Genomic DNA, 72,089 nt, shown 5'->3' with positions numbered 1-72,089 from the left:
ATAAAATATTTTATATTTAATGATTTTAATAAATTGCAGATATTTGTGTCGATATCGCAAGGGTGTGTGTGACGGGACGAATTATTTATTTTCAGCATGGTTTAGGTCTTATGATTTATTCCCGGGTACGTCAAGGCCAGATTAACTATTCATTTAAACAGCGGTATAATCACCAACTTAATCAAGCATTTAAAAAATGGTAGGAAAATGTGAATTATGAATAAGATTCACACATTGTGTTGTGTAATCATTAGTAGTTGTATTTGTGATTTAAGAAATGAAACTTATAATTCTTTATTTGATGCATGTATCAAACGAAAAATTGGACGAAAAACTTCATCAATGCGCGTAGCGTTTCATGATTCCATTAAGTTCACTGTCGATATTTCCGCATCCATTAACGTCTTTCTAGACACTACGTCTAAGGTTGTTGAGGGAAATGTCGAGTTCAGTCTCCACACCAAACCCACGGACTACCATCTATATATCATGCCGTCAAACTGTCATCCACGCAATACGTTCAAAGGAGTACCTAAAGGTTTAGCCATCAGAGTCCGTCGTATCTGCTCCACTCCTGCACTTTATCATGAACAGAGCACCCATCTGAAAACCATCTGTGTAAGAGAGGATATGGAGCCCCAAAAGTTGTTGAGATGTCAAAACACGACAGACAATCCATACTACAACATAAAGGCAAAGCGGTAGGTGACAGAGTCCCAATGGTTACTACGTACCGCCCTGTCTTGAAAGATCTAAACAAAATTCAAAAGTATCAAGTATTATTCTTCACAGCAACCCAAGAATGGCCACGGTCTTCAAAGAACCTCCCATGGCTGTCTTCAGACGTCCGAGAAATCTGAAAGACATGGTGTTGCGAACTGAATTGGAGAACCCTTTGCGCAATGGGGGATTTAAAACATGTTCTGATGGCAGATGCCTCATGTGCAAACACAGCACGAGCACAGTTTTAAGAGCCCTGTCACCGACTGATGCTACCGAATTCTTGGGGACACATCCTGTCGCACGGACAACTGCATTTATCTTATAAGCTGTAAGGTCTGTGACCAACAATACGTAGGTGAAACTGGGGACCTACGTAGAAGGATCAATAACCACCGGTCTACCATTAAAACCAAAAGGGTCAAAGAACCTGTTGCCGAGCATTTCAATCTCGCAGGTCACAAATGGGAAGACATGACAGTAGTAGTTATCGACCATAATCTCACTGGACTGATGGGGAGAGAAAAAACAAGAAGAAATTCTGGATGCATAGACTGAAGTCATTCCGCCCCAGTGGCATGATTTCACTAGAATGTATGTGGCCTAGCTTCCCCTAGTTATTACTCGGGGTTGTTCTATTTGTTTTACACTTTTTTTTTCGCCGACTACTTGTCACGACATCATCATCAGCAGTCATTTTTTATAATTTATTCTTTAAAAAAAATTATTTACTCTTTTAAAATATTTATTCATTATTATTTAATACTTGACGCTCGATGGGAACAGACTTTTCTATCGCCACACATTACACTCAATAATTTTATTATGTAGACGTTTTGTTTGTTGTCAGCTTTTGTAGTTTAGTCCCAGTTTTAGTTTCCTTTTCTATGTAAATATTTTATCGTCCTGAGGAAGGGACAGGTTGTCCTGAAAATTTGACAATTCACTGTTGTTCGTGCCGTTGGTCATTTTTAGTGCTTTTATATCCTTTTTTATTTGACCTCGTATCTACAATTAGAGCTGACACTTTGGATGTTGAGTGTTGTTGGATTATATATATATATATATATATATATATATATATATATATATATATATATAAAGCACTAAGTTCCAACAACACCCGATACCTAAAAGTGTCGCATCCACAACATGGATACTAGGTCAAATACAAAAAATTATACAAAGCACTAAAATAACCAACGACACGAACAACCAGATGTCAAATTTTCGGGACGACCTGTCCCTTCTTCAGGACGAACGAAAAAAATCACATAACGTGGCCAATATTAACAGAGAATAATAACACAAACTACATATAAATACATCTATCACTACAACTACACTAATCTACAAACGTATTTACAACGCAGACAATATGTTTTTTGGTTTTTAGGCTTGCCAATCAATGTTAAAAGCGGAGCGAATTTGGACATGCTCTATTCGCCCAATGAGCTGATCCAACATGCACGAAGTAGTAAAAATATACTTGATTAATCTCAGGTGGATCCGGGTTAGAATAAATCCTCAGTACCCCTTGCTTGTTGTAAGAGGCAACTAAATGGGGAGGTCCTTCGGATGATACTGAAAAAACCGAGGTCCCGTGTCACAGCAGGGGTGGTACGATAAAGATCCCTCCCTGCTCTATGGCCTTAAGCGCCGAGCATATGCCTAAATTTTGTAGCCCTTCACCGGCAGTGGTGACGTCTCCATATGAGTGAAATTTTCTCGACAGGAACGTTAAACAATATACAATCAATCAATCAGGTGGAACGAGTTAACCATATTACGTTGATAAATAGTAAAGCTAACTCGTACCCAGAGAGATTATATTTTAACTATGCATTAAGATATACATGTATATATATATATATATATATATATATATATATATATATATATATATATGGCTTTTCAGTGTAACAATTTTGGAACTACAGGGTGAAAGCACTAAGTGTAATTAATTAAATGTGGATCGTGTGTACTTAGTCATCTTTGGATATATTTTTTTTCCTACTTATTACCATGGACTTTTTCTGCAATATTACCTCTATCTATCTATCTATCATCTATCTAACCATCCATCCATCCATCTCTCTCTCTCTCTCTCTCTCTCTCTCTCTCTCTCTCTCTCTCTCTCTCTCTCTCTCTCTATTTATCTATCTATCCACGGTCATTATAACACACATATTGATAATTGCCCCATCTAATTTCTAAAGACCCCCACCCTCCTTACCGTCAATTACTAATTGATAAGATTGATCATGTACAGCTTTGATTTTACAGGGGCGAACTGTCCGAAAAGTCTTCTTTTAATTCATCCACGCTAAATCTGAAATTTTACCTGCACACATGCTGATCATCCCCAGTGATATTACATTAGTACATTCATTGAATGTAGTTTTATGATGTCATCAAATTCATGCTAATGAAATTATTATCATTTTGAATGTATGAATGTTCTTATCAGATACTAGAATTTGAAAAAATAAATAAAAATTTGTAAAATACTACTGAGAGAGAGAGAGAGAGAGAGAGAGAGAGAGAGAGAGAGAGAGAGAACTCTGAAAGTCTATAATCAGGCACGTAGATCAGGAAGTCTATAATCAGGCACGTAGATCAGGGGAGGAGGGGCCTTGGTCCTATGGTTAGCCATATACAGACGCGCAGCCAGAGCAAATCTACACCTGGTCATTATCAATGAAATTACAGATCAAATGTATCTTATAAAAATTTACCCCTAATTGTCAAATCAGATGCAAGTACCATTTTGTTATTAACTACCCAGGCAAACAGAACCAACACTGGTTTAGCTAAAAAGTATGTTACGATTATGAAATCGTGAAACGGTAAGATAACGAACAGTGATCAATATCATAAATCCTATAAGGAATACAAAATTAAGAGTTGGGTAAACACGGACCCCTGGGTATAAAACAGGTGGGATCAGGTGCCTAGGAGGAATAAGCATTCCCTGTCGACCGATCAAACCCGCCATGAGCCCTATATCTTCATCAGGTAAGCGAAGTAACCCGTAGTCAAAATCAATGTATAAAGAACGACCTAACAATTGGCACGAAACACGTTAGACAGCATTTGACCCAATGACAGTTGTATTGGCAAATTCGATCATTATAACGACCATGGATTTTGCGAAATGCTGTCTTTAAACGAGAATCGTCTCATGAAAACCGGCAATAAACAATCAGCCTTAAGTCATCCAATCAAAACTTACTATATTGTATAAAGAAATACTGATTATTTGCATGTTTTTGTTATTATTGAATTAAAGAATTATATATAGTAGGTTAGGTAATAAAACAGCTATTCCGTGATTTCCAATGTTGTCTGTAGGAGAGACGACCTGGGCCTTGAGCAACAGTTTCCATGTATTCTCCCTTGCCTCGGTACAACAGTTTCCACGTATTCTCCATTGCATCGGTACAACAGTTTCCATGTATTCTCCCTTGCCTCGGTACAACAGTTTCCACGTATTCTCCCTTGCCTCGGTACAACAGTTTCCACGTATTCTCCCTTGCCTCGGTACAACAATTTCCATGTATTTCCCTTGCCTCGGTACAACAGTTTCCATGTATTCTCCCTTGCCTCGGTACAACAGTTTGACTGGTACTCAAGAAGACATGCAATAAGTGTACAGTTACAATAATGAAAGGGACTGCTTATTTTTCACCAATGGTCTTGTGGATTACTACATTAGTACGCGACAGTCCGACTGCATGTTCATGCACTTCTCTTTTCCCTGTTGGGATATGAACTTAGGGTTGTTGGGTTCGTCTCCTTGTTGGGATATGAACTTAGGGTTGTTGGGTTCGTCTCCTTGTTGGGATATGAACTTAGGGTTGTTGGGTTCGTCTCCTTGTTGGGATATGAACTTAGGGTTGTTGGGTTCGTCTCCTTGTTGGGATATGAACTTAGGGTTGTTGGGTTCGTCTCCTTGTTGGGATATGAACTTAAGGTTGTTGGATTGACCTACAATACTTCAGAGTGAGAGTTCCTTTTACAGGATGTCGTGGGTCAGAACATTGACCATTTCCTTTTTAAGTACTCTTTGTGACAATGATCGATTAAGTGGCTTTGAAAAACAAATTGAATGCATCAGGTGCTTAACGCTAGGTGAAATCGGCTTATAACAGAAAGTGAGAAAAGCTCTTAAACTAATGATGAAATCACTAGCCCTACTCTATGTCTTTTCTTCTTGCAATGTATTCCATAAAGTATTGATCTGATATTCCTTTACCTTTTACTTTATAAAGGGAATCTTAACTTGTTAGAACTTTTAAAAGATACTAACTGCAAACAAGCTTTCAAGGCCTATTTTAAAATGCAGCACTTCAAATCTAGTTGAGAAATAGAAAACCCAATATGCATGCTTATGGAGCTTTCCTAATATGCGTCCAAAGATGATATGTATCTTAGGAAGTATCTTAGGGCATGTCTAAGGACTATCTAAGATATTCCTTGGCATGTAAAACGAAGGTATCTTAGAAACATCTCAAATTAGGATATCCTAGCTGTCGCTTTAGGAATTTGAAATGGAATTTCCGTTTGCTCTTTATATACTTCAAGCGTAATGAATCTAAGAAGACACATTCTGAGTAAGAATTTTCCTTTTTGAAAATCAAAAGGGGAGCATACCACAATTATCGGTGCATCAACTAAAATAACCCAACTTCAGACTTTTAATGAATCCGCTAGATGTATGATATCAACTATGTACTTACAAGATAATATATCGGAATATACAGTAGAATATCTTTTCCCCCCCATTTTTGTGTGATTTTAAGTTATTGTTTAGTCAAATGCGCGTTTGAATAGAAATTCGTGTCCCTATTGTTAATGAGTATAATTCAACGGTCCGGCTGGACAAGTACAGAAGTCATTTTTTGCTAGGGGGTGGTCCATGTAAGACATGAGTAGAAAGAGAAACCCAGGTCCTTCTTGACAAAGTGGGATGGAACAAGTTTATATTTTTTTCAAGCTCTATACCCCTTGCATATTACCGGGTAATTGATACTGATTTGGTTCTGTATTTAGTATCTTTTCATATACAACCAGTTTTGTGTGGACGACTACCTTGCATGGTAATGATCACTATTTTCTGTGCCTGCGATTTTATTTTTTATACAAATGATTAATTATAGGGAGGGTATCGATCAGCCATGGAAGCTATGTAATACTTTTATAATATATCTTTTTACTTTCACGAGCTATCTTACTATGTATCGTAATACTCATTTTCATATCACTGTAGTCAGACATCTTTTAATAATTGGATGCATTGGGGGAAAAAACCAGGACCTGCATCCAACACTAGAATGAGTTCCTTGAAATTAGTTCACAACAATGTGTAGTCTACTACCAAAAAATGATACTGTTACTGCGGAACTGTCAGAATTTGATATTAAATCAATTAGTGAGACTCATCTTGACAATAGCGTAGCTAATAATTCACTATTAATTAAAGGTTTTCATCCACCTATTCCTTTTGATAGAAATAGGCATGGTGGTGGAGTTGCTTTATACATATCTGATCAGCTGGAGTTTTATGAATGTAAAGATTTCTGTTCTGTTGGTCTTGAAATTCTATGGTCAGAAGTACATGCTATAAACAACAAAGTTTCCTGTAGGTGTTCTATATAGGCCACCCAATTCCTTAGTGGACTACTGGGATAGTTTTTGCTTAAATGTTGAAAAGGCTTTATATACAAATCTACCCATTATTTTGTTAGGTGATTTTAATGTCAATTTTTCGTTTCTCAATAAAGTTACTTTTACAAAGATATGGTCTCTCAAATTTGATACATAAGCCTACCAATTTCACAACAAACATAGGTACATGCATAGACTTAATCATTACCAACAATACAGGACTAATAAACCAAAGTTTTATCTACCCTCCATTTTGTAGTACTCATTCTATCACTGAAGTAGAGGTCAAGTTAAAGGTATCACACCGGTAATTGTCCAATCAAAATGAACTTAGTATTGTAGTTCCATATATTTAAAGAAATATTTTTTTTCCTTGCGCGCTTTTTCTCATTTCCTCTTCTTCTTTTCTCTTAATTTTTGCACCCCTGATTAGGAAATTTTGTGTAATTTGTAGAAATAACCAAGTGTATACAAAGGAACTATTTGCTGTTGGTAGCTGAGGCTGCTTCCTGAGGTGTACTCTGGCTGTTTACACACATGTGAAAAACACGTGGATTTGAGGGTAGTCTTGTTTGTGGGTAATTTATTTTCGAAAATGCCGCGTAGGGTGGTGTTTTTCTGGTGTCGGCAGACGAGATAGGTAACATAGAACGTTTCTGACTGCGTTATTCGGCATCAATTCTGTAAACTGATTTTTAATGAATTTTTTTCCTCTATAGTAATATATAGTGAAAATAATTACCGGTGTGACACCTAAATATCATGAAACAATTTGCTTATAAAAGGGAAATAAGAGATTACAAAAGTGCTGAATATAAAAAGTCTCAATGAAGAATCAGACACTGTTCATTGGGAGAAAGAGGTATTTAACTCTCAAAACATTAATGAAATATATGGAAACTTTTTCGATAAAATGGAAAAATGTATAAAAAAGTATATTCCAACCAAAACAATAACCGTTCGCCCCAGAGATAAAGTTTTCATGAACAACTTCATTAGAAAGTTAATGAGGAAAAGAAATCGTATGCACAGAAAAGCGGTTAGAACTCAAAACCCTGTTCACTGGGAACAGTATCGTTTCTTAAGAAATAAAGTTATTGATGAAATTCGAATTTCTCGTGCTAAACATAATAAGAAATTATCAGATCAACTAGATATATCTATTCCTCATAGGAAATGGTGGATAATTGTTAAATCTTTGACTAAACAAAACAATAATTGCATGTCACTGCCATCTTTAAAGTCTGTAGATCACAATTTATTTTCATCCTATTGACAAAGCTGATATACTTAATGAGCATTTTGCTGGAGTATCAACTTCATATCATGAGTCAGATGTACCATTACATGGACCAGGTCCACCACTAAATCATGCATTCAGTGATTTTGTTATCACAGAACAAGAAGTCTTGGATCAGCTTCAAACATTAAATGTTACAAAACCATCAGGTCCTGATAATATATCGCCATTGGTTCTTTGAAATGTATCTTGTTCAATAGTGAAACCGCTTACAAAACTATTCAATTTCTCTCTTTTACTTGGTCAACTTTCAGATATCTGGAAAAATGCTCGAATCACTCCTATCTATAAAAATAAGGGTGACCCTCAGGATGTAAATAGCTATCGGCCAATATCAATAACATCAGTTGTATGTAAAATTTTAGAAAAAATTATATTTAAACATATGTACAATTATTGTCAAGAAAATGATATAATTAACAAATATCAATCTGGGTTTAAACCAGGTGATTCTACAACTAACCAGTTACTTGAAATATATCATACAATTATATCTTGTCTTTATAAAGACAACGGTGTTAGATTTGTTTTCTGTGATATCTCCAAAGCATTTGATAGAGTGTGGCACATACGTATTTTACATAAATTAAAGCATTATGGTATTTCAGAACAATTGATTAGATGGATTGAAAATTTTTTGTCTGATAGAACTCAAAAGGTAGTACTGGATGATTTTTCATCAACCTCTAGACACACCGATTCAGGAGTCCCCCAAGGGTCAGATTTAGGACCCTTTCTTTTCCTTTTGTTTATTAATGATATCTCTATAGACATAAAAAAAAAACAACTTTTAAGACACTTTGCAGACGATACTTCTCTTTATGGAATAGTCAATGATGACATTGTCAATTCTGCAAATTCATTGACTATTGATCTTGAAAAAATTCATAATCCAACCAAAACAGTCAATATGGATTTTAGTAGGAAAAATATTTCTCATCCTAAGGTAAAATTTGATCAGCATGACCCATTTATTCAAAATGTTGAAACTCATACTCACTTGGGAATAATATTCCAGAAAGATGGAAGTTGGAAAAAACATATACTTCATATCCATGCCAAAGCATGTCAACGATTAAATGTCTTAAGAATGTTAAAGTATCAAGCTAAAAGGGATTCATTGATAAAAAATTATTTTTCTTATGTTCGGCCCATCTTTGAACACTCAAATATTGTTTGAGATAATTGTACAGAAAGAGATGCTAATTTGCTTGAAGATGTTCAAGTTGCAGCAGCACGAATAATTACAGGTTTAAGGGTAAATTCATCAAGATCAATACTTTATAATGAAGTTGGATATGGTGCCTTAGCAATAAGAAGGAAAATACATAAACTTGTGCTATTTTACAAGATAGTTCATGGATTACCCCCCCCCCCCCCCCCCCCCATATTTGCAGGACTTACTTTGGCCATGTATTTTACCTCCTAACTCTTATTCATTAAGAAACCAGGATACTCTAAAATTTAGAATTCCAATAGCGAGAACAACTCCGTATATGAATAGCTTTATCCCTTCGACTATAAAATTGTGGAATGACCTACCCTTGAGTATTCGAAGTCTTCCAACACTAATATCTTTCAAGCGTACCATCAAAAGTATATATTCCATCAAACCTAAAAACTATTTTAACTATGTCAATCGAAAATCAAATATACTGCATTGTCAATTGCGAAATAAAGCTAGTAATCTTAATGCTGATTTTATTTAAGCACTTTCTTATAGCCCCATCACACTAGGCCACGTTCGCACTACGACCATGTAAACATTGATGATCGTAGTGCGATCGGGTACGTCGTAGTAAGGTCGTAGTAAGAACGTAGTAAGGTCTTTATGGTCGTGGAGCAACTTTGAACATGCTCAAAACAAACGTAGTGCGGTCGTGGTCAAATTTAATCGTAGTGGAAGCGTAGTAAGGACGTACTAAGGTCGTATTTAGATCGCCTTGGTCGTAGTAGCATCGTAATGGATCATGATGTAGAAGAAAACGACTGCACTGCGATTCCACTCTACGCTCTCTATACGACCGTCCCGTTTTCACAACGTTCTCATTACGACCATCCCGTTTGCACTACGTTTTCTTCACGCTTCCGCTACGATCACGGCACATCCATACTATGTTGTTGAAGACTGTAGTACGTTTCTACCAAGCTCATCCCGTCCTTAATACGTCCTCACTACGATTTCACTGCGCGCAAGCCACGACCGAATTACGTTCTGCTCTCCCCCACACACTGGTATAAAAGCTGAACAAAGGTTGCATATGACCATTGCTTCTTTGGAATCATGGAAAGGCCAGACCAAGAAATATTGATGGAGATGTTGATGCATATTCAGTATATGGCACTTAACGACCAAGCTGCTATATTGTTACTTAGGCGAAGGAGGAGGAGAATCGTAAGGCAGCGTAGATCTTGCTGGACGACAAGAAGGTTCTGAGCTGTATTTATACTGAATCTGGATCTGATTCAGCTGCTGCAAAGCGTGGCGACAGCGGCGCGGAAACGTGATAGAACCGTAGTAAGATCGTGGTGGAATCGTTGAAAGATCGTGGCAGAAGCGTAGGAAACTCGTGTTGCAGTCGTGGGAGTCGTGGTGAGAGCGTAGTTAGAACGTGATGGACGTAGTGGGAGCGTAGTAAGAACTTGATGAACATAGTGAGAACGTGGTGAAATCGTAACAAGGCCGTAGTTTAATCGTAGTGGAGTCGTGATAAGAGCGTAGTGAGGACGCAGTAACATCGTGAAGACAGACAAAATTACAAATTCATGCCGTTCGCACTACGATCTCACCACGATCTAAAAAAAAAATGATAGAACGTAGTGAGGTCGTGATGTAGTGTGACAGTGCCATAAGAGAAAATCTTAATTGTGACTTGTGTCAAAATAGTCCTGAAACCACATTTCACTTTTTTCTGAAGTGTTTAAAACATTGTACAAAAAAGACAAATACTGATACAAAGTTTTAATGATCTACAATTACCTTTATCTTTAGAACTTATTTTGTATGGTGACAATAATCTCAATTATAACCAAAATGTTGCAATTTTCAGAATTGTACCAAAATGTTGCAATTTTCAGAATTGTACATGAATTTATTTTATCTACAAATAGATTGGTTTAATTTCTCAAAATCTTTCATTCTCTTCTCAAACTTGTTTATATCTTTTTTTTGTGTAGTAAATTTCTATATCCATACCTAAATTATATTTGTCAGTCATACATCAAGTTGTAAATTATCACACAAATGGAAACTGTTAAACATATCAATGTATATGATATATTGTTTCATTATCATTATATAATAACTATATCTGTATGACCTTGACCATGTATTTGTATGGAGAGGGCTTATATAGGCAACGCCTGTTGTCCAATCCTTTTATGTATTATACATAATAAAATATTGTTTAAATTATATTAATTGAATGAAATTTTCCCAGTCTGAAGGCATTCTAATGTGGGTGGCATGTATTGCAGCCACGGTGTTGGGGAAATCTTGAGATTTTTTTTTTTATTTCAGTGAGATTATCTTCATATGGGCATACAAATATATCTTCAACCACTTCGTTCAAAACGTGAGATACAATTATGTTGTGAATATCTCCTATGACGGCCTGAAAGATGTCTGTAGCGAAAACTTCAGTGCTACCATGATCTGCAGTGACATAGGGAACGCCAATTACCTTGGTGGGAGTCGTTTGAGTTGGGTCTTCAAACTCTTCACAACCAATCAATAGTCTTGAAAGTTATACCTTTGCACCATTTGGTCATCAGTTTCATAATCAAAAGGGTTGTCCCTATCCCTGAATATTCTATCTCTTTGTCGAAACCCTCTTTGTTGACCAACAGGACGTATACAACTTAAGGCACTCTAATTCACTAAGATATGTCTTAGGATAAGTCAGTCAACGTCTTAGAATCAGGACAACACTTAAGTTACCTCCTAAGTTATAGTTTCGTTGACCTCACTTGAGGTAGCTCTACCCTCATGGGAATTATTAAAATGAATCGTTCAAAGTAGAAAACTATTGATTTCCACTTGATATAGGTTAATTTCATCAATAACCAAAGAAAATATATTTGTTGCCAGGTTTTTAAAGATGTCACACATACAAAAACAAAAGTTTACGTCAACATCAGAAAATCGCGCATTTTCATTCAACATGATATTTTAAAACTGGTTAAAATGACATTTTTTTAAATTTCAACACAACAGTTAAAAAACCCAAATATATATCAACTAATTATGGATATCAAGGAAATCATTGTATTGATAGACATTCAATAGAGAAATACCAGGATAGGAGTTATTGCCCTTAACAACATTTTTGTAGTAAAGGTAATTGATATCTTATAGAGAATATAAACCTTTTTAATTATAAATATCAAATAGTTTACTAGATTTTTTTTAATGATACCCAGTGAATAAAATTCCTTCAAAAGACATATTCCTATCATGCACAAAATTTAATGAAATAAAGATTTTGCCTACATTATCAAAAAAAAATCTAAGTCATAAATCGCTTTGTTCTACATTCTAAACTGTTGAAAACAAAAAAGCAAACTTGAAGTTCTTAAAGGTCCATGAATCTGTGTTCTTAATTGACCCTTGCAGAATGGCTTAAATCTTTCGGGTAGCTCTCTCTATATAGAACTGACTAACCAATGAAATATTACAAATAAATGCCTATTGAATCTTATAAGCCAACATTCAGCCAATGGAATTGCAGAAAACAAATTACGCTCAGAGACTGACGAATTGGCAGATATGATGAATTACATCATAGAACAGTAAAAGGTAAACAGAAATATTGGCTTGATAACGTTTCTCGAAGTAAACAAAATGTATTCTTGACATGATATACATGTAGATATAATGGCGTAATATATGACCCCAAAAAGATCAAATGAAATACAATGAAATCGTAGTCGAAGTATATAGGAATATTTTTGGGGCAGTCGGTTGATGAGTAAGCATCCCCTGTCGACCGGTAACACCCGCCTTGAGCCTTATACCTCTATATTGATATTTATTGGAATATTGTATATTGGAATATTTTTGGGGCAGGCGGTTGGTTCCCTGGGATTGACGGCTAAGGTTCTATTTTAAGCTGAAAAATCCTAATCCAAAGGTTAATGCACTTTTGAAGTTTAATTCCTATACGAAACTGTAAGTCCAACAGCCAGCCAAGTTTGACGAGTCCCCCTTTCAAAATCAGCACGTGGATGTAACTTTAATTTAAAAGTAAGAGTCTAGTCTTAAACTAGCCTTCTTTTGTGGTATCCTAGATACACCACCGTGGAGGCGTATTCAGAGAAATTGTCGTGGAAGTGTTGCACTTTCTGTTATAGTTCTCCATTATGACACTTTGTTTTGTTAAGATTGTTCAATCAAAATGTATGTTTGTGTGTGGGAGTGGGCGGGTGTCGTAACCCCTCTAAATCGTCCACAGCACTGTTCCTTCTATAGTCATTAAGAAATTGGAAAGAAGTATTACGTTTTATTGAGAGGAAGACTATTCCTCGAGCTTATGCTGCTACTGCATGATACTGGGCTTTAGACGCGCAGGTGTCTTATATTAAAAAATCGATTCAAGAACAGAAATGGCCAGGTTGCTTTAAAATCTGTTATCTATTATAGAAACAGCAGTATAAAACATACTGGAAAAACGACATACATGTATTAAATGTAGAATTATTAAAAAACAAAAACAGAAACACTTTTAGAATATACATGTATATCTTCAATGTTTTTTATAACATCTACAATGTACAAGGTCTGAAGAATGTCAAGTAAAAGCTGTGAGAGAAGTTGGTTACACACAGTAGATACCATGCTTAAAAAATGACAAAGTTCATATAAATATTTATTTAAGAATGTCCGATCACTTCCAAAAAGATAAATGTACATCTTCAATGCTTCCATAACAGCTGTACAAGGTCTGAAGGATGTCAAATAAATGCTGTACGAGGAGTTGATTACAAAATAGGTACCGTCTATTCAAGATATGCTTAAAAAATGACAAAGTTCAACTATACGAATTTTTTTTCGAAAAATGCCTGATTACTTTAAAAATGACACATGTACATATTCAATGTATCCATAACAACTGTACAAAGTTTGAGGAATGTCAAGTTAGAGGTGTGAGAGGACTTTATTACACAATGTGGTACCCTATTACATGGATGACTGCCCGTCCGCCATTTTATAAGCCGTTTGTAAGCTGTGCAACCCGGCCAAAAATTAATTGTCGTTAATGATAGAATAGAGAGCAATGGAAATATGTTTAACTTGTTACACTTGGAATACTTGTATATCTCCGTCATGATTAACCAAAACATCAAGTTTATTCGTTTAGCATTGTAGAGTACCTTTTAAAGAGTTAACAAAATATATTCGGGTAAGGTCGACTATTAATATATTATTCTGAAGCAACTGCTTATTCAGAAAGATATTCATCAACATTTTATTTTGCTTTTCTTTATCATAGAAACATTCATGTAATGAAACAGCTGATGTTGATAGCAAAACAACCTTGTCAATGTTCATTCTATTTTAGAAGCAGCAACATTAATATCTGCCATTTTGCAGAAATATAACTCATAGATCTCCTGCAGGTTTTATAAAATATTCAGTGGACATTTGTCATGTAATTAGATCTCGATGACACAATACGTTCATTTAAGGTATCGAATGGCAATAAGCCGCCCATCCCCTTATTCCAGAACTACTGATGTGTCCCTCGTGTCTGATAGTGCCAGTGGTTTACGCCAACATCCACCTTTATCAAGCCTATAAACGTTTGGCTAGGTCGTCTAATAAAATTTTATTTTCCCTGAACATGAGCATGCTTATAAAAATTGATTTTAATTCATAATATTTATATCTTTCTGCCATTTCATCACCGATATGTTGAAACGTTAAGTTAAAATTCTAGGTGTACTTCTATACTCAAAATGAGTTTTTTTCATGATAGTTTTATTTTATTTTGATAGTTGATTACTAATTGAGGGTCTTTCGTTCAAATAAATGGATTTAAGTAAGGAATATTAAGCGTTGGCGCTTCATGAAAAGTTTACTGGCGCAGATCGTACCCTCTTTTTTCAAAACCTTTTCATATGAATTTTCACTTCTGTCGAATTCTAAGCCGTTAAAATAGATGTACTATATTCCATACCATATGTGCATTGTTCACAACCGTAGCGCCATGAGGAGAAAATGGATATCATTACAATTTGTAAAGATAAAGGCAAAACATTTGAAATCTAAATATTCCTTAACGAAGACTACTGGTTCCAGAAATTTATCTATTCATGACAAGAAATGTTTGTAAAACATATATGCCCCATGGTGCATAATTGAAAAAGATTATACACATCCATCATTTAATTGATAGTAGTGCCAAAACAATTCAAGATATTGAGCAGATAATATTTTTCTATGTCCAGAGTATGTCCATGGCCTTTGACCATGTGATCTATAAATGAATAGGGGTCATCTACTCCTTTGAATATATCAGTGTACCAAGTTTGGTCAGGCAAGAATCAAGCAAATGATTCTTAAAATATAGGAGACAATGTATCATCATGTCCAGTTTGACCCTTGGTCTTCGACCATGTGAACTCAAACTTAATAGGGGTCATCTACTCCTTATGATGTACCAGTGTACCAAGTTTGATGTGTTTGAAGCAATGGGTTCTCAAGATATTGATCAGGTCTTCCAACAGTCTGTTGGAATTCCCATGGGCACGAATTGTGCTCCTTTGTTAGCTGACCTGTTTCTATATTCATATGAAGTAGAATTTATTCAAAAACTTATACGCGAAAAGAAGAAATCTCTTGCTGTGGCCTTCAATTCGACATTTAGATATATCGACGACGTTTTGTCTATTAACAATGATAACTTTCATTTACATGTCGATTCGATATATCCGTGTGAGCTCGAAATAAAAGACACCACATAGTCGTCCACTTCTGCTTAATACTTAGATATTTTATTGAAAGTAGACATTAACGGCAAACTGACAACTCAACTGTATGACAAACGGGATGATTTCAGCTTCTCCATCTTCAACTTCCCATATCTATGTAGCAATATTCCATTATCACATGCATATGGTGTTTATATCTCTCAACTGATTCGATACGCTAGAGCTTGTTCTGCGCATAATCAGTTTTTAAATTGAGGCAAGCTACTGATAAACAAGTTGATGGTACAGGGGTTTCAACAGTCTCGATTGAAGTCAGCATTTCGCAAATTCTATGGTCGTTATAACGATCTAGTTCGTCAATACAACCTATCATTGGGTCAAATGCTGTCTGACATGATTCGTAACGATTGTTAGGCCGTTCTTGGCACACTGGTTTTGACTACGGAAAACTCAGTTTACCTGATTAGGATATAGGGCTCACGGTGGGTGTGACCGGTCGACAGGGGATGCTTACTCCTCCTAGGCACCTGATCCCACCTCTGGTGTGTTCAGGGGTCCGTGTTTGCCCAACTATCTATTTTGTATTGCTTATAGGAGTTATGAGATTGATCACTGTTCGTTATCTTCACCTTTCATTGAGCGGACAGTATTTTCCTATGTCCAATTTGACCTTTGACCATGTGACCTCAAAATCAATAAGGATCATCTTCATCTTAAGATGTACCAATGCATCAAATTTGATGTATGTCAAGCAAAGATATTGAGATTTGATGTCTGTCAAGCAAAGATATTGAGAGAAAAGTATATTCCTATGTCCAGTTTGACCTTTGACCATGTGACCTGAAAATCATAGGGTTCATCTACTCATCAGGAAGTATCAGTGTACCAAGTTTGATGTCTGTCAAGCAAAGGGTTCACAAGATATTGAGCAGACAGTATAATCCTATGTCCAGAGTGTATAGACCTTTGAAATTTTGACCTGAAAATCGATATGGATCCCGCTTTACTCATAATCAACCCTCATACGAAATATCATTGTGATCGAGTTGGAGCGACTCCCCTAACGACATAAGTGGTCGCACATGCGACAACAGCAACGAAGCATCTTCGTCCTAATAATGGCGGTCTTAGTAGATGGTCACGACCATGTAAACATTGGAATACGGGAAAGATGAAACTAAATGAACATGACTATTATGAATGCCGTTCTTTGCACACTGATTTTGACTACGGATTACTCCATTACCTGATTAAGATATAGGGCTCACAGTGTGACGGGTTGAAAGGCGATGCTTGCTCCTCTTAGGCACCTGGTCCCACCTCTGGTATATCCAGGGGCAAGTGTTTGCTCAACTCTCTATTTTGTATTCTTTATAGGAGTTATGAGATTGATCACTGTTATCTTCACCTTTCATGTATATAATCACGATTGCAAATTTTCAGATTCAGTTTACTTTTCATAAAAGCAGTGCTTTTGGTCAATCAAATATTCTGGTATAACCTGATTGATATAACAGAGATAAATGGGAATGATTCAATTATTGCTCTATTAACTGTATAGGGAAAGAAAAGACAATATGCAATTAGTAGATGGGACAAGACTGATGGTGCCTTTTCTCATCATTTATTATTATTAGAGGTCATGCCAATTTTGCAAATCTGTCTTGAATTGATATGAACCACAACGTCGTCGTGAGACTGTCAGTATACATGTATCGTGATTTTGAATAATCCTTTGATAATATTCCTACAAGATTCTTATGAACAACACAAAGGAACACGACTACGATCACGCCGTAGTTAACAAACACTTTGCAATGTATCTGAATGTGATGTACCTCTGAGTATCATCGTGAACAGACTAAATTCCCCGCCCATATCAATCATACAGATTCACGCCGATAGATGGGGGCTACTCGGGACCTCGTATTGGAACTGTGATAAAAGAGGACTTTTCTGTCACTGAAGGTAGTTTAACACAAAACGTTGATATTAAAATAGCATGAGTATGAGATGTCATGGGGCGTCAAACATTTCATTCTAATTCATGTTCTCTTACTTTTCAAGACGTTGAGTTTCAAGGAAGGGTAATTTTCAAGATTTTTAGTTTCAGACGTTTGTGAAAGTAATGTGATGAAATACTGTAAATATGTTCCGCTTCCGTTCAACATATTCTCGTTCGATAGTTTCTAAAGAATAAGGAAGGGACTAATAAAAAGAAAACGTCTTGGTGGTAACGGAGTGGTAGATCGGTTGTTTCTCGATGGGATAATCATGAGTTCTAGCGTAAAAAAGGTAGTGGTTGTTCCCTTGCCAAGCTCTCAGCACGAGGAACCTTCAATGCATTGGCCTTAATTAACCCGAAAAGTTGACATTTCCAGGGGTTTTAAAAGGAGTTTAATTTTTTCTGTGCTGGGAAAATGTTCTTTTGAAGATGCTGGGAAACGAAAGATTAATTGTTTGGAAAACGCTGGTCCGAGTTCATGGCATTACTATAAATTTGTAGCACTTCACCCGATACTGACGTCTCGATATAAGTAAAATATCCTCGTTGATTCGTTAAAAAACAATGATACATCAAATTAAAGAAAGATTTATCAAACAAAGCGCTAATGCATTTGCATTTCACCTATAAAACCTAGCGCCATTTGCGTCTCGCCTATCATCGATTGTTTGTGAAGGGCTATGTAGGTCAAGGCCAAATGGCGAAAATCTATCCATAATTGTCGGAAAGTTATCAGAAATTGTTGGCTTTGATCTCATGCATATCTCGAACATTATAGCCGATTATATTCACATTTCCTGAAAAATATTCAAATTAAATAATACGGTCATTGATGTTTGAGTTCTTCCTACAATATTCTAGACCATTAAGTGATTATAGATGTAAAAGAATTGCAAGATAATGCTTAAAGGATCTGTTAATCGTCATTCATTGACTATCCAAGCCTTCCTATATTTAGAAAAGATTCGCATAATTTTACCACTAGTCTATTGATATTATTTCTCATGTATGTGGTCCAAAACACATTTTGATTGATAGATCTTATCTTATATAAATAACAAAAACAAAAACCAACAAAAAAAAAAAAAAAAACAAAAAAAAAAAAAAGATTTGGTACTGAAATGAATAATTTGAAATCCAATCGCAAGAATGCAACAAGATATTGTTGTAACGTGTAGCGGTCACCCAGACAAATGCTGATTACTCTCGCCGTTGCTTAACTTGTGTGATCAAGAGAGAGACTCTACCACATCACCAGAAAAATTAGCTCACTAGCGTGGCAGTGTAAGTTCCCTCTTATACTGACAGCTATACCCCCATCCCCCCATGGGAAACTTCGTCCCGAAGCTTAGCGCGAGTTCTCTCTGCGTGTTTGGCACATGATCAGTAACGGCATCCGCCGTTCCCGACGACAACCACCGTCGTCCCCGGACGAATCCACGTCCGTACATGGACAAGAACTCCCAGAGCTCCGAAGAGACTCTACCTGAAGAAGGCCCACCAAACACCAGAGTCACTACGCTGCCAACAATTTGTAATGTGTAGTCACGCTCACCGTTGCTTAACTTGCGTGATCAAGAGAGAGAGACTCTACCACATCACTAGAAAAGCTAGCTCACTAGCGAGGCAGTATAAGTTTCCTCGCATACTGTCCGCTACACTGTAAACGCTTTCGCCATGCTGGTTCTTCAGTTTGTTTGATTTGTTTAAGATGCCATAATCTTCCCGAACTTCCGCCAGAGTTCGTTTGCTCACAAACCAAACTCTTCCAGTTATGAGATATGGATTTCCTAGGAACTGCAAAACCACGCGGCTGCGTGCACTGTGTGACGTCAATGTAGAATGACGTAAAACATAACGTTAAACGTAAGCAGTTCAAAACAAGAACGTAAACATCAAGTTTGTTACTTTACACTATGATTTGAACAGTCTCTCTACTTTTTAATGATCTTTCGATCATTTTATGTTTAAAATAAAATCCATACTTTTAAATTAATGTTCTTAATGTCAATATTTTAAGCATTAACTACGAACTAGTTCTTTAGTGTAATTTGCCGTTATTCGGCCTCCGTGGCCGAGTGGTTAGAGCATCGCACTCAAAATCACACGGCCTCTAACCTCTGGTAGGCGCGGGTTCGAATCCCGCTCGCACCGGTTAGTGAGAAAGTTTCCCAGTTTACTTTCGGAAGGTCGGTGATCTCTTCACAGGTACATTGCATCTGGTTCTCTTTTCCACCAACAAAAAACTGGGAGCCACCAGATAACTGAAAAATTTTTGAGTGTGGCGGAAAACATCAAAAACCAATCATCCATATGTCGATTCGATATATTGCTGTGAACTCGAGATGAAAGACACCACGAAGTCGTCCACTTCTGCTTCATACTTAGATATCTTTTTGAAAATAGATATTAACAGCAAACTAACATCCCGATTTCAACGTCTCCATCGTCAACTTCCCATATTTATGTAGCAATATTCCATTATTACATGCATATTGGTGTTTATATCTCCCAACTGATTCAATACGCAATAGCTTGTTCTGCTTATGATCAGTTTTTAAATCGAGGCAAGCTACTGACCAACAAGTCTCGTTTAAAGTCAACATTTCGCAAATCCTTTAATCTAGTTTGCCAATACAACCTATCATTGGGTCAAATGCTGTCAGACTTGTTTCATGCCGATTGTTAGGCCGTTCTTGACACACACAGGAGATGTTGATTGCGGATGGCTCCGTTTTTCTGATCAAGATATAGGGCTGACGGCGAGTGTGACCGGTCGACAGGGGATGCTTACTCCTCCTAGGCACCTGATCCTACCTCTGGTACGTCCAGGGTCCGTGTTTACCCAACTCTCTATTTTGTATTGCTTATAGGAGTTATGAATATGATCACTGTTCGTTATCTTCACCTTTCATCACTCATAGTTAAGTTTAGAATTAAACAGTTTTATGAAAAAGTCCCCCTTTGATAAACGCATTGTGTCATATCTTCGTTCCACATTTTGTAAAAGGGGAACATTATATAAATATTGCATGTATTTGAGGGCAACATTGAAAATTTTCACCCCGAGAAAACCATTTTGTCAACCGAGGCGTAGCCGAGGTTGACAATGGTTTCTCGAGGGGTGAAAATTTCAATGTTACCCTCAACTACATGCAATAATTGTTTTATTATACTGAATGTTATGTAAACTGGAAAGCAGAAAAACTTACGTCTGTTTACATTTGATCAATCACTGTCGTGCGATATTTCGTATTTCGATGCGGGTACTCGCGTCTATTACAAACGCTCAAACGACGTCGTCTAGCAATCTACGGCGAACCGTACGCGCATAAATTTGACGCATGTGATAATTTTTTATAATATCACCCGTTGTCAAGTACTGTTACCCGTTGCTAGATACTATCACCCTGGGCCGCGTGTTTTCTGTTCTCAGAGGGTAACAATATGTTTTTTCAAATGCTTCTCGACCAATCAGATTCGAGTATTTTACATGAAAGTATAATAATATAAATTGTCCTTTGCCACATTCAGCAAAATGTTGACAGCACGGGGTACTGTGGACACTGGAATCTCGAATCTGCTGTTTATGTACTCGAATTCGTGCGACGAGTCTTTCCAACCCCTTTCATGTGGGGCACACTGTATTAGGTTTTCACCTTTGCAATTCATGCTGGCGTTCGGTGTTATTTTCCTTCCAGATTTTGATATGATGTTTTCCCCTTCATCAATATACTCACATGTCGCAGATCTCCACATTTAGAAATATTGTTTTGTCTCTCTCTGTGAAATAAATTTGGCCGTTGTAAGGATTCTTTTAAGATTTGGTGCTTGCCTTCTGCTATTTATGCTATCAAAGGTGTTGAACAAGTTTTTCAGATTTTGGGAAATAAAAAAACCGTTTTGATGTCTTTAAGATGTTGTGATTTCTTGGGTTGTGGGTGATGACTAATGGAATGTTTCTGCTTTTAAAAGTTGTCAGGTTTTTGTTATGTTGTCCTCAATTCTGACGTGGGGATGTTAATTGTTTTTTTAAACCCGCAATTATAAGTAATGATAGTTATAAGAAGTAATTTTAATTCTGACATAGATATCAGAAATAATTTTAATTCTGACGTAGGTATCAGTAGTAATTTAGCATTTTCTCCACTCAGATATAATCAGAATGTGGTCCGTAAGATCACTGCAGTTTATCTTTACATGGCATATGAAAGGTGAAGATAACGAACAGTGATCAATCTCATAACTCCTATAAGCAATACAAAATAGAGAGTTGGGCGAACACGGACCCCTGGATATAGAATTTCTGTTAGTGCTGGAGTGAAATCAACATCGTAGATAATGTTTTGACAGTTAATATGAGAGAAAAGTAAACCAATAAAGGAGAGATTTTCAAAGACTCTCAATTGATAAAATTGTTGAATTTTGACATATAGAAGAAAACAGTACCATATACAGTTTAGATTGACTATAGATTTGTTTAATAATCCAAAATCTATGCTCCAAATTAATATAACACATTTTAATAGTCTGTCAATGTTTTCTTTTTTGTTTTCTATCAAAATTATGATATACAATTATCAATAGATATTATGTTTACAAATGATGACATATAGTCATACAAAACTTGAATGAAATTGAATTTAATATGCTACTCAATGAAATTGGTAATTTTTGTGCTGTCATTAGATAAATTGGACCTAACATGAACCGAATCGAGAGAGAAAAAACCCACGAATCGTGTTATTCTGAATCGAAACTGAACCGAATCGAGATAACCCTGAATCGTCCCAGCCCTACCTGATACCTACGTCAGAATTAAAATTACTTGATACCTACGTCAGAATTAAGATTACTTCTGATAACTACGTCAGAATCAAAATTACTTCTGATACCTACGTCATAATTAAAATTACTTCTGATACGTACGTCAGAATCAAAATTAACTTCTGATACATACATCAGAATATCAAATTCCTTCTGATACCAACGTCAGAATTAAAATTACTTTGTATCTACGTCAGAATAAAAATGACTACTGATACCTACGTCAGAATTGAAATGACTTCTGATACCCATGTCAGAATATTAAATTACTTCTGATATATAAGTCAGAATATTAAATTACTTCTGATATCTACGTCAGAATTGAAATTATTACTTATACCTACGTCAGAATCAAAATTACTTCTTATACCAACGTCAGAATCAAAATTACTTCTGATACCTACGTCAGAATTAAAATTACTTCTGATACCTACATGTACGTCAGAATTAAAATTACTACTGATACCTACATGTACGTCAGAATTAAAATTACTACTGATACCTACATGTACGTCAGAATTAAAATTACTACTGATACCTACGTCAGAATTAAAATTATTACTGATACCCACATGTACGTCAGAAGTAGCTAGGTTGCTTTAGATTATCATAACGAACGCCTACAAATTTGTGTCCTGAAATGTTACGATGGAAGCAAATGTCATTCACATTAGAAACGGTATCTAATAGGCATAGATATGCAAATCAGTGTTCAAGATTTATCACGCCATTCATATCTTCTGCGTGGGTGAAATCAAATTCTCCCGGCGTCAGAGGTAATTACTAAATCCAAATTTAGACGTCCATAATGGTAAATGCAATATATTATATATATATATAAAGCACTAAATAATCACAACTAGGTACTGAAAATTTTCGCCCCAGCCCGGGGTCGAACCAGCGACGTACGGCACCCACCGCCTAGCAAGATTGTCAAACCAGTGCTTAAGTCCACTCGGTCACAACGACTTCCCTAATAAAGGAAGCTTTGTTATGCTCCTAAAGCGTTACTTATACACACTGATGCAATTCCACACAGTCGCTGTGTCATTCAGTGTTTAAGATATTTTATAAGGAGAGTGGATCTCTCGATGCAATTGTATAGAATATTTAATATAAAGCACAAACAAACAATTATAACACCCAACCTTACGTTTACCCCTAGGATCTAAACGATACATGTGAAAATCAATTAATTAATATATAAAGCACTAAATAATCACAACTAGGTACTGAAAATTATATATATATCTCTCAGACTTTTATTCAAGACCAATTTGGGCAATAAAACGGGAGTGGCAACATAACGAATTCACCATTACTGACAATTTCCTGAGCAGTCAAAAGAAATTCAGTTACATAATTAATTTTGGCTACATTCTGTATAAACATTTATCACATATTTACCCCTTTATCCAGCGGATATCACTCATACGATATTTTGTCCGTATTCCACATTATATATTCCTACGCCATGTGACGTAACATGCATAGGAACTGGATCAAGGTGACATAATTCCCAATAAATCAATTGTAAAAATTGATGGAAGTGGCACAGATGTTTTTGACTTCTACAAAATTCGAAAACAATGAACATGTATGTGAAATAATTATTTAAGATCGAGGGAACAGGTCTTTCATTTTCATTATCTAGCCTAGTTATCGTCTTCCAAATATGAAACAGCCTGCAATGCAGCGTTGCATCATGTTTTGTGTCGATCGTAAAATTGTCTCAGTGATCAAGAAAACCAACAAACCAACAACAAAACCAACCCCCCCCCCCCAAATAAAAAACTAAAGAAAGAAAAAACATGAGTGACATGAAATAATTGAATTCGTTTTTCTTGAAACTCAAAATGAAAAGCGTCCTATTGAATGTCCACCACCCCACCATACCCTGTCAAACAGAATGACATACTGTGTAAATCTTTCTGAGTGTTAAAAAGCCGATAGTTTACGTTAGGAAGCAAAACACTAAGGTTTATCGCTTTATCTGGTGGATATCAGCTTTCCAAATCCATACACCAGAGGAACCTTCAACTGCACACAAAACGAATCCATCACAAATACAGATGCAAGAAACACAAACACATTTAACAATGAAAGCACCACAATGCCCCATGTTACAGTGAACCTAAAAAATGTCTGAATAACGATGTAAATGGTGAAAAATTTATTTTCAACATTCACGTATGCGACCACAACAAATCCAAAAAAGACCGCTCGTCATCTAGGACACAGATTCGGATTCATGACCGACATTTACTGAAATAATCTCACAATTCCTAAAATGCAATTTTTTCTCATTCAAAATTGATATTTTATGAATCAAACATCGTGGAAGTTAGTGTTTATTTTTATTTCCCACCCATTTGTAGCAACGTAATGTAAGGACACATCGCATGTTTCCATAGAATATATAAAAAAGTTATATGAATTTTGTCTTTCTTATGCTTATAATAATAAATTCTAATAGTTCGTTCGCCGAAATATTGCGATAATTAGCCACAATACGAATATAAATCTAAGCCCCGATTTTAAAAAAAGTCTCCTTTCAGTCTTCAGACGCATGCGCATAGACGATAAACAATGCAGCATGTCGTCCAGTGAGAGAAAGTGTAGGGGATACATCCAGAATTTTGACAAATTCTGCGACAAGTGAGGTAAAAATAGAATGAAATAAAACTCATACGTGAACTGAAATTAGTATGACCGTTGGAAAACAAAAAGCTAGGAGAAACGCACATAGGACTCAGTGGCGGACCTAGGGTTTTCGAAAGGGGATGTGAAAGTCAAATATTAACCAGAGTACTCAGCTATTTTAGGTGCCAAATCTGGAGTTTTACTCATAATTTGAAGCGAAAAAAAAGGGAGGGGGTCCTGGCTCCCTCTAAATTTGCCATTGGGAAAAGTAAGTGCTATTTTTATCTGAACACGACATGTGTTAGTTGTAAAAACATTGGTCAATGGCAACATGGAAGGGTTTCTGTCAAAATTAGGATCTATGATTACTTTTAAAATTATAATAAAATAAATAATAATTTCATACTTGAAAGGCGAGTGTGAACCCCGAAAGTGGTATTTAAATTTTTTTTTTGCACACCTTTGCTGTCATTCAAAATCACGTGGTGTAAATAAGCAATTCAAAAGTCCGAGTCAGCATGAAGAAACCTTTGAATCCCGGATGGTCTTCAAAGCGCAGTTGAGATCAAATTGATGCATCCAGATTGTTCAAAAATGTCAGTATCGATATGACTTTTATCATTTTATCAATACGTGTTTTAAAAAACACTTCATTAAAATGTGGAAAATGAGTTATATAAATTAAAAAGTGCATTATTTATTTTCGGATTAGGTAAATTATGATACGTTACATCGTTGAGAACTAGGCCTAGACCTACCTGTCACGGGTGCATTTCGATTTTTGTTTAAAGTCATAATTTCAATAAAACAATTTTATTATTATTATTAGTTTTGAATTGTGATCGATGCGTGGGAGCATGGCGTTATAACTTATACTGTACTTGATGTTAAGGATTAATTAAAAATGAAAGCATTATGATTCAATTCAAAGTTAGGAAATACAATATTTTATTATTTGTAATCGAAAGTTCAATTATTTTTTATCTTTAAATTTTTTGTAAATCTACCATTTGGTAGAAATTGGGAGTAAAAGTTATACAGGTGTAAGTTGTTACAAGGTGAGGATCAGTTGATGCGAGTGTGTATTGATTAAATATTGTTTTACATCCCTCTCGAGAATATTTCACTCATATGCTTTTTGAAGAAGTACACGGACAAAGGCGACTGATTTTTTTTAAATGGCAAAGTCCTTGCACCGACAAAAACTTATGCATGTTTTATCCCTCAGACTTTCCTTCGAAAAATTGAAAAAGAGATTCAGTCTAAATCCTTTCTGATGACAGCTAGTACACCCTTAAACGGTACAAAACACCATAATGCAATGCTATTTACAAGCCGTTCACGGGACAATTGGTTTTTCTGTCAATCAATCTGTTTATGATTGATTGTATATAGTTTAACGTCCCGCTCGAGAATTTTTCACTCATATGGAGACGTCACCTTTGCCGGTGAAGGGCTGCAAAATTTAGGTCTATGCTTGGCGCTTACGGCCTTTAAGCAGGGAGAGATCTTTATCGTGCCACACCTGTTGTGGCACGGGACCTCAATTTTTGCGATCGCATCCGAAGGACCGCCCCATTTAGTCAACTCTTATGTAACAAATAAGGGGTACTGAGGAACTTGTTCCAAACCTCCATCGAGGTCGTATATGACGTCACACACAATGGCGCGTTAAATATTGAAGTTAAATTCCACCAATTTCAAACTCGAAAACTACGCAAAATATTTCATTTAAAACATATTCAAAGTAGTTTTAGGCATGAAAAGAATTAATTTTGCTGGAAGAATTAAGTTTAATAACATGCGTAACATGCGATGTGTCCTTTAACGTTACGAATGTAGTTCTGGTTGAGGTAGATAAAAGACATTTTCATTAGTCTGTTAGGATGAAATTTGTGATAAAAAGAATCTCCCATGGTTTGTGGTTGGATATGATTATTTTCCAACTGTGTGTTCATTTGTGATATGTGTTCACAAAGGCTATAGGTGTTTATCAAACGGGGGAATGAAAACGTTGAACAAGACATAAATTTAATTTCAAAGACTACATTCTGTGTATCCATCTGATATTGTAATCCATTGGATTGACTGATTAATGGTAGGTTTTCATTTAGTTGATTTTTGTGAGTTTCTCTGTTGTAAGATTGTACTGTTTCTGGACTGCCCGCGGCCTATAATATACATGATCAACTGAAATCTAAATCAGACAAGTGTGTCAAAGGAATGGCTGGGGTTAAGAAAAGTTGCAAGGAAGTTGAATCTCTACGAGACGAGATCCGTCAACTAAATGTGGAGTTCTCCAAGACCCAGGGGAAATACAGCAATGTCCAGTGTCGCTCTGATAGTGTCGCTATCATTAGTATATATCATTACTGCGATTTTCTTTAAGCGATCAACGCGCGCTAGATCATATCTATATTTACAATGACTCTAAGAACTTGTGCTCAATCCCTTTGTAAATTCAGTTACAATAAAATATCGGCCGCGGTAGCTCAGTGGTAGAGCGTTCGCGTTGAATACAAGAACGAACTTGGCTCGTGCTGAGTTGGAACTAAGGCTACCCGAGTTGCAATCGAACAGAAAGGGTTTTAACTGTTACATATGTTTTGTGACTTTTGAACTTTACCCAATTAACTCTGCCTTCTACGAGGGTTAATGTGGTAGCAATATGTCGGTCTTGAAATGATACTGCGCATGTGTCAGTTTTCAAACGATGGATGTTCTTAAAGAGCATTGAAATATTCACCCTACGAACCGAAGTCGTCCAGAGATGTCGTAATCCTCCCTCGTACCCTGACCTCGTCAAACCTAAGACGCACACATAGGTATTAACTGCTCATTCTGAGTATGGAATACCTATAACGCGCCCAAGACTTTCACTTCATAATTGAAAGATAGAGAATGGAAGGTATATTAATACACAATCTTGTATTACATGTTGATACCTGTGTGTATCTTGTAAACCTATGAGATGTGTTGTTTCTGGTTCCGATAAAACCAACAATAATTGGCAATTTAAAGATGAAATTAATTTTGGTATACTATCATCACGCGATTGTTAAGAATTGTCTCATGTCGGAAACTGTGTTTCTTTTGGGAGGCGCGCCCCGAAAAAATAAAACTAATTAAAATTAGACTATGGTAGCGCTTTGATTATTTTGAATTGATGTTTCTCTCAAACCACGTAGTTTATCTGGTTGAAATTCGTATCAATTAGCGATCATCGACAATTATTTACAGTATAGGGCCTACATGATTTGCATTATAGTTTCTTTTTCAATTTGGTGATTCAATCTTAACAAAATAATTTCAATGATCAATAAAACACACAAACTTGTACATATTTTGTCCGTTGTCATTTCAGATTATCTTAAATTGGATAAATATTGCCCGACAGTTGATATCCACAAACACATTTTGTTGGCGAAAAACATTCCCTTGGCAGCAGGCCGTAGTTTGCAAGTCGAACGTGGAGTTTTTGAACAAATAAAAATGATTATTATACCTGTACATTTTTTATTTGGCAGATAATAAAAATAGAATGTAGTTACTATTGTAGTTACCATGCAAGTCAGAAAAGCCAAACCCATTTACGGTTTATGCAGTTGCTGTGTGCATGATGACACAAATCTTATATACACACTTTATAGAAGAGAATGTGTGTACTAACTCATTGTCGTGAGAAACACAATCACTACATGAAACCGAGATATTCTGTGATATAAGCTTTAGTTCCGTAACCTTTGATAATGCATACTATTCTCATGATGTGCTTAATGCTTTGATCGGAACAGACTTTTCCCTCTCTCTGATCTATACACTATTAAACATTTACGTAATTTATTCTTTGCTTTAATTGTATGCGATGCGGATTTTGCTAGACAACATGCCTCCTCTAACATATTGAATACCGCGTGTATATTTGTTTTCTACCCATCAGTAATTGACTATCCAAATTAAACTTGCAATCAACGTTTTTCTTCTCTCTCGTGACGGGACTTTGGAAGTCCTTGAAGAATGACACCTCTATCTCCCCACATCTGCAATTCTCCCGTCGGCTGTAGCGACTACAATCGAACTACAAGGAGGATTTTGTTGAACAAACATCAAACGTAAAAAGCACTCTCATTATCTTCTGATTGGAAGCTAATTGCCTGCGTAGATTGTGATCATTTCATATCAAACATGCACAGAATTCTATATTCATATTCGTGTTACTTGATGGCAAAGCATATGTGCGTTTCAGGTGTTTTTATTTATATTATATATATCAATGTCAAATGGTGCACTTTTTATATTGTATTTCTAATCCATTTGATTGAACACGTCCTCAATAATGGGCATGTATATGGACGAACACCCAATTCGATACTATATTAATCAATTCATATATACTTTGAATCAAGAGAATTAAATGAAATGAAAGGTTTTTGTCACCTGTATTGATGATATATTCGATTTGTTGTTACTGTTTTTCAAGCCTCGAAATGGTTTCATGGTACAAAGTGACATTTCATTTGACAGGGTAATATTGTTTTCCCTTATAACTATCTTTCAGTTTTAGTTTAGCCCTTAGCTATTGATAGAATTCCTCTGATGCGAAATCCTAATTACCCTTTTAACGTGTCAAGCGACAGAAAATTGCTACAATTTTCATGATCAAATTACAGAATTTCGAGAGTTCTGATAACAAGCGACGCTTCATTTACATGCAACCGGCACTTAATAGTAAAAAAAAACCTACCATTTCCTAGATGCGTAAGTGGTTTACAAAATCTGGTTATAATAGACACTATCTAATTTTATCAATAAACATAACTAGATAGTTAAAAGTTTATGTGAGCTGACCTTAATTGCTCATTAAAAATAATAGGTTGAAAATAGATAGAATCCCTGCATGGGATTGATCGACAGACTTTTTAAACAGAAGCTGACTTAATGTTTTTGTCATATCAGATGTTAAAACAAGCATTGTGAAAGCTGAAGAGTATTAAAAGAGATATTTAATTCGCATAAATGCGTTACATGCGTATATTCAAAATGATGGCATGACAAGGAGAATGTGACCTGGAGAGTAAGTAGGCAAGATAATACCGCTGTGCAGAACGACCCAGTTTACTGCATGTTTTCAAACGATGTCATTCTATCTACAAGTGTAGATAATCATAAAGGATATTGGCAATATCAATGGATCAACATGTTTTACTGCTTAAAATGGAACAATTTACCTCTTTTAGTTAAGAGAACTTGATTTATGATTGAATTCAACAAATTTAGACTCTATAAAGTAAAGAAAGAAAAAAGAAGAAAGAAAGATACTGCAGTAAAGGATATATATATATATATATATATATATATATATATATATATATATATATATATACTACCTGTTTGGATTCACTATATATACTATCTGTTTGGATTCACGGGAGAAGTAAACTCATTTTTGTATTCTTCTTAATCAGATCTTTAAAATCAAAAGCATTACAAGTGCACAAAATATTTATACTTTATCAGAAGAAAACTAACGCAAAAGAATGGGTATAGTTCCAATGTATAACAAAACTGCGTACTCTGCATCCACAATCACCGTTCTGAGAAGATGATTCCACTGGGATATCGCTTGTATAATACGTCTGTCGTCTGCTTCCCTCGGCATATCTTGATCGTGATTGGTGATCGTTATAAAGGTGCAGTTACCGTATTAACCATATCACAAAGCGTTGGCATTCCATTATCTGTTATGAATTCTTTTGATCATAAAAGAAATAGCAGCTCTTGGTTCTTTCGTTTAACAAATGCTTAAACTTCATGGTGAACGAAAATATATTCATGTAACAACTTATTCATTGTTGACTGATATTTCTTATCAACAAAACCTATAGTGCTTTTTTGTCTGCGAAATTCTCATAATATCATATCATTCCATTCCTCATCTCATTACTATTCATGCCCCAAGCATCAGTTAGTAGTTTTAGTCAATGTAGTACTGTAATGAGAACAAACAAAAGCGATAATAAGGATTCTGAAACTGCGAGACAGATATATTCCAATGCATTCTTGGTTTTCCAAGGGGCACCGATTTTGAAGAAAACAAATCCAGGAAAAGATTGTAATTCATTCAAAATTCAGAGTATAACCACAACATGAAAGGTGAAGATGACGAACAGTGATCAATCTTATAACTCCTAAAATCAATAAAAAGTAGATGGCTGAGCAAACACGGACCCCTGGATACACCAGAGGTCGGATCAGGTGCCTAGGAGGAGTAAGCATCCCCTGTCGACCAGTCACACCCGCCATGAGTCCTATATCCTATCAGGTAAACGGAGCTATCCGCTGTCAAAATCAGTGTGCCAAGGACGGCCTAACAATCGGTATGAAACACGTCAGACAGCATTTGACCCAATGATAGGTTGTATTGGCAAACTAGATCGTTATAACGACCATAGAATTTGCGAAATGCTGGCTTTAATCGAGACTGTTGAAATCCCCTGTACCTTCAACTTGTTTGTCAGTAGCTTGCCTCGATTTAAAAACTGACCATATGCAGAACAAGCTCTTGCGTATCGAATCAGTTGAAAAATATAAACACCATATGCAGGTAATAATTGAGTATTGCTACATAAATATGGGAAGTTGAAGATGGAGAAGCTGCAACCATCCCGTTTGGCATAAAGTTGAGTTGTCAGTTTGCCGTTAATGTCTACAGAGATTGAATTGACATTCTTCTACCAAAATACAAGTGTCTATCACTGGTGCCGGGTTTGTTACGCTCCTCTTTCACAAATAGCAGAAGTATACAACTGTAAAGTATACAACTGTAAAGTACAGGACTGTAAAGTATACAATACTTTACAGTTGTAAAATTTACAGTTGTTACAGTTCTATACTTTACAGTTTTATACTTTACTGTAAAGTATACAACTGTAAAGTATAGAACTGTAACAACTGTAAATTTTACAACTGTAAAATATACAACTGTAAAGTACAGAACTGTAAAGTATACAACTGTAATGTACAGAACTGTAAAGTATACAACTGTAAAATACACAATTTTAAAGTATACAACTGTAAAGTATACAACTGTAAAGTATACAATTGTAAAGTATATAACTGTAAAGTATACAACTGTAAAGTATACAACTCTAAAGTTTACAATTGTAAAGTATACAACTGTAAAGTATACAACTGTAAAGCCCGAGACAGGGCAATGACAATGCTTTTAATCGTGAACGTGTCTCTAAATGTCGAATCCAGACACAAATGTTTAACTACATGTATAGTTAAACCTGCAATAGAAATGCAAGAATCATAATCTAGTTTAATCTTGAAAATTAATATGTATTCAACAATGAAATATAGAGCGAATAGTTGATGATGTGATTGTCTACACGACATCAATCTTATATTCCATATGTAAACACATGTTTCTATTTATCATGACATAATTAAATATTGGTTTGCTCAATCACGATTGATCACAAACAAACTTACACTTTGATGGGCTCTAAATCCAAAACACAAGATATACATTGACTACACTTCTTTTTTGAAAAGTGAATTCGAACGATAAATGCTTCTTATGAAGTTTATATGACACTCACAGCATGAAATACTAATCTCATAACTTTCAGTAAATTTACCACTACTAACTTACTACTAGTGGCTAAAATACACAAATATACATCCTAATACATACATCTGCATGTAAATGAGTTCACACGTCACATTTCAAACTGACAAGAGTTTAACAGTCTTGCACACCGGGTGAATAAATACAGATGTTGCATCACCTCAAAAAACCTTCAGCTCAGCCTCCCTGATTAAGCCATCATCACTAGGGAACACACGCAGTATCACCCCAAACGGCCACTGAGAAGGAGGTACATCTCTGTCATGCAAGAACACAATGCCACCAACTCTCAAGTTGTCCTTCATTGACTTCCACCTCTATGTAAACTGTAGTGATGACAAGAAGTCCGACTGTCAACGTTTGCAAAATATGTTTGCCAGAATCTGGATGTACCTCCATTGTGAACGATACATAATCAACAACATCAAAACGTATGACTTTCAACACTTTACACGACCATTCCTCACGATAAATCAAAGACTAGACTTTTTTGACATCATAGACAGTTGCTTCATCAACAAGAATGGAAAACAGAAATATTCATATCTAGTGATCAGTCATCCAAAAAATGTACTTTGTTAAACACCACTCTGATTCTGCGCACAAGTACTCTGAAGTTGAAGTAAAAAATATGCTGGAGTTTCTCATTGACAATATCTTCGTAGTCTTTGGTGATCAGGTCTTCCAACAGTCTTTCAGAATTCCAATGGGCAAGAATTGTAATCTTTTGCTAGCTGACCTGTTTTTATTTATGAAGCAGAATGTATTCAAAAACTTCTACGTGAGAAGAAAAGATATCTTATTGTGGCCTTCAATTCGACATTTAGATATATCGACGACGTTTTAGATATTAACAATTATTCCCATGGGGATTCGGGTTAGAATAGATCCTCAATACCCCCTTGCTTGTCGTAAGAGGCGACTAAATGGGGGCGGTCCTTCGGATGAGACCGCAAAAACCGAGGTCCCGTGTCACAGCAGGTGTGGCACGATAAAGATACCTCCCTGATCAATGGCCATAAGCGCCGAGCATAGGCCTACATTTTGCAGCCTTTTACCGGTAGTAGTGACGTCTCCATATGAGTGAAATATTCCCAAGAGGGACGTTAAACAATATTCAATCAATCAATCTACAGTATTAACAATTATCATTTTCATTTATATGTCGCTTCGATATATCCCTGTGAATTCGAAATAAAAGACACTACAGAGTCGTCTACTACTGCTGATTTCAGCTTCTCTATCGTCAACTTCCCATATTTATGTAGCAGTATTCCATTATCACCTGCATATGGTGTGTATATATCTCAACTGATTCGATACACAAGAGCTTGTTCTGGGTATGATCACTTTTTAAATCGAAGCAGGCTACTGACAAACAAGTTGATGGTACAGAGGTTTCAACAGTCTCGTTTAAAAATCAGCATTTTGCAAATTTTATGGTCGTTATAACCATCTAGTTTGCCATTAAAACCTATCATTGGGTCAACTGATGTCTGACATGTTTCATACCGATTGTTAGGCCGTCCTTGGCACACCGATCCGTTTACATGATAAAGATGTAGGGCTCACGGTGGTTGTGACCGATCGACGGGGGATGGTTACTCCTCCTAGGCACCTGACCCCACCTCTAGTATATCCAGGGGTCCGTGTTTGCCCAACTCTCTATTTTGTATTGCTTATAGGAGCTATAAGATTGATAAATGTTTGTTATCTTCACCTTTCATACATGACCTTGGTGTTGAACTCGACTGAGGGCTCTACCATCGTTTCTGTATTGTGTCAAAAGGATAGGTGTAAGTTCGAACGGAGAGTCCGGATTGTTAGGAACGGTTGCAATAGGCCTCGAGTAGTAAGGACTGAAAAAATGTCATGGATTCTGGTTAGATGGGTACCTCAGAATGCGATATGAATTAGTCTCTCCCACACCCCACCCATATGTAAGGCGGGTTGAATTTCCATATTGTTCCGTGGTCCTACAAGACAGATCCATTGGTAACATCATCGACGCTGGTGTTTTCCATCTTCAGTGTTTCAGCTGCGCCAACAAAAGTGGTGGTATGGTCTGATCTGAACTCCTTGACTTCCCCATGTATAACGGAATCTTCGGACAGCATTGGTGAATGATACGATACTCATATCCTCGATAAACAACATGGCGCAACACTTAGAGTAGGCACACCCTCCACGTGTACACCTAGTTGACACTTACCACGGACCAAACACATTACTCCAACATATGTGAAGGGAGAAGGTGTTGTCCGATCCTTGGACAGGTAGGCCATTTTCTACTTCAAAAACGTCTCTTGTATCCTCGACACACAGTGGAATAGTACATATTATAGCAGTCGTTTTACTCCGATTATCCAGGATCCAGCCTTTCTAATGGCACTTTCGGTAAGGTGTCTTTCCTGATGTTCCGTTTGCTCATGGAAGTGACACACAAGCAATGACTTAACATGGTCTCAGTATTAGAACTGGATGTTTCTTACTATCAGGACTGTTGGAAATTTTGAGACAACCTCCAGCTCGTAGAACACCGTAGAACATTTCGAAAAAGATGATAACTTATTCCTCTTATTGATCTCTGATCCTTAGCGCTTCAATCTCTCTGGGATAGTCGTCAATCTGCACTACCTGTAATACTTCTCTGCTCTAATACAGAGGTCTTTATTACTGGGTTCACTCCTCCCCTTCTTTCTGGTTAACCTTGTCAAGAATCTAAGTAACGCTCTGACAGCAGGTAAAACAGTCTTCCAGCTCGATAATCGTTTGTAATGAGACGTTCGCAGATAAGGTAGTTCCATTCCTCTGAACTTGAAGACTTGTGAATCCTAGCGAACCGGTTGCTGACGCAAATGTAGAATTGTCTACTAGTGTTCAGAATGTATTTTAACACCACTCTGCTGTCAGAATAGTGCTGAATGTCACCAAGCTCCAGATCTTAATATACCATCTCACCAACTTCAACTGCTAACATTGCTGCACAAAATTTAAGTCTCGGTATGGAGTGGTCATGCTTGGGTGCTATATTAGATTTCCCGTATGCGATGCCTATGTGTGTAATACTGTTTCTTTCAATTGCTAGCGAAAATGCAACGGAAACAATCACTAGCTCAGAAGCACATGCAAACGATTCACAACACAGGTCTTGTGAGAATGCTGAAGTAAGCATCGAGGCACATAGAAATGTTTCTACAATCCCCCTAGTCCCTTTTACATGACAATTTGGTAAAGGGTTGTCCAAATCTGTAGTCTTTGCTATCAAGTCACATATTAATATTCTTCCCTTAGGAGGTCAAATTGATTATTCACCACAGAAAGCACGCATAACCTATTCCTAGTAAATTGATTTTCGTCATCCCCATGTGTGAATGTATCTGAATTTAGGTCCAACACCAGTCCAAGACTGTGTTGCAAAGGTAATTATCTTTTGCAATATTTAAAGTTTTTTAGGTCTCTTACCAAGTCTTTCAATACGAAGCTGTTCATTAAGTTGAATGTCATTTTCCATTTGTGCAGCTTTGAGTTGTACATCTCTGTACAACGTCTCTTATGTTTTCGGTAAGACATGTACTGCTTCCTTTTCTGAGTTTTCCATACAACGACAGTAACCCTAAGTCGCAATCGTCGGTGATGGATAATTCCTAAATACACTGACCCATGTCATATATCCCACCAGCTCCTTTTGGGGATCATGGTCCTTGTGCCAAAGGAAACGCAAGAAATTGCTATAGCTCACGGTGACAAATAATCCATTAAACATTTGCTGGATGTCCGCCATAACCGTAATTGTCTCCTTGGAGAAGCGATGCAGCACACCCACTAAGCTGACCTTAAGCATAGATCTTGACATCAAAATATCAAAGAGATTACATAAGAGTTTGCAGAGGAATCGAAAACTACTCTAATCTGGTCCTTCTGTGGATGGTAAATCCCTAACAACGGAAGGTAGCAGCATTCCTCATCGTCAAAGGATTTAACCGCTTCTGTGTGCCTTGTCAGCAGCTTTGTCATGAAGGTGTGGCAGTGATCCTGTTTAACAGGTTCTCAAAAGAGGATCTTCTGCAAGATATGTGCACGATTGAGAGCTTCCCCTGTTATTTGGTTGGGGGGGGGGGGGGCGACTCCTTGAATGTCTTCTTGATCTCCTTCCTTATGATATTTGAGAAACCTTTGATTATCCACAGAACGCCCCTTTCGTTGTCCGAACAAAAAGATTTTAGCCAATTCCAACACTGTTCACAATCTTTACAGATATTGTCAAATGATGATCACAAGGTTCAAAGTCATGATCGTCCACTACCTAGGATCGTGTTCCTGTTGACACTAGCTATAGTAGATTGAGTATACACATCTCAAAGACATACGTTTCCAATAACAACCCAACCAAGGGTTAGTCTCTGGGCAAATGGATCAATCCTTGACCCCGCTCTCTGATCTAACACACGATGTACTTCTGGTAGGTCGCTTCCAATAAGTATCTGAAACAAATATATTTGCCTCTACCAAATCACTTAGTACAACCCAAGTCCAAGCTTCATGGTTGGGTAACCATGGACAGGGTGCCATGCTTTCTGAACACGGTGTTTCAGTCAACAGAATTAGTATAGAACATTCAATATTAAAAGACACAAAAGTTTGGGTGGCTTGGGCGACCAAATGAAACAGATCAGGCATGCTGATGGAGCGTTATAACTGTATTTGGGATATTCATGAAAATAGTGGAAAATATGTACTCACCATCTTGTTTTCGGGCTTCAGTTAATCGAGGTAAGCTGCTGACAAACAAGTTGATGGTACAGGGGTTTCAACAATCTCGATTGAAGTCAGCATTTCACAAATTCTATGGTCGTTATAACGATCTAGTTCGTCAACACAACCTATCGTTGGGTCAAATGCTGTCTGACGTGTTTCATACCGATTGTTAAGCCGTTCTTGGCACACTGATTTTGACTACAGATAACTCCGTTTACCTGAACAGGATATAGGGCTCACGGCGGGTGTGACCGGTCGACAGGGGATGCTTACTCCTCCTCGGCACCTGATCCCACCTCTGGTGTGTCCAGGGGTCCGTGTTTGTCCAACTATCTATTTTGTATTGGTTGTAGGAGTTATGAGATTGATCACTGTTCGTTATCTTCACCTTAAAAAACAAACCCCACATCCAACAATCTAACTCGTCATTTGAAACAGATTCAAAATACACAGGGACAGTTTTATATCACTCTATCAGCGTGTCTGATCTGTTCCTGTTGGTTGCCCAGGACATCCATATATTCTATGTTTTCAAGATCATTTTCAAAAATGATATCTAGAAAACACATGGAAGTCTTTTCTATCATGCTTAAAATGTCCCGAAGAAAAGCAAGTTCCTAACTTAAAACTAATTGAAAAGACATGGCAGACACTTTTGAAACATGGTTGAATATATTTTGAATGTGTAGAAAAAGCCTTAACATTCTTGAAAACTGCTCAATATTGACCCTCACCTGACCGTGGAATACAGGTAAACTTCCCTTGTGGGTACTAATCATAAAACCCAACCAATACGAAATTGCACCAATCAAGATGAATACTGATGATCTTCATTAAAGGATAAAAATTTACATTAAACAGAAACTACAAAGAGTTTAATTACTCGTGTGAAACATGTATTAGTATGCTGTTAAACGTTACTGTCGCTACTCGATTTGGTACCTCGCTTCGCTCGGCATCACATTATCTTGGTACTCGAGAAAAGTTTATCAACATAGAATGTTTGCATTTGAATATAGAAGGAATATCTAAATATCCTTCAAGTGTTCAAAATGTGTTATCACATCTTGTGTTGGATTTTTTTTTACTTTGTTAGGAATGTTGTTGCATTTTGAAGGTCCCATCGAGTGATTTGATATTAAGTCCAGGTATTTGTCATCCAATAACAGATGAGAGCACAGCAAATGTAGATGAGTATATTGCATCGAATTCATCCTTGTGTTACATAAAACATCAAATAATTTCGATCAAGCTAACGTCCTATTACTCTGATCATTGATAAGAGCTTAAATGTGGTCAAAGTTCTGAGGTGCGTCAGTAGAGTACACAGGTACAAGAACTGCCTCTCCGCAGGATTGTTCATAAAATCCCAATCCACATACTTCCTTACACAGAGAAGATTGCGACTCCCTGCCATCGAACTTGGCTAATGCACCCACACATAGTTCCACGTTATTCAGCGTTTTGTGCGCGACATCCACACGGAGTGTTGCAGAATGTTTATCGCTCAAACACACACTACACTTGCCGGCACAGTACAATCCTTTGCACGGATACTGTTAGATTCACAGTATTTTAAATACAGATTACCGTCCTTTAAGAATATCTTCCTATCTTCCTTTCTGTCATAGAGAGCTTTAAGAAGCCTTTACAGTACTGTAAGCTATGATGTGCATGGATCACGTAGAACCTATCGAATAAAACGAGTCTCTCACAGGAGGCTGTCTGCTGCATACACTCAGACCTCTGTTTCCTGTTTGAATTTGAACGGACTGACTACGAATCCAGGGTCGTTCAAAATAGTACTCTCTTGTCGGAAATGTCATACTGTACTTCTCTTTGTCTTCCACAGCTCTGTCTCTCCACTTGGACTAATTGGCGGAAGTAATTTTGTGAATATAGGTGTCACACCAGAAAAGGTGTTAAAATATGACAGTAAATCACTAAGTTGCAAGTCCTTTATTGCTGACTCAATCTCTGACAAAATGTCAGATAGATGGTAACACTTCTGCTTTACATTGATCTAAGGAAAGTTCTCGAGTTTTATGCTGCCTCTAACACTTCTGGGTTATCATACCTCTCATAGAGTTGAACCCATATCCTTAGCAATTTTCTTTGTTGATCCAGCGGATTTGATAAAACACATGAAGAATCAAACTAGAACCCAAGAATTGTACAAGCAATCCTTTTTCTTCCGAGCAACTCCTTCATCAATGACTTGAAACTATTTCCAGGCAGGTCGACCGCCGAACTTGTGAGAACAAGATCCTTTCTAAGAAAGAACTTCGCGAAGTCAGAACATTGATCCACAGGACGAGTCCCTGTAAGCCGAGCCGAATCGGTCCACTTTGGGATGAAGTAGATTCCTATCGGATGCTGAAGTACGTTCTGGAGAAAAAATCTTCTTAATGAGTCGTTCCATCCCTACTGAAGGGAATAAGGTTGGTTGGTTGTATATTGCTTAACGTCTCTCTCGAGCATTTTCACTCATATGGAGAAGTCACCATTGCAGATGAAAGGCTGCAAAATTCACAGCCTTTGAGCTCGGGGGGGGGGGGGGGGGTGTCTTTATCGTGCCACACCCGTTATGACACGTGGCCTCGGTTTTTGTGATCTCATCCAAAGGACCACCCTATTTAGAAGCCTCTTACGACAAGCAAGGAATACTGAAGACCTATTCTAACCCGGATCCTCACGGGAAAGGAAATAACGTGTTGTACGAGTGTCGAGTTTGTGATGAGGTGTGTAAGTTTGTGGAGGTGAACACGTAGAAGAAGTGACTTTCAGTCGAACTGGGAAAAGTTCTAGTACAGATCAGTAATCACACTGAGCCGAATGAAAGTTGAGTGGATCTCGAACATATTCTGGTGCATATGGCTTAATATATCCAACATCTAGGTAGAAATGCCGGTGTTTCTGCACATAATTCAACTCACCGAATTACTTCCTCAGGGGCTTCCACAGAAGATGGCTCGTACTCACGAAAAAAAAAAATCATAAACTAACCTCTGGTAAGTCATGTTTGATGGTGTCGCCTCTTCATTCGTCATCTTTGATAGTGTCGCCTCTTCATTTGCATGTTTCTCTCCTAAAAGTTAAAGGTCCATTTTGATCAACTTCTGTAAATAATCTCAGATTGTGCCTTTTTAAATGCAGTTTCCTCGTCCGAGTACTTTAAACGGATCCTGGACAGCGTCGCGCTTACGGAGATGTCCGACGTTATGTGCGAGGTGAGTAGAAAAGCCTGAATCAGTGTAATGGCAATTATTTTATTCGTGAACGTGTCCCTGACTCTTGAGCCCAAACAGAAATGGTTATAGTGAAAACTAATTTAAAATTGACAATCTCAGAGATTAACATGTTATCAACCATGAAATATAGCGCGAATAGTTGGTCATGTGATTGTCTACACGACATCGATCTTATCTTCCATATGTAAACACATACTGCGATTTAATATAATATCATTAACTATCAGTCTAATCAATCACTCAGATTACAAACAAATTTACATTTTGATGTACTCTAAATCCCCAAATCATCATAAAACACAAAAATGCCAACCCCAGCTGATGAGAAATCAATCTAATTAAAATCAGATCCTAGAATACGCTCACAATCGCTACTTAAGCATAGTATACGGCGCGGATCTAAAAAGTCTGATTTTAATTAGATTGATGACAAATAGGAGTAATGACCTCGTGAAGCTAGATCTCACGGCCGGGAGTCTGGTGGCCGCTCAAGGCCCACAGAGGATCTAGGGTAAATAAAGAAAAGTCCTGCCCTCTAATGTTATCCTGGTACAGGATTCTGACCTACATGTATCTATAAAACACAAGGTAAACATGTGCCCACTCGGTCGCAAATACACTGAGTACTCGTTTTAAAAAAAAAAAAAAATGAATTGGTACGATCAGCGTTTCTTATTAAGGTAACATTACAAGAACGGTCTACGTAAGAGAGCTATAAGGAAATTCCTTTACACACTCTTTGGTGTGTCGTCGCACAAAGTAAAGAACTTTTCTTCGGAAAATACCTGTCATAGTGTTTTGAATAGGCATAATCAAAGACCCCAAGGGCCTCAGAGTCGACTCGTCCACGATTTCCAACAAGGGTCGTAGTGGTGGTGTTATATATGAAAGGTGAAGGTACACATGTAACGAACAGTGATCAATCTCATAACTAAAATAGAGAGTTGGGCAAACACGGACCCCTGGACACACCAGAGGTGGGATCAGGTGCCTAGAAGGAGTAAGCATCCCCTGTCGATCGGTCACACCCGCCGTGAGCCCTATTTTTTTGATCAGGTAAACGGAGTTATCCGTAGTCAAAATCAGTGTGACAAGAACGGTCTAACAATCGGTATGAAACACGTCAGACAGCATTTAACCCAATGATAGGTTGTATTGACGAACTAGATTGTTATAACGACCATAGATTTTGTGATATATATATATATATACATACATACAGCACCGTTTTATAAGCTTTAATTCTGAATCTTTAAAACATGGTAAATGTATAAGTATTATGCTAGATATCTATGGAATTTCAACGTCACAAACTAGGAACACGACACATCGGCTTGAGGAATTTACCAATAAAAGCTTCAAAAATTGTGTGAACAAAGAAGTTCAAGATCAAAGGTCACTATCCATGGTACTCAGCACATCTGCATGAGAAAATCACTTATCGGTGCATGTCAAATATGAAAAGCATACCACAAAAGACAAAACAGTAACAGCCCGGACACAATTTGTAGCAGGTATCGATATAAATTACTCTCTTGAAGTCTTTAAATAATCTTGATCGCCTCTTCCTTTGTTCTGTTTACATGAAGTATTCCCGCAAAAATGTACCACGTGCGTATGTATGATGTTAACTCGTTCGTCGTTCATTTATTTAAACAAAGGAAATAGAGAATTCGTTCAGGTATGTTTTCGTCAGAATCCTGTTAGAATATTAGTTCAAGAATCATCATATCATTTATTTCCACGGAAAGTTAAATGCAATATATCGAAGTCCTTATTCATTTAACCGAGTTCTACCCCCCCCCCCCCTATATTCATGCGCTATTAAAATATTATTTTGATAGACTTAACTAGGTAACACTGCTTTTAAATGCAAGAATACAATAACCAACACTTTGTTTAAACCAACCACTTTGATATGCACAATATTTCCCATATTTTGCCGAAAATTCAATGACCAGAGATTAAGAACTATTTGCATTAATGTGGAATCATTATGATTCGTGATGGCTCAATTTTCGTGGAATTCGTGGGTACCCCCTCACCGACGAATTTACATCCTCAACGAATAAAGAATCATAATCACATTCCAGAGTTATCTTTCTTACAAATATATAAATCCACGAAATTACGTCCACACGAACCCGTAAAAATTCAGTAATCCACGAAAATTGGCCCCCACGAATTAAAAAAATTCTACAGTATCTCGCGTATGTATCAGCAAAGGTTTGTAGTCAAAATCCGAAGTGCAGTGCCGGTGATAACAAAGGTCTTCTCGCTATCGCAAGCCGACTCAAAAATCATTCTCGTAATTTCAACGTATGCAGGAGCTCGAGTTAGGTTTTAAGGGTTAAGGTTAGAATTAAGAGATAAGGTTAAGATTAAAGGACCAGGGATACTTATAGAGTTTAAGATTGGTCGAATAATGCTACCATATATGCTTATCGTATAGATTTGAATATGTTCATGACTTTTTTTGTTTTGTAATTTTCGACGTCAAGCCTCAAGGACAATCTCAGAATTGACGTTCGATGGTGGGGCTGTCTTGGGTTTAATGTATCTGGTAGGGAAATCGTAAGATTACGGGAATGTATTTCCTCGATTTTGATGGTCTCAGATAACCATCTTATTTATTGGTCTATCTTAACACAATCATAGAATACTGCAGGGCATCATATTACACCAAATTACCTAATCCCATTTCTAACTCAAACTCCTCAGGTCTACGTCACACACAACTTACGTTTTCTTGTCGTACGATTTTAGCGCGTCTGTGACAGAAGGGAATGATGGTAGATTTGAATGTTGCCTACATGTAAATTGTAAAGTTGCATAACAATCATATTATAAACCAGTCTCAACAAATCGTAAAAACAGGTATGCAACAGAAAGTTAGAGATATTCCTAGAACAATTGTAGGTGTGTTGTACGAAATCCATGTGTTTTGCGACGGAAAATGTTTTTAATTTTTTGAACATTTTCAATAATTCAAATTTGATTTTTTAAAAAGCGTCGTAGAAATTTGTAGACAGTCAGTAACAAACATGATAAGTGTTTTGTTTTGTCGAAAACCAGAAATGTACATAGTTTACAATTGAGCCGTTCCTAGAAAAAATTATCCTTATTGACTAATGGTATTACAGTCAATCAAAGATGAAAACTAACTGGAGATTAGTAACGTCTTTCTTTACAAGTATGCAAAAATAATGACGTCGCGTATTTTCATTAAGACGTTTTTAAACATTGGTGGATAAGATAGGTGTCTCTTTGCAAGGAACGGCCCAATTAATGTATTGATTAGTAATCAACAGTATATGCATATGATAACAATGATGTTTAAAGTTTTGACAGTTTAAAATAGTAAAGGTGAGTATAGTTATGGAAGAATTGCTGAAGAGGGAAAGGAGAATTGTTCCCTTATTTACAGAAATTGGGACTTAGTGCATGCTATCACCGGTCCTTCAAATTCATCAAAAAATTCATTCACATGGCCTGCTAATTCAAGATCAACATATTGAACTTCAATGGAGAGCTTTAGCAGAATTAAATTCTTGATTTACAAAACATTTACGTCACAGGTAATAGGGAACCGGTCTAACATTTTTAAACCAAAAAATCGAAAGTATGGTAAAACTGTAAACATTAAACAGACGTTCCAGACGCCATGTTGCTGTCTTGATTTGCGTCTAGAGAAATTTAGACGACAGTCGCGTCCCAAGTTCTATCCAATGACAGAACGTCATTCTAGTCTGAGGCAAAACAAAGTTAGTTTTTGACTCCCCATTGTGCAAATATCTCGTGCTATGTATTTTGACGTCCGACAATGTTCAATAGACCTACGATTATTGTATGACTTTGGAAACCCTCGGTACAATTTCCAGCAACAATCCTATGTTAAACCACAAAAGTCATACGAATTATCAAGGCTTTCAAAATCAACTCCTACAATCTTCCTATGGCAGTTGTGTGAGCCACCTACGATAAGTGTGTGAGAAAGCCCTTCGTATTACAGTCTTGCAATGTTAGAATCGAATACGGATACTAGCCAGAAGATCTATCATACATTTTGACAAAAGTCGCAGAGAGGATCCACGAAAATGTACCACTCATAGCACTGTCATAAGTTTAAAGCAAAGCAATCGCAGCACTCTTACATTTTGGTGGGTAGATTGGAATCAAATGTCCGAAATTTGCTACTTGATCACAACAACTGTAGGAAGTCATTATCAAAATAGAACCACGAAATTTTCTCCAATGTCGAGCATTAATTACCTACGTTGTTGAAATAATATTTTACTTGTTCAAAACCCTATGACAAAGGTCCTCTGTAAATCACATTTTATTTGCGAGAGCTTTATTTACGCGTAATTTCGCGAGACTAATCATTCGCAAAAATTTAGTTCTCACGAATAAACTTTTTAATTTACAAAACTTAAATAAGATTCGCGAAAGTAAGGTCTCGTGAATAAATATATCCTCGCGAAATGATAGTGATCTGCGGTATTACAGCATTTTCCATCGAAGAACACCTGAATTTCTTGCGAAACTCCTACGATTGCTCTAACATCCCTCTTCCGATTTATCCAGCTTCTCCCCTACTTTACAAACTCCACGTCCATAATTATCCACGAGGATGATTTTTCAAATGATCAAAACTCTACAACAAAGGTGTGCGACACATTGTTAATCTGATACTAAACTTTAACCCAATTCTTACACCCTACCCATAGGGTTTGACACCATAAATTACCTACGAGGACGAAGGAACTTTAAAATGTTCAAAACTATGCAATATGACATAGTTTGCCATCTAGCCCTAAAATTAACCAAACCCTAACCTACGACAACTATCATTCTATTAACGGCTGAAATATTGCCAAAACGGCGGTAAACCCCAATCAATCAATAATATTAACCCACATGCTACCTATCGTAAGTTCAGCGTACAATACATAACCGTACAGCAATTTTACGACAACCAAACATCGCAGGACTGTTATACGATTCTTGCTGATTTTAAACTTGAAGGGGTTTCAAACAGCTCTCATATGAATATCGTACGATTTAAGGACATCCTTCACCTATTTACCTACGGCAGTCGTACAATGTGAACGTTAAGTATGTAATAATCAAATAAATTCCCTTTTGCTGTACCCTGCCAAAGCTATACGAAGATATCAGAAAACGACTAGTAGGTTGGTTGATCAGTTTTTATTTATTGCAGTACGCGCAAGAATTGTTCACTCATATGGCGACGGCACCATTGCCAGTGAAGAGCTGCAAAATTTAGGCATATGATCGGCACTTACGACCTTTGAGCAGGAATGGGTCCTTATCGTGCCACACACGGGACTTTGGTTTTTGTGGTATCCGAAGGACCTTCCCGATTAATCGCCTTTTACGACAAACAAGGGGAACTGGGGACATATCCTATCCCGGGTCCCCACGGGAACGACTATTAGGAAAACAAATTGAACAAAAATAGATTTTAACAAAAGGTGCAATTGATGGGAATTCTTGGATTGAGTGAAAAACATCAAGAATGCCTCAATAAGTGTGGTTCTTTTGTTCTCTAATACATTACGACAAACGGAAACGCATTGTCGATCATCAGACAGATTGGAAATAAATTGATAATCGTTCGGTCTTCTGACGATTTTGTGAGTTCCTATCTAAAGAAAAAATGGAAAGCACAATGCCTCCCACGCCACTATTCTGGTTATGTAATAGTTCCATATTTATCACCCTAAAGCTGAAATGTCTGCTATCTAGAATTATCTAAAATATCTTTGATATTGAGCATTGCAAACATTGACGAAATATTGCATGGCGGGAAATATCGACTCTGACGGTTTGAAACTGCCATGAAAATAATTTCCCTGAAGAATTAGTTTGGTTGCAGAAGAGAATAAAAATACGGTGAACTCTATCAATAATTTCATCTGGCAATGTCACATCACTTCCAGCAAAGGGCATGTGTCGTGAAATCTTATCATCATAATGAAGTCACAATTAATCTAATAAAGTAAGCAGTTAGAGACAGGTTATTGATAAACTTTAAATGCCTGGCGAATATATTTATATACTGTCTTATTTCTACACATCCCTGTCTAGAAAACAAAGTCGAGTATTGATGTTAATAATAACTATGTAAATACCGCATGTTCTAATGCAGTTGGCTAATATTTGAATCAGTATGTGAATGTTCCTTCTTATTGAAAGATTTGTGTTGCGCACAATGAATTATGTTTAAATTTCATATATGATGTGTACTATCTTTGTTTTTGCATTGCACGACTGTAACTAAGGTAAGGTAACAGGCGAGACAGGGGTTCAGGAGATCGAGGTAGGGGTTCAGGAGATCGCCTTGAGGCCCACGATGGGCCCACGACAAAGCCTTTGTGGGGGTCTTGGGTTTGAAGCATTCTAGGACAGCAATTTTCTAAGTAAATAAACATAAAAGGGTATAGCGCACTTGGTATGCAATTTCGCCTACATAAATACCTTTTTCTTGAATTATCATTTTTTACAAATATTCTGCTATACAATGTCAGTTTATACTTGTGTTTACCCAAATTACTTAATAAAGATATCTATATGTTGATAGTATCTTTATTTGATCAGCATAAACATCACCGTGATTATATAGAGTATATAGTAGATGTAACGTAATGGGCATAAAAAATTGCAAACTGTTGCAAAAGGCCATCCTAAACCAGAAATAAAATACTGAAATTGTTTTACTTGATTATGACTGTATATAAGTCCGTTTGAGGAAATTTGGTTTAAGGTGGCCCTCTTGTTGAAAAAGGGTAAAATATGAAGAAAAAAATCGTTCTCAAAATTTACCTTGAGATTTAGCAGCCTGTCAAACGTTAAACCTTGAAACCTGCATGCCTGGGTGGCCTAGTGGTTTGGGTGCTCGGTAATCCTACACTTAAACAATACATTACGAGTTCAAATCCAATGTTTTTCCAACCTTTTTATTTTTTATTTTGCTTTTCATTTTTTGGGGGTCGTTTTCTTGAGGGGTGTGTGTGTTTTAAATGTGATACATATATTATAACAAATATTAGTCATTTTCATCATAACTTCTAATATTTGCAAGTTACGACTTAAAGAAAGGGAATTTATTCCGAGATCATTGTAGTTCCGTTTGTTTATACTAACATGTTCCTGTGTGCACAGGATTTTCAAACCGTAATGTGGCTGACGAAAAGCTAAACAAATACTACAAGAAAAAGGACACAAATGCACAGCATGTAATAAGTAAAAATAGGTAAAGGGAGGAAAAGAACTGTTATACAGTTTGACTTCTCAAAAGAAAATATAAAAACTCGTGTGTAACAGGGTTTCTGTCGAATTAAACAACAAAGTCCTGTATGGGTTCTTAGATGTTGATCACCTCCATTTTATTGCCAGAATCTAAGCTTTAGATATATATGTATGACACTCTGAAACATATCAAACAAATAATTATATTTACAATCATATACATCAAAGTATTACTTATTTACACAAATTACTTCTTTAAAATATATGTTACCATGATATTATAAAAGCCTAAAACACTGATACTATATTTATGATATTTCTATAATGACTATACAGCCATTATTCATTAATCATAGAATATATCATGAACACCATCATACCATTCTATGGGAGTAAGTGATGTGGCAATAATCCCTCATTTAACAAAACATGTCCATGGAGATTGACTGTAAATTATGAAGTTTACATAAATAAACTTGCATCATAAAAATATTATCAAGCATGTATTTAAGGAATGACTTTAATTCTGGGGCAAGTTATACGAGTATAACCTGGTTTGGGTCAGTTTACGCTTTATAATCCGCCAGACAAAGAATGACTGAACACCACCAATAACTTTTGGAGGGGAAAAGAACTGACCAATAAAACACCAGCTAACAACACTAAAACCAATAGGAACTTCGAACACTTTCAAACCTATATACAAAAGTTTAATTATAATGACCTAAGGCAAAATTCAATAAATCAGAACAGGTACTGCCTGTTCTACTTGGATGAGCATAAAACACATCTCAATGTAGTGGTTATTCAGATGTTTAATTTGAAATCTATATACAAATGTGTGTACATTTATTAATTTAAATCAATTAATAAACACTATTACACATGTAGCAACTCTCATGTGATATTTAGGCAAAGCTAAACACTCGAATTATCAACCAAAGGCAATGAACTGATGACATCTATTAAAAGCGCTGCAGTCATGTCAGAAAAAGACAGTGAGGTTAAGTAATGCCATATGTAAAAGGGTTGTTGTGTAATATGAATGCACAGGTCTATGGTTTATTAAGTAAAGAACGACTCATATAAATGTCAGTAATGCTAAACTGCGGCAGTTATTTATCTTGGTTAACGAAACATCAAAAACGTTGGCCTTATGTTTAAAAATAACACGCCAGTCTATTATTGGAAACCGGTGTTTTCCATTTAGATTTCTGAGTCGGTCGTATCGTCAGCAAATGCGCTAAACCTCTTTGTGACTTTCAAAACACTCTTTTTGAGCTCTGTTCAATGACCAACTGACCATGATATAATCACTTATTGCATAATCAGCAAGCATACATTTGATATTGTAAAGCAAGATCTGTTTTGGTGGGGGCTGGGAGGTGTAGCCCTAAAACTCCCGGGTTTGTGGGGTTTTAGGATATGTTTTGGTGGGGGCTGGGAGGTGTAGTCCTAAAAACTCCCGGGTTTGTGGGGTTTTAGGATATGTTTTGGTGGGGGCTGGGAGGTGTAGCCCTAAAAAACCCTGGGTTTGTGGGGTTTTAGGACAGCAATTTTCCAATTAAATCAACAAAAAATGTGGTTTACAAAACACGATCGGCTCTCTTTGGGCGATGTAAAATGATATATTGAACATGATTATCAGAGACTTACCGATGAAATATTCTGCATACATACGCTTATTCTTGATTTTAAGCAAGATCTAGATAAAGTATCTTATCCCACTGATTTATATAATATCATGAATCAGAGGGATAAGATATCTTTTAAACCGTGGTAATGACAAATGTAGTTAAGCCTCCTGAAACATAAAAATGTACAAAGAGACAACATCAATCGGAAAGAAATATTTATTCATAGTTCGAATTTCTTCCATTGTTTTATTATATATAGTGCAATATCTTTAACCCAGTCGCCTATGGCCTCGGTTAACGTCCTTACGATTAATGAAAATAGATAAATAATATAAGATAAAAATAGAATGTATAAGTACATATACCTGAAAATTAACATGATAAAAGTGTTGCCGCTGAGTACATTGAATAAACTAGTACCCATAGATCAATTTTAAAAAATGAAAAAAATTCAAACCAGAATCAAATGTAAGAGGGGTATCATCGGTTTATATGCTTCATATACTATTTCAATTTAAGGTATATTATGAGATGTATTTGTCATCATTTGACCTGTTCACACATAGTGCAAAGTTAAATATGTTGGAACTGGAGAAAGTTTTCTGCATTGCCCCTTTTCCTTTCCCGCTGTCTACGGGCCAGTCTACGTGCAAATCATAACATAATAACAAGCATTCTGAGAGTATTGCTTAGCAATACATAGTCCCATACCGGAGGCCAAAATTATTGGACCTCAACAATATTCAAAGTTCATCACGAAACCAAGGTTATGTCAAAAGGGAAGATTGGGAAACCAGGATAGGAATGGTTGGAAATTCAGGTACAAAGACTAGACCATGAAAACTTCAAAATCGATCTGTAACTTGTTATGGTAAAGTAATCATAATGGTGTACTGAATATCAAATGAATATCAATAAGCACAACAACAAACAAACAAAAAGTTAGGAAAACTCACAATTCATACTATTTTTCTAAGTCCAAGGGCCATAACTTAGTGAAAAATCAATGGACCGAGACGAAATTCAAATTGATCTGTAACTTGTTATGGCAAAGCAATGTATCAAATGAATACCTGCAAGCATATAAAAAAAAGTCCGGAAAACTGATAATTCATGCTACTTTTCTAAGTCCAAGGGCCATAACTTAGTAAAAAAAAAATAAATAAATGGACTGAGACGAAATTCAAACTTAATCTGTAACTTGTTATGGCAAAGCAATATACCAAATATCAAATGAATATCTGCAAGCATATAAAAAAAAAAGTCCGGAAAACTGATAAGTTAGGGCCATAACTTAGTGAAAAATCAACGGACTGAGACGAAATTCGAACTTGATCTGTAACTTGTTGTGGCAAAGCAATGTACCAAATATCAAATGAATATCTGCAAGCACATAAAGAAAAGTCCGGAAAACTGATTTACAGGACTGCTGGACAGAAAGACGGACAGACGGACGGAGCGCAAACCTAAAATAACTTTCGACTTCGTTGGTAGGGGACTAATAAAAAGAAATGTTTCATTGCTTGGTAAACACATTAGGAGAATAAGTCCAGCGATTGCTGTCGATAATTGTTTGAAATGTTGGAAAACAGTTGAATTTCAGGATAATCACAGCCTTTCTTTTGAACAGAGATTTTTTAACAGATTTTTATCATCCTATAGTGTGATTTTTATTACACTATAATTTTTCCCGTTTTCTTTTACTTCTTTAACAATAAGTATCTTAATTCCATTGGTAATGTCCGTTGCGCATCTGGGGAGGGGGTGAGGACCCCGTGAACTAGATAAAAAATAAATGTATTAGCCGATATTTACACACTTTCAGAAGTATATGTAAAATACTAAATGTTAGTACCTAGTTTCGATTGAGTCCGTTAAATAACGGAAGCACCGTCATGAATTCAGTAATTTTAGGTCGTTAAATCATGAATCTAAATCCAAATAGTGCGTATCTTATAATTCTGAAAGTATTCTGTATTCAATTTTATATCTGTGTGCCTCGTATCAACTACCTCAACACTGCGATGCACCGATGTTGCACCCCTTGTTTACTGAATAAACTTCCAACTGTTCTGCGATTTTATTAACACATTATATATACCAGGCAAGTCTCTTTTCTTAACATCATTACATCGTGAATATCTACATAAAATGCAGATCCCTAAAGACAACAAAGGCAATGCATCCACCGTATAGGCAATGATTATGCAACAGAAGACATGATTAATTTTACCGAAGAACGAAGCTTGCTAAAGACAGTTGATATAACACAATTCTAAAGAGGATTCACTAAATAATTTTCATGCCACGTATTAATCCTCAGGGATTTTTATAATCTTACCGCCAGTGCCTTCAATTGAAATCTCATGCATAATTCATTTGGTGTACATTTACTCATCTTTTAGTGGTATTTTGATGTCCCAAGATAACCGTGACTTCTCCTGTTTTCTGGACCGTGCACTTACTCGCTGTTCCACTGGAAATCCCGAAGGAGCTAAAGCACTACCATCATGTAGCTGCTAAGAGGACAAAGAGGTAGACAGTTGAAAATATGAATTCCCCAAACTATATACAGAAATCCTTTACTTTAAAAGAAAGACAACTTCAAATTATGAGTACTATATAAACAGATATGTTTGTTTTACAAAATCTTAGGAAAAGATATACACGTATTCACATAAAGTTTATAAACAAGCACAATATGGACGAGTTCGGGACGGAGATTTTGATGGAGAGGCTAATTAAAATAATTGAAAATATGAACTACTGTTAGTACTGTATCAATACACAATCTGTATCAAGAGATTCCTATGCTTGTCGCTCATTAGAGGGTCAATAAAATTAAACAGAATAGAGGCAGAACTTTAACAAGCGATAGAATACAACTTTCTCTTCCGATTCATTCTAAATATGTTATGATATAATTTCTTGAGAATCAAGCGCTGGGGATCATTTGTAATTTTGCCAGTACGCATTTTTATGCCAAGGCTGTGGAAAGATTTTTTGCTGAATACAAAAAAAAAAATCATGGTCATGCCAAGAAATCCCGTCCGGTCTGAATAATGTGTAAACCATTTGGCTTCAATAGAACCACAATATATGCTGATTAATCTATCTTAATTGCGGTCACGGATTTATAATGATTTACCTACACCGGATATTTCGGTAAGAATTCCTTGGTATGAGCAACCTCTTCTGCGTGTATAACGCTTTTGAATTTATAAGTGATGTACCGGTATTTACCTAGATTGATGAAATGAGTGTATCTACTGCATTAAAAAGAAAAAGAAAGAAAACAACTCGCTGTTCTCACCAAATTGATAAGTAGTAAATGTAGCGTTAAATACTAGAAACACAAGAGGCAAAGTATGCATATTGGAAAATTTCATATTTCTGTTCAGTGAATACAAAATAAAATGATTCACTAGTGGATCAAATTTAATGCGGTTATCCTTTAAAAACTGCTGCGTATTCTTGATTGGACTTACTTTTGATATCGCTTGATGGTATGATGGCAACATTAGGAGATCAATATTATCGCACTAGAGAGGAAAATTTGGTCGAGCTGGCTACGGGATAAGTGTTTTATGATTATCTAAAATGGAAGCACAATCTGAAAATACTTTGATATGATCAGCATTAATAACATAAACAAATAACTGTGAGGGTGTTGCAAATCTTCTCTTGCAGTTATTTTATCACTAAGAAAAAATAATCATCCACTCAGAGGGATGGTTTGTTGACACTTAATTATTTACATAAGTACTTAATATAACCTGTAATCATTTCGAATTGCGATTTGTTTCTACGAGAGAAAAAAACCCCACACACAATTCGTTGCAAAATGATATAGAAGTCGAATTTAAAACCGTATAACTACCATTTCCCTTCTTAACAAACTCTGCATTTGATTTAGAACACAGTTTATGCATGTCAATAAGCAAAATTACAAGAGAAATACATTTTCATGGCCTTATGATATATTTTGAAGGTTTTTGCTGACATGCATGGCTGCCTGCGAGGTGAAGATAACGAACAGCGATCAATCTCATAACATCTATAAGCAATACAAAATAGATAGTTGGGCAAACACGGACCCCTGGACACACCAGAGATAGAAATAGTCAATTCATCATTAATAAACCCAAATTTTTATTAAATAACAAATTACTTTAATATACAGAGATAGTAGCTCTACTGATCTAGAATTTCATCAAACAAAACCTATTTGGTCTAGAATTGAGAGAGAGACAGACAGAGAGAGAGAGAGAGAGAGAGAGAGAGAGAGAGAGATTGCTACTGCATTAAAATGATGGGATTTGACCTTCAAACTTCATGTTCACGTCTGATGTGTTTCATATCAATTGTTATCTTCACTTTTTCAATCAAGAATCTGTAGTACGTATACACCAGCACTGCGATGTTATGACATCAATTGTATACCATTGTAGTAAGTATACACCAGCACTGCGATGTTATGACATCAATTGTATACCATTGTAGTAAGTATACACCAGCACTGCGATGTTATGACATCAATTGTATACCATTGTAGTAAGTATTCACCAGCACTGCGATGTTATGACATAAATTCTATAACATTGTAGTAAGTATACACCAGCATAGCTGCAATAATGTAGCCCTCTCTGATTTTTTTTTTTTTTTTAGGGAGAGGGCTACAACTCCTTAGGATCTCCGTAATGGTGCAAATGCGGGAGTGATTCACTCCCGCAACATTTGCGCTCATTCTAAACATTTCCTGACATTCTTTACGTAAATAAAATGATATTCTATGTTTCTTAGTCAATATATAAATTTACAACCTGCAACTTTAGATTTGTGAGGCTCTATTCTACCGTTTTCAACAATTTCGATAAATTCCAATTTCTCGATTCATATTTGTGCGCCATGTTTGATGTACTGAAGTTTCAACTTCCGGTTGACAAGTCATTTGCATATGCCATATAAGGTAGTATTTACATCTATGGACAAGTATGGAGGCGAAAGCTATTTCGTCGGTATTGAAAAAGTTTGAATTTAATATCAAGTTAAAAACCGAACAGCAGAGTGTAAATTCTTTCTGCAACAATATGATTTTCCTTTCTTTGTCGAAGTGGCTCGAGTAACTACATTTTCGCGTTGATTGTCAATGTTTAGGCTTTTCATTAGATCCACCTACGAGATCTCGCGATAACAAGCATGGCGGAGCAGACGAAGAATTTTGCATGCTGTACATTATATTTAATGAAAAACACCTTTATTAGACATGCCCGAGCACAAAGTTGGTACTCATTTTGGTGTAAACAACATTTGGGACTAATACACAGAGTTTATTATCGGTTATTCATAAAATTATTTTGCACCATTACGGAGATCCTATGGAATTGTAGCCCTATCCCTAAAACGTCAGAATAAAAAAAAATTGGATAGGGCTACATTATTGCAGCTAACACCAGCACTGCGATGTTATGACATCAATTGTATAACATTGAGTCAGTAGAAAATTCTGAAAATATGATTTAAAAGACGGTAATTTACAAATTGAATGTAATTCTCAAATGAGAGCAATTTTTATCATTACTGATGGATGAATATTGTTAAGCTAAAAGACCCTAGAAAGGACTGAATTTTACTGGAGAGAAAGAATCGGAATGCTACAAACAGTAACTGTTTTGAGGTTGAGTGTCTATATATCCTGTTGATCGATCCTGAAAAATAACTAGAGTGTTCCAAGCAACATAAGTGTTGCCCGCGAGGTTATTCGTATGCGAGGAGATTTATGATGTATTAAATGACTTTAACACATCTTATTACTGACGACGGACAAAGTAATACCTATGTGTCATCATGCTTTGTAGGTGCCATAAAAATGTAGCTTTCATATATTTAAGCTTTAATATCTCAATTCATATTTCTAAATGATTAAAGTTTTCAGTTTTGTTTACAATTCCTCTCGTGAACTCTTCATAGATACAGACTTCGTCATTAAGGAAGTATAACACATTGTTACATTTCTTCAAACGAAAGTACGCCATTGTGGCCAAAATAAAATTAGAAAGATTTTCTTTCTTTTCAATTTTATCGGTTCTCTCAATACCTCAGTGGTAAAGACTTCCGGTCAATTTCTTACAGGGTGAGCAAAAGCTCGTTTATCCGATACGGTGGACTATATCTCTAGAAGAGTCCGTAAGTTAGGTACCAATACCTTTTGTTACTCACAGGGAGCCTTTATGTACATGCATATATGTTACAATTTCTATTTTGTTTGCTCGACTTTCGAAAGTCCAATAATTAGAACACACAATAGCCACGTTTCGAGTTCCTCCGCAACACGGGTTTTATTCTGTGTTTAGTCACGTCGCTTCAAAAATGTTCAGCAGGGTTACTTCCGGTTTCTTGCGCTTGGATATGTTATGACAGAGATATGAAAAAGAGCCAGATCTGAAGAAATACCCTAAAGACAGATGTATATCGTGTAGTTTAAGCAGAAAAATATATCTCGTTCGCTTGTGTGAGCTTGCTGAGGAGATGAATCTTGAGGTAACTCCTACATTAATTAACAAATTGTCGTTAATGAAATGATCACCATTTTTAATAAAGATATTAAAGTAAAGTAAATGTATTATAAAATGGGATGAAGGAACATGTAAATGCAGAGGATTATTATTGTGTATTTGACGTAAGACGCAGGACGGTGTTTGGGGAGAGGCTATTAGACCCTGTGAATACCGTTTCCAACTGATAAATAATTGTCAGCATTTGTGTATGATTTAATTGAATCTGATTATTTTTTCATCAAATTGCTCTACCACCCCCCCCCCCCCCGAATTATGTGTAGTTTTCCACAACTACTTTACACTTCTCAAATATTTCATGTCATGAACTCCAGTGTATAGGTCTGTACTGCCTAGACAAGACGCAGTCAGTTAAACCACTTTAATGAATGAATGAATCAATGAATGGTGAAGAGCTACAAAGAAAAGTAAAGATTCCATGTACACAAGGTTAACACATCATAAAAATACAAAAACATAATCACACAAACGACTTTCAACTGATAATTGAAACATGTAATAAAAGTTGTACATCACGATTATGACACAAAGTGCGTTCCATAGTTTAAATTTTCAATAAAGGGCTGTATTTAGATAAACGTTAAAATCCAGTAAAAATTAGCAAATCAGACCAAGGAAATCACATAACAGAATAAAGAAGTAAATGTAAGCCAGGCAAGTATCATATCAGGCAAGCAAATAATTATGAATGCATGTTTATAAGTATACCACGTGACTAACCGAAGACCGCATGGAAATCACAATATACGATAAAATACATGATGTGCATTCCTAAAATAGCTAGAACTTGTTAAATAAATCATACAAAATGTACTTAATGCATGCTTACATTGTGGCCAGCCAAGCTTATGGCAAATTTCGGAAAGCTGTCCATAGAACTGTGCGCGGCGCGGCACAAATATACAAAGGGCCGATAACTCTAAAAGTTATACTTATGGAAGGCAGTGGCTGCCAATACACAAACACGCCAGTTATAAAACAGATGATTGTAAATCAATGAAAATTGAATTAATAAATGAAAGTTTATATGGATTTAACCTTATCTAGGAAAGTATCCAAATGAAATGCATACATCAACAATATGTCCCAGTACAAGGTCCTTGCATATACATATGTATATTTCTTAATCTTAAATCTATCTGGGTAAAAATCCAACTTAACATTGTCAACTCAATTATATGAAAAAGAATTGCATACATATATGTATGTATGTATTTATGTATGTATAACACTTTTCCAGGAGTAAAGATTTATCAATTTGACAAATATACCAGATATTGAATCCTGTGATGTCTTTGTCTATTTTATGCGTTGGTGTGGGTGGAACCATGAGCGCCTTGCAAATTACAAGCAGGATAATGGATATCGTCTGCATATGGCATGTCATATTGATGATGTAAAGGCTGCCATACCCACCCAGGATATCTATATTTGAAATCATCAGTCATGCCAGAGACGAGACAGAATGCTCAACCATGAAGTGTGGGTGTTGGTCAACAAGACCTCAGGGGAAGTTATGTCTGGTTGTCATCATTTTGACTCGAGATAGGAAAAACTCCTCGTCTTCAAACTGAACATTAATTGACACGTAAAAAAGAAACACAAACGAGGAATAACTTTATTTATACAGAAAGGACACAAACAAAACCATTCACACTCTACACGCTCACTAGCACACACAACTCACACAGAAAGGACACAAACAAAACCATTCACACTCTACACGCTCACTAGCACACACAACTCACACAGAAAGGACACAAACAAAACCATTCATACTCTACACGCTCACTAGCACACAAACAAAACCATTCACACTCTACACGCTCACTAGCACACACAACTCACACAGAAAGCACACAAACAAAACCATTCACACTCTACACGCTCACTAGCACACACAACTCACACAGAAAGCACACAAACAAAACCATTCACACTCTACACACTCACTACCACACACAACTCACACAGAAAGGACACAAACAAACCATTCACACTCTACACGGTCACTAGCACACACAACTCACACACTCATACAGAAAGGACACAAACAAAACCATTCACACTCTACACGGTCACTAGCACACACAACTCACACACTCATACAGAAAGGACACAAACAAAACCATTCACACTCTACACGCTCACTACCACACAAACAAAACCATTCACACTCTACACGCTCACTACCACACAATACTCACACTCATACAGAAAGGACACAAAAAAAACCATTCACACTCTACACGCTCACTAGCACACACGACTCACACAGAAAGGACACAAACAAAACCATTCACACTCTACACGCTCACAACTCACACAGAAAGGACACAAACAAAACCATTCATACTCTACACGCTCACTAGCACACACAACTCATACAGAAAGGACACAAACAAAACCATTCACACTTTACACGCTCACTAGCACACACAACTCACACACTCATACAGAAAGGACACAAACAAAACCATTCACACTCTACACGCTCACTACCACACACTCATACAGAAAGGACACAAACAAAACCATTCACACTCTACACGCTCACTACCACACACTCATACAGAGAGGACACAAACAAAACCATTCACATTCTACACGCTCACTACCACACAAACAAAACCATTCACACTCTACACGCTCACTAGCACACAAAACTCACACTCATACAGAAAGGACACAAACAAAACCATTCATACTCTACACGCTCACTAGCACACATAACTCACACAGAAAGGACACAAACAAAACCATTCACACTCTACACGCTCACTAGCACACACAACTCACACAGAAAGAACACAAACAAAACCATTCACACTCTACACGCTCACTACCACACAAACAAAACCATTCACTCTACACGCTCACTACCACACAAACAAAACCATTCACACTCTACACGCTCACTAGCACACAAAACTCACACTCATACAGAAAGGACACAAACAAAACCATTCACACTCTACACGCTCACTAGCACACACAACTCACACAGAAAGGACACAAACAAAACCATTCACACTTTACACGCTCACTAGCACACACAAATCACACACTCATACAGAAAGGACACAAACAAAACCATTCACACTCTACACGCTCACTACCACACACTCATACAGAAAGGACACAAACTAAACCATTCACACTCTACACGCTCACTACCACACAAACAAAACCATTCACACTCTACACGCTCACTAGCACACAAAACTCACACTCATACAGAAAGGACACAAACAAAACCATTCATACTCTACACGCTCACTAGCACACACAACTCACACAGAAAGGACACAAACAAAACCATTCACACTCTACACGCTCACTAGCACACACAACTCACACAGAAAGAACACAAACAAAACCATTCACACTCTACACGCTCACTACCACACAAACAAAACCATTCACTCTACACGCTCACTACCACACAAACAAAACCATTCACACTCTACACGCTCACTAGCACACAAAACTCACACTCATACAGAAAGGACACAAACAAAACCATTCACACTCTACACGCTCACTAGCACACACAACTCACACAGAAAGGACACAAACAAAACCATTCACACTCTACACGCTCACTACCACACAAACAAAACCATTCACACTCTACACGCTCACTAGCACACAAAACTCACACTCATACAGAAAGGACACAAACAAAACCATTCACACTCTACACGCTCACTAGCACACACAACTCACACAGAAAGGACACAAACAAAACCATTCACACTTTACACGCTCACTAGCACACACAACTCACACACTCATACAGAAAGGACACAAACAAAACCATTCACACTCTACACGCTCACTACCACACACTCATACAGAAAGGACACAAACAAAACCATTCACACTCTACACGCTCACTACCACACAAACAAAACCATTCACACTCTACACGCTCACTAGCACACAAAACTCACACTCATACAGAAAGGACACAAACAAAACCATTCATACTCTACACGCTCACTAGCACACACAACTCACACAGAAAGGACACAAACAAAACCATTCACACTCTACACGCTCACTAGCACACACAACTCACACAGAAAGAACACAAACAAAACCATTCACACTCTACACGCTCACTACCACACAAACAAAACCATTCACTCTACACGCTCACTACCACACAAACAAAACCATTCACACTCTACACGCTCACTAGCACACAAAACTCACACTCATACAGAAAGGACACAAACAAAACCATTCACACTCTACACGCTCACTAGCACACACAACTCACACAGAAAGGACACAAACAAAACCATTCACACTCTACACGCTCACTACCACACAAACAAAACCATTCACACTCTACACGCTCACTAGCACACAAAACTCACACTCATACAGAAAGGACACAAACAAAACCATTCACACTCTACACGCTCACTACCACACAAACAAAACCATTCACACTCTACACGCTCACTAGCACACAAAACTCACACTCATACAGAAAGGACACAAACAAAACCATTCACACTCTACACGCTCACTAGCACACACAACTCACACAGAAAGGACACAAAAAAAACCATTCACACTCTACACGCTCACTAGCACTCAAAACTCACACATAACATATGACAATAAAACAATTTATTACATACTTAGTAATAAATACAGGTTTTTTCCATATGGAATACAGCCTACTTTACAATAGCCGTATCAGCCCCCGGGGCTGATATCCGTATCAGCCCCCGGGGCTGATATCCGTATCAGCCCCCCTTGCGGAGCCCCTCTATCCGGAACTCCTCTGGTTTTTCCCGTTTCAATATTTTGCAGACGAGTATACACAACATGAACATGGACGAACATGAAGGAAGAGAAAATACTTTTGAATCGCGAGCAAACAGATTAATCGAACTCAAATATATGTGTGGATTAAATACCGCTGATGTTGGTGAAAATTCTTACTGTATTACGATGGATTTAGAATTGGTGCAACCCACAGACCCAAGTCCTTAAAATTGTGCCAGCGCCTACTGACACAGGGACCGACACACAGAATGAACATGAAGATACTGGGGATAAATGTACTTTTGACTTTGATAAGGAACTAAAAAATGCAAACACAAGTAGGAAAACTGATTCGGATTTAAGGAAATTTACTACTTACCTAAGGAAGAGTAACAAATAGAGAAAACCAGAGGAAATCCCGGTTGGGGACTTAGATATGCATCTTGCGAGATATTTTATGAATGTAAATAAATCAAATGGGGAGAAATATGAACCTGATACACTGAAGTTAATTCAAGGGAGTGTAAATCGTTATTTTTCAGACAAAAATCTGAACATAAATATTATAACAAAGATATAAGTAATATGAGTTCTTGTCAATGTTGATTACGTTTTATTTGTTCAAGTAGACATATTTTGTATGTTATTACTAAGTATGAATAAACATAATAAAACATACCCATTTCCATACCACACCCTGTATCAGCCCTCGACCAATATCAGACCTCTGACTGATATTGGTGTCTTGGGCTGATACAGGGTGTGATATGGAAATGGGTATATGTTATTCTCTATGTACTTTGCTTTAAGCTAGACAGTCTATTTCACAAAAACCACGACCAGTGTACAGGTAATTAGAACGTTCAATGATTCACAATGCGATGCGCACACATGGTAAGGATACTTGCACATGTTGTTTATATCACTACTTGGTATCCGTAGTTGTAACACGCATTACACAGATTTCTTATTGTGCCTCATCCAGGTATAATACGCTTGTACATGTAGTAGAAGTAGAGTTATTGCTAGTAGTACAGGAACAGGTTGGGCACAATCGCCCAAATGGGATAGAATATCCCAGGTGGGATATTATAACCCAAATGATCTATATGAAAATATCATAAACAGGCTATATAAAATTTGGCGGTACTTTAGCACGAGAATTTCTGAATCTTGCATCTGTTTGAGGGATCTCGTTTGCAAACTGACCCCTAGTTCTATAAAAGCCGGTGTGATTTCATTCCTTAACACACTCGATTGTTACATTGGCTGGAACAGAGACTTGTCGGTAAGTGTCTTAGTAAATAATTTTGATAGAATTGAAGATAAGACCCAGATTTTAAAGCTAAGCACGGGAAAAAACCCTGTTAACTTTACTCGCTCCTGTCCTCCATCTTTAGAAAGGTGCACGATCATGTGATCAAATACTAGCCAATAGGACATTGCTTTATAATACAGGGATGGAATTTGGGATGTGTTGTATGGTGCGCTATAATTGTTATATATATATATATATATAAAGCACTAAATAATCACAACTAGGTACTGAAAATTTTCGCCCCAGCCCGGGGTCGAACCAGCGACGTACGGCACCGACCGCCTAGCAAGATTGTCAAACCAGTGCGTAAGTCCACTCGGCCACAACGACTTCCCTGTAATATATATATATATATATATATATATATAGTGTATGTATATATATATATATATATATATATATATATATATATATATATATATATATATTGAATAGTATCAACATCATTCTTTTCTATTCTATTTTACTGAATGTTTAAATATTACATTCAAACTCGGACCTATTATTCAAATTTGCATACATGAATACAAGATCTATTCATAATTTATAAAAATTTAGACGCTTAAACAGCCAAATTTAAAAAAAAGAAAAGGTGTCGTATGTGTTGATAAAAAATGCATTAAATGACAGTAATATGTTTTAATTATTTTAGAAATGCCCCCCAAACGAAAGTGCAGCAGTAAGCATCATGCTTACTGCTATACACTATTCCCCAATGAGAAAGAGGTTGTGTATCGCATTAGCGACAGGAAAATAAAGAGGTCAGTAATAGACATTTTTTTTCTTTAGGAAAGAGCACATTTCCCCACACTCAACCATTTTGTGCAACATATGCGTAAATTTGAGGAACAGTGTGCGAAATATGAAGACGGGGCCCCAAGATTCTCTTCCGGGGGGGGGGGGGTTGTTTTGGGCATAGGCCCAATTTCCGCAAGGAGGGGGTGGTGGTTACGACATCATTTTGGCATAGAAATATATAGTAAAAAAAATTCCAGGAGGGGTGTTCCGGACCCCTCCTCCCTCCTAGATCCGCCCTTGATACCTATATGTTTGCATTTTGATAAAATATAACATATTTTAAAAAAAAATCCTTTCTTTTTAACAGGAGAAACTCAAAGATAGAAAATTCATGACGATTCCCTAATTTGTGGAACCCAGTACACAAATATTGAATTTCTACAAACCTTTAATATCAAAGGTATGTTTCTATATTGAAACCATTTTTTGAATTCAATGTCGCATGTTGCTATTCAACCTTCAATTACTTCTTGATTATTGATTTAAAAAAAAAGGAAATTAAATTTATATTGGTTGGAGGACAGGAATACCGTTGCAGTGAAATTTCTAAGGGATTGCTGTGGAGATGCCTGCAATGAGATTTCCTTGGCCAAAATTATAGAGTCGCTGTATGGCTGCAGAAATGTGAAAGTGTCCCCGATTTCATTTGCAGAAAATTTGATTGGGTGTGTAATAAAGAAAATGTCAAAATATGTACATGTACAAAATATTGATGCAGCCAATTTTACATTGTAGTTATTATATTACCAGTAGCAAATCTGCTTTGACCCTGGCCAATAAAGGAACCCCATCTGGATCCTATACAACGGTCCAGAGTTGGATTTCCGACCAGGGCAAAGAAGAAATCTGCTGTCCCCAGGATCCTGATGTAGTTACCTTCTTTGATAATAATCAGGTGCTGAAAATTTTATTTAAAAATCAATGAATGCACAAATGCATGCACATAAATTTTTACAGCCATATTTTTATGAATGATTTTTACGCATCATAGGTTCTCGGGGAAAAAAATGGAAGGTGGAGATAAACTACAAATCTCGATCGAGTGTCATCACCACTCTGATTCATATTATCCCCAACACAGTGGACACTCTCAGATTCCAAAAGATACCGGAACTATTCCCCAAAATGTGACTCGATTTTTTGGAGACGAGTAAAAAAAACCCACTGTGCTAAAAATGTTGGAGGCTGACAAAGTTTATGCTAAGAAATTCAGAAATTTCAGGTAAGAATTATAAATAAAAAATTGATTTCAAAATGTTATTTTAATGTTTCTGAATTTTGATTTTTTTCTCTCACTAATTGCTTTTAACGTATTGCATATATTGATTCTATTTTTTATTCTCTTCTCAAAGAAATCAGTATATTGAGCATCGACTTCATAGAATTGTACAACAGATAGACACAGACGGCAAAGACACGGTGGACAAAAACAGATTTTCTTTCTCGCATCCATCAGCAAGTGAAAGGTAAACTAAACGCAAAAAGGGAAATTTTTAATTTAATATATATATATATATATATATATATATATATATATATATATATACCCCATTCTTTTTTTCTTTTGTATATTGTAGGTACACTTTTATCAAATCTCAACACAGGCCGACTGCAAGTGTCATAATGGGGGAGCCCTGCTTCGAGAATCCTTGTTCATATGAAGCAGTTGAAAAGGTGAATTATAATGAAATGATAGTTTTAAAAAAGTAAATCCAGTGCACATTTTTGTATATATTACACAACACAAGGAAATGCACAGAGAGAGAGAGAGAGAGAGAGAGAGAGAGAGAGAGAGAGCACGCACACACACACACAGAGAGAGAGAGAGAGAGAGAGAGAGAGAGAGAGAGAGCAACATTTATAACATATGAAATTATATATTTCCACAGGTTCTAGAGCACGGAAGAGAAAAAACAGGCGTTGGAGAGTCTAGAGAATGGACCGTCATAGGGTGCGACGGTCTGCCGTATACTCTGGGATCTAGAATTATAGGTATACAAGTAATCTTTACTAAGAGCTGTAGTGATATCGAGATTATAAGATTTACCTAGAACACCTATCATACTTGTAGATATTTTTTTCCATTGTAGAAAATACTTTTTTTGTCCAGAATGTGCGATGGAATTTTTAAATTTGGAAGATTTCGAACAGCACAGAACGGATTACAAACATGCCAGTGATGCATGTTTGAATTCATGCAGAAAATGCAACAATATTGTTATACCTGGTAATAAACTATCACTTATATGGCATCAATTATTTGTATATTTTAAAAAAATATACACAAAAAGGTAAAATATCTGTATAAATGTTTTCTTAATCATTTTATTTTAGGACTAGGTCTTTACGAAATCAACATGACCAAGGCATTATTTTGCCTCCTTTTGGACGTTGGTCTTGTTGATCCGGCAAAGTTGCTGGGGTTTAACAGCCCAAAGGCGCAGGCTTCATGCAAGAGTGCTAATGGGAAATTATTTATTGATATACCGAGTGTGAATTCATAAGTATATGTATATACATATTTATTCTTATATCATACCTGTCAGTTGCGGTTCCAGCGGGGGTTGGCGGGGGGGGGGGGGGGGGGGGGGGTAACCAATTTTCTACTATATATTTGCACACAAAAATTCTCTGCCCCTGGAAATATTGGTTATACCTCAAAAATTGGACCCCCCCCCCCCCCTTTGGAAATATTACCTGGATCTGTCCCTGCTTCTCATGATAATAAATGTATTCATTTTTATATTTATCATCATTATCGTTGCCGTTCTTCTAACGACTATCGTTATCGTTGTTTATTATTATTATTATCAGAACATCGTCAGAGCTGGCAGATCTTGACCATTTTCATGGAGGTAATGACATCAGAGTTGTTGTTGATATACATCAGGAACACCACAGAATCATCTCCTCCTTCTGCACTCAGGTTTGATCAGTGGTACCTGGGTGTTCGTAACCCTAACTACAAGTTGATGGCGGAGGTAGTATTTACTTTTTGCCTCGCCCTCCATGTATTCAGAGCTGGGGTCCGGTGAAACAATGCATGTGCAATAAATGCCAACAAAAGTAAGTTTTCACCTTTGTTTTTTGGCCGATATACATGGAGACATACATCAGAGACTCATTTATTCGACTTCAATGTCCTGAGAAAATGAAAGAGTTTTTTGAAGCAAATGAGTCTTACAGTGTGTCTGGTAATGAGTCCAAGGGAGAAAGGGGTGATTTCATTCTAGAATCCAAAAATAGGAAAACTAAAATGTGGATTCAGAGTGGTGTTCCTGATCACAACAAATGACTCAATGTCTGTACACATGTAGATGCATTGACAAGCTGGAAAAGGTAAATAAAAAGAAAGAAATTCTGAGATATAATATTCTTTATTTTTATGCCCCCCTTCAAAGAAAAGGGGCATATTGGTTTGCACCTGTCGGTCGGTCGGTAGACCACATGTTGTCCGCTCAATATCTTGAGAACCATTCACTTGATCGTAATGATATTTCATATGTGGGTTGGTTATGAGAAGAGGACCCCTATTGTTTTTCAGGTCAAAAGGTCAAGGGTCAATCTACTCTGGACATAGGAATATACTGTCCGCTCAATATCTTGAGAACCCTTTGCTTGACAGACATCAAACTAGGTACACTGATACATCTTGAGTAGATGACCCCTATTGATTTTGAGGTCACATGGTCAAAGGTCAAACTGTACATAGGAATATATTTATCCCTCATTGTCTTGAGAATCCTTTGCTTGACAGACATTAAACTTTGTACACTGGTATATCTTTAGAAAAAGATGACCCCTATTGATTTTGTGGTCACATGGTCAAGGGTCAAACTGGACATAGGAATATATAGCTGCAATAATGTAGCCCTATCCAATTTTTTTTTAATTCTGACGTTTTCGGGATAGGGCTACAATTCCATAGGATCTCTGTAATGGTGCAAAATAATTTTATGAATAACCGATAATAAACTCTGTGTATTAGTCCCAAATGTTGTTTACACCAAAAGGAGTACCAACTTTGTGCTCGGGCATGTCTAATAAAGGTGTTTTTCATTAAATACAATGTACAGCATGCAAAATTCTTCGTCTGCTCCGCCATGCTTGTTATCGCGAGATCTCGTAGGTGGATCTAATGAAAAACCTAAGCATTGACAATCAGCGCGAAAATGTAGTTACTCGAGCCACTTCGACAAAGAAAGGAAAATCATATTGTTGCAGAAAGAATTTACACTCTGCTGTTCGGTTTTTAACTTGATATTAAATTCAAACCTTTTCAATACCGACGAAATAGCTTTCGCCTCCATACTTTTCCATTGATGTAAATACTACCTTATATGGCATATGCAAATGACTTGACAATCGGAAGTTTATACTTCAGTACATCAAACATGGCGCACAAATATGAATCGAGAAATTGGAATTTATCGAAATTGTTGAAAACGGTAGAATAGAGCCTCACAAATCTTAAATTGCAGGTTGTAAATTTATATATTGACTAAGAAACATAGAATATCATTTTATTTACGTAAAGAAAGTCAGGAAATGTTTAGAATGAGCGCAAATGTTGCGGGAGTGAATCACTCCCGCATTTGCACCATTACGGAGATCCTAAGGAGTTGTAGCCCTCTCCTAAAAAAAAAAAAAAAAAAAAAAAATCAGAGAGGGCTACATTATTGCAGCTAAGGAATATACTGTCCGCACAATATCTTGAGAACCCTTTGCTTGACAGACATCAAACTTAGTACACTGGTACATCTTCAGGAGAAGATGACCCCTAATGATTTTGAGGTCACATGGTCAAAGGTCGAATTGGACATTGGAATATACTGTCCGCTCAATATCTTGAGAACCCTTTGCTTGACAGACATCAAACTTAGTACACTGGTACATCTTCAGGAGAAGATGGCCCCTATTGAATTTGAGGTCACATGGTCAAAGGTCAAACTCGACATAGAAATATACTGTCCGTTCAATATCTTGAGAACACTTTGCTTGACAGACATCAAACTTCGTACACTGGTACATCTTCAGGAGAAGATGACCCCTATTGATTTTCAGATCACATGGTCAAAGGTCAAGGGTTGAATTGGACATTGGAATATACTGTCCACTCAATATCTTGAGAACCCTTTGCTTGACAGACATCAACCTTGGTACACTGGTACATCTTCAGCAGAAGATGACCCATATTGATTTTGAGGTCATATGGTCAAAAGTTCACGGGTCAAACTGGACATAGGAATATATAATGTACGTTCAATATCTTGAGAACCTTTTGCTTGACAGACATCAAACTTGGTACACTGTTACATCTTAAGGAGTTGATGACCCCTATTGATTTTTAGGTCAATTGATCTTGACATAGGAAGATATTGTCTGCTCAATATTTTGAATTGATGATACTACTATCAATTAAATGTGCGTGTATAACCCTTTTCAATTTTGCACCATGGGGAAGGGGGCATATGTGTTTTACAAACATCTCTTGTTTTTAATCATTTGTTTATGAATTGATATGTGGAAAGGGCATTTCCATCCAATTCTGCCGAGGGAAGCCTTAGAAGTTGCAGTAATGCCAAGACACAAAACATGGACCCAGTACTCGCACGTTTGTTTCACCTTACCGAGGGTACTAACATGCGAGAACCCGATCCACAATGCTTTAGTGTTTTGTCTGCTCTCTCCACATATCCTACAGAGAGTGGGGTCTTCCACCGACGTAAATGATGATTCTGTATTCTGTGTTTCTTTGGACCATTTGGGGGGGGGGGGGGGGGGGGCAAACTGAAGGTCCCGGAACGTCGCCTGTCGCCGCTGTTCTTCTCTGGTTCATTCTGTGAACGCAAATTTGCCTACAATGTATTAAATAAAGTGTTATATGTATGTTACAGAATACATGTAAAATGGAAATATTACCAAATCAAACTCCACTGTAGGGGATCTAAAAACATATTCCGTTCCTCCAACACTTTTTAGGTACAGTAGGCAATCAGCGCCTGTCGCTTCCGTTATTTATTTGGCCTGAAAAATATAGAAATAATTATCAAGCGTGCGTGCGTATCTTTCTATGTTAATTTTTTTCATTTATCATTGCAGGTCAGGAGTAATGTGTGCGCAGCTTTGAGCATGTGCGAAATAGATGCCGGTTTTGTTTTATGTACAATATTGATTATGAGGTGTTTACGTTCCGTCAGCACATCAGGAAGGCTTGCTATTTGATGGACCCACATACCGCAAACGACAGGATGCTTCCTTTTCGACTTTTGATGAAAAGTGCAACAAAAACCGATCTCAATTTTTTGGACTTTTGTGTAAAACAAATTGCAAGAGCGGACAAAATTTACTCTTATTTCTGTATTTCCAAATGAAAGAGAGTTTTTATTCTATAGAAAACAAAACAAAATATGAAATTTCACAATGCATCATTGATAAATTAGCTGTTTTGTGGGATGAAAATTTGGAGGCGACATGGAATGATGTTAAGAATAAGAAAAAAACCCGGAAATTATAAAGTTTTATCACAGTTTACCTTCAGATTAAATTACAGCAGGGTAGGGGTAGTATTATAGTGCATATTTGATACACTTTGTTAAAATATGGGGTTTTAAGTAAAGTATTGGTCTCATTTTTATTGATATTTTTTCTGTGATATGTAAATATTTTTTCATTGTATTATATCATTTTTACCCATATATCTGTGATATGTAAATACCTTTTACATTGTAATATACATTTTTTCAAATCGAGATTCCTCTGTGATATGTAAATACTGGGTTTTACATTGTAATAATATTTTTACTGATGTGCATCTGTGATATTTATGTAAATATGTTTTCATTGTAATAAACTATCGAAATATATAGACCTCTAATATGTATATAGTTTCGTTGTAATTTTTCATTTCAATTATTGGTGCATTGTAAAAAAAACCAAAAAAAAAAAAACCAAAAAACATACCTTTTCTAAAAACGTGTTCTTTTGTAGAAAGATTGGGAAACTTTACCACTTCCAACCATTGATTTTACAGCTTTTCGATCTTTCCCCAATGATATGTTGGCCAACTTGCCTCTTCTCCCTGTTCTTTTCTATTTAAAAACAAAAGGAATTATTTTGTGATATTCAAAGTAAATAACTGTTATGTCTGAGCGAAAAGGAAAATACATATTTAAGAAATTGCATATGTAATCAATAAGGCAGGTAGCATATGCCGACAAATTTTGGAACCCCCCCCCCCGGAAGAATTCCTGCATCAGCCCCTGCGTTGAATAAAAATTATTCATCATATATTTAATGATGCTAATAAAGAGTTATCGTTCCTTAAGCTTTAATTTAAGATGGAACAGCCGTGTACTATATTTCGGATATACACTTGAAGGTCTTAACGAAATCACAAATCCATAATGAATTTTGATTTCTATGATGTTTTCATGATGGTTAATAATATAATTCTTCCAAGTTCGCCCCGTATGTGGTAGGCCGGGGTTCGAATCCTGGCCGCGACAGACCTAAGTGTCACAGTTCCAACGCCAAACGCTCGGCATCAGGTGTGATTGTCACGGGTCTCCGGAGACGACCTTGAAAACGGATGTTCCGTGTCACAGTAGGAGTAGCACGCTAAAGAACCCTCACTGCTCATTGGCCGTAAGCGCCGAGCATAGGCCTAAATTTGAAGCCCTTCACCGGTATTGGTGACGTCTCCGTATGAGTGAAAAATTCTCGAGCGAGGCGTTAAGCAAGATTCAATCAATCAATCAATAGTCACTACGATAATAAATGTCATTTTTCATGTTATGACGTTCCATATATTTAAAAAAAGAGAGACCCTAGACCAATTGGTTTGGAACTTGTCACTTACCACTGTGGTTGACATGGCGCGCAATCTCAGATTTTATTCTTGCTAACGGAAAAAGCGTGCAGTATAGCCGGCGCAGGATATTTAGATATAGCTCATTTGGGTCATAACATTCCACCTGGGATATTCTATCCCATTTGAGCGATTGTGCCCAACCTCCAGGAACACTCACATGCAGGACAAAACCAGTGCATGGATTACGTGAATCGCCTCAATGAGTACACATCAGAGGTCACCTATAATAATTGCTCATGATCGGGTTATAGTCGGGATTTCTACCTATGCAATTACATATTAACTCATAACAGAAAAGAATATATGTAATTGTGCATATATACAGATTGATTGATTGATTAAATATTGTTTAACGTCCCTCTCGAGAATATTTCACTCATATGGAGACGTCACTACTGCCGGTGAAGGGATGCACAATTTAGGCCTCTACTCGGCGCTTACGGCCTTTGAGCAGGGAGGGATCTTTATCGTGTCACACCTGCTTTGACACGGGGCCTTGGTTTTTTGCGGTCTCATTCGAAGGACCGCCCCATTTAGTCGCTTTCTACGACAAGCAAGGGGTACTGAGGACCTATTCTAACCCGGATCCCCACGGAAGCATATATGCAGAATATCTACACAGAGTAAAATATCGCTAACACACTTGCTGTCATTCCACACAGGATTTCACACAGAAAAAACGGCGGCACCACACAGGGCAGTTCTATGACTACACAGGTTTTCACACAGAATAAACGGCACCACCAACACGCAGAACGGTACCACCACACAGGACAATTCTATGACCACGAAGGTCATTTATATGACCACACAGACATGACTTGAGCGCTCTCTGTTTGAAGGACACGCCTTCTCGACGACTCGTGCTGAACTGACGCACCCTATAGAACTGGTTTTATAAACACGTGACCACACTCTCGCCTAAATATAGTTACTCGCACATACAGGTTATGGCGCACAATTAGGGACAAAATAAGTGACTATGTACAAATTGTGACACAAGTGGATGTATGGGTGTGGCGCAAGTAAAAACTTTGTATAAGCTTTTATTTATCTATAATTATTTTCAATTCATATTCATTC

The 72,089-nt window shown here is 36.7% G+C and overlaps 1 pseudogene; it reads left to right on the top strand.

Moving 5' to 3' along the window:
- The first annotated feature begins 62,977 nt into the window (after window positions 1-62,977).
- LOC125669031 (uncharacterized) lies at window positions 62,978-70,208 on the top strand (annotated as a pseudogene).
- Window positions 70,209-72,089: the final 1,881 nt, after the last annotated feature.

Source organism: Ostrea edulis, chromosome 4 (assembly GCF_947568905.1).
Source record: "Ostrea edulis chromosome 4, xbOstEdul1.1, whole genome shotgun sequence".
Lineage (NCBI taxonomy): Eukaryota > Metazoa > Mollusca > Bivalvia > Ostreida > Ostreidae > Ostrea > Ostrea edulis.
Note: the sequence above shows the minus strand (reverse complement) of the source record. Positions and strands in the feature narration are given on the sequence as shown.